Source organism: Rana temporaria, chromosome 2 (assembly GCF_905171775.1).
Source record: "Rana temporaria chromosome 2, aRanTem1.1, whole genome shotgun sequence".
In the NCBI taxonomy this organism is placed as follows: Eukaryota; Metazoa; Chordata; class Amphibia; order Anura; family Ranidae; genus Rana; species Rana temporaria.
The window spans coordinates 218066688-218138776 of record NC_053490.1 but is presented as its reverse complement, the minus strand read 5'-3'; the positions used below and the strand labels follow the sequence as shown (position 1 = coordinate 218138776).

The 72089-nt window shown below is 43.2% G+C and overlaps 1 protein-coding gene across 1 annotated transcript; it reads right to left on the bottom strand.

The window, feature by feature from the left end:
- Window positions 1-13141: 13141 nt before the first annotated feature.
- CHST10 (carbohydrate sulfotransferase 10) lies at window positions 13142-57091 on the bottom strand. The gene is made up of 6 exons (XM_040336446.1): window positions 56929-57091; window positions 38150-38285; window positions 34331-34422; window positions 24005-24236; window positions 23390-23495; window positions 13142-14228 (listed from the first exon to the last, which is right to left on the bottom strand). The coding sequence occupies exons 2-6, from the start codon at window positions 38247-38249 to the stop codon at window positions 13691-13693; spliced, it is 1068 nt and encodes a 355-aa protein (XP_040192380.1). The 5' UTR covers window positions 38250-38285; window positions 56929-57091; the 3' UTR covers window positions 13142-13690.
- Window positions 57092-72089: the final 14998 nt, after the last annotated feature.

Here is a 72089-nt window from a genome sequence, read left to right as displayed (position 1 = left end):
AAGAAAGTTCCAATTGTGGGGAAAAAAGGACTCAAATTTAGTTTGGGTACAGTGTTGCATGGATAGTAAGGTGCATAAACCAGACAACAGGGAACCTAAATGCACTTCCGGCGCCTAGGATCTAATATCAACTGATCCCAAGTGAAGAAAAAGATGTGTCAACAAGTGAGGTGGATTCTATCAAATAGTGGTAAATTTGATAAAAGGCCAAGAGCAGCTATTTAAAATGGGAAAAAACCCATTGACAGTATAAAAACAAAGTATCAAATAAAAAGAACTATGGTTCAAAAATGATAGAAACAGCGCTGTGTAATAAAGTGATAAATAACCCCAAAATAGAGGTTTCTGTTGAAGATACAGATGTGAAGTGCTGGGTGATCAAAAAATAGGTGGAAGTGCACCCTCAAATCTATTTAAGATTCACCCATATGCTGTGAGAGTGCCCACTTCTGAAAAAAAGGCTTGACGCAGCCTGTAAAGGGGATGTTTAGAACTCACAAGCACTCCTTCAAATGATCCTCAAATTCCTCTGTGACGGTCAAACTTGGTGATGTTACATGCAAACAATAAAAACACTATAATAGTGAAGCATTGCCAACATTAAACAATATACTCTAAGTGGGAATTAGTTCCCTATGTAAAATGCCCGTACAGGAAAATAAATAAGAATGAACAAAAAAAGCAAGCCTGTATTCTCTGCTGATGTCTGCTGTCGTCTCCGTCCTATGGACACCAGGGGCCGCACGAGTGCTTCTAACGCTGGCAAACAAGTGGATGGTTTGTAGACTGCAGGTAGGCTTCCGTGTTGCGCTGTTGTAGCCACGCCCTGACGCGTTTCGTCACTTCCGACTTCAACAGAGGGCGTGGCTACACAGCGCTGTCACTATCCCTTTGTAACCCGTCGGAGACAGCTATTGGATGCGCATGATCCGCCCCCCGGACATGATAGGTGCACGCCAGACCAAGAGGAGGGATAAGCATCAGCTATACCGATTAGGGAAAGAATAGGGGATTGTGGACTAGTAAACGGCTGCACTTTTAATCGAGAACTATGTCTCTCAAAAATATCCGCAAACTGGATGCTTATAACAATTAAAATCACGGGGGAAACTATTTGTAAATAATTTCAGCAATCCAGCATTGGTTATAAAAACGTATGATTCAGAAATGAATACGTATGATTCAGAAATAAATGACAAAACTAGGGAAAGTCCGCTCAGCCAATCATAGAAGGCATGGGCGGAAGTTATGCAAATAGACAAGTAGAGTATGTAACAACTATCTGAAAGCCGTGCCTACCACATCCAATCATCAAAGGATGGAAAAGGTTGTTTCCACAGACTTGGTTTAGCAACATGTATAGTAAAGATTCGGTCATTCCAGATACTACACCAAAGGTGTAGGAAAGTGTTATTAGTGTCTATATAAATATTTGGGGGACAGAGCAAAATAAATAAAAGGTCATTCAAGAGCAGTAGCTTTGTGACAAAGATTGTTGAAAACAAAAAGACCATTTACAGATTACAGATTAAAAGTGTCATCTGTGGAATTTGTCACATGTTTAAATCCTACTGACTTTTAATATGGTAATTGTATAATATATAGCGTTACTCCTGGTTATAGCATATTGAGTTGTGGTGATCGTAGAAATACATGAGCTAAAAACATACCCATTAGATATTTCTCATTAGAAGCACCTATAGCGCCAATAAATAAGTGCCGCAGTGGGACCATGTTGCAGCAAATAAATATAATATTATATTATAAAAATAATCCTATATATGATAATAAATATTTTTATAAAAAAGGGGGATGATTAAAAAATGTTAGTATCGAGAAGAAGGAGGACCAATTCGAGGTATACAGGAAAAGGGATTGATAGCAGACAGACACATATATATGTGTGTGTAGACATATATAAATAAATAAAACATAATAAATGTGCCAAAAGATATATATATATATATATAAAAATATATATATAAAAATCTATATAAAAATAGATTTATAAAAATTATAAATATATAAAAATAGGTAGGTATAAAACACAATATAAAAATAGGGAGGTAAAAAAAAGGCGATAAAGCATCAATAAAAAACCATCAATCAGATCAGACCCATAAAAATTTCTAAAACAAGGAGAAATAACACAGATGAATCTGTGTATATATGTGCCCCCCTCGAAAAAATAAGGGTCATTGAGAGATGTATTGTTGTGGACTGCCTAATAGGTAGTTTAAGAGTCACTGATAAAGCAGTTTATATCTAGTTCAACGTTGAGGCCTTTTGGCAATAAAGTATCAACGGCATAGATCCACTCAGTTTCACGTTTTGAGAGTTCTCTTACTATATTAGAACCTCTCCATGATGCTTTAATGTGGTCAATACCCCAAAATTTGAGACCAGCTGGGTCCTGGTTGTGATGCTGTTTAAAGTGGAGAGATACACTGTGGTCCTTATATCCCAACTTAATATTTGCTACGTGTTCAGCAATTCTGACCTTTAGGGCACGTTTAGTTCTTCCTATATATAATAGCCTGCATGGGCACTCCAACATGTAAACCACGTGGGTGGTATTACAGGTAATGAAGTCTTTTACAGTGAATACAATTCCATTAGATGTAGAAGTGAAGGTTTCCACGGGACCTCTAGATCTGTCAGCTTCTCTGCAGGGGAGACATTTTCTACATGGAAAAAATGAATCTTTGTCCCAGAAGGAAGGTGGTTTCTTTGGGACATCCAGCACCTTCTTCACAATCTTATCACCGATGCTCACAGCCTTTCTATATATAAACCCAGGATTGGTCGGTAGAACTGTACTTAAAATTTTGTCTAAAAACAGGATATGCCAATGAGTTTTAAAAATTCTCTCTACTTCCCTGTACTGGCTGTGGTATCCAGAAATAAAACTCCACTCATGTGTGTTTTTGTTTTTCGGTGGCATAGCCAATCTATTCATGGCCAATCTATTCATGGCAGAATGGGAAGATAAGTCCATTTTTAACCAGAGACCCAAGGAGCTATTGTTTTATCGGAGATATATTGATGATCTGTTTTTTATATGGGAAGGACCGCTTTTAACGTTGGAGACCTTTTTAAATTATCTTAATACCAACACCCTGAATATAGTTTTAACTAGTGAATACAATCAGCAGAGCATTCATTTTTTGGACCTGAATATTTATAGGAATGGTGACAGATTAGGTACTAAGGTGTATTTTAAACCTACTGATTCAAACAGTTATCTACCAACACACAGTGGACACCATCCTATGTGGCTTAGAAATATACCTAAGGGCCAATTTATGAGGGTCAAACGCAATTGCACTGAAGATACTGACTTCATCTCACAGGCCCTTGTTCTCAAAGATAAATTCATTGAAAAGGGATACAAGGACTCACACCTGGAAAAAAATCATCAAAGACCTCTCTCTGATACCTAGAGCAAACTGTCTTCTGACAACTAGGTCTATGCCACCGAAAAACAAAAACACACATGAGTGGAGTTTTATTTCTGGATACCACAGCCAGTACAGGGAAGTAGAGAGAATTTTTAAAACTCATTGGCATATCCTGTTTTTAGACAAAATTTTAAGTACAGTTCTACCGACCAATCCTGGGTTTATATATAGAAAGGCTGTGAGCATCGGTGATAAGATTGTGAAGAAGGTGCTGGATGTCCCAAAGAAACCACCTTCCTTCTGGGACAAAGATTCATTTTTTCCATGTAGAAAATGTCTCCCCTGCAGAGAAGCTGACAGATCTAGAGGTCCCGTGGAAACCTTCACTTCTACATCTAATGGAATTGTATTCACTGTAAAAGACTTCATTACCTGTAATACCACCCACGTGGTTTACATGTTGGAGTGCCCATGCAGGCTATTATATATAGGAAGAACTAAACGTGCCCTAAAGGTCAGAATTGCTGAACACGTAGCAAATATTAAGTTGGGATATAAGGACCACAGTGTATCTCTCCACTTTAAACAGCATCACAACCAGGACCCAGCTGGTCTCAAATTTTGGGGTATTGACCACATTAAAGCATCATGGAGAGGTTCTAATATAGTAAGAGAACTCTCAAAACGTGAAACTGAGTGGATCTATGCCGTTGATACTTTATTGCCAAAAGGCCTCAACGTTGAACTAGATATAAACTGCTTTATCAGTGACTCTTAAACTACCTATTAGGCAGTCCACAACAATACATCTCTCAATGACCCTTATTTTTTCGAGGGGGGCACATATATACACAGATTCATCTGTGTTATTTCTCCTTGTTTTAGAAATTTTTATGGGTCTGATCTGATTGATGGTTTTTTATTGATGCTTTATCGCCTTTTTTTACCTCCCTATTTTTATATAGTGTTTTATACCTACCTATTTTTATATATTTATAATTTTTATAAATCTATTTTTATATAGGATTTTTATATATATATTTTTATATATATATATATATATATCTTTTGGCACATTTATTATGTTTTATTTATTTATATATGTCTACACACACATATATATGTGTCTGTCTGCTATCAATCCCTTTTCCTGTATACCTCGAATTGGTCCTCCTTCTTCTCGATACTAACATTTTTTAATCATCCCCCTTTTTTATAAAAATATTTATTATCATATATAGGATTATTTTTATAATATAATATTATATTTATTTGCTGCAACATGGTCCCACTGCGGCACTTATTTATTGGCGCTATAGGTGCTTCTAATGAGAAATATCTAATGGGTATGTTTTTAGCTCATGTATTTCTACGATCACCACAACTCAATATGCTATAACCAGGAGTAACGCTATATATTATACAATTACCATATTAAAAGTCAGTAGGATTTAAACATGTGACAAATTCCACAGATGACACTTTTAATCTGTAATCTGTAAATGGTCTTTTTGTTTTCAACAATCTTTGTCACAAAGCTACTGCTCTTGAATGACCTTTTATTTATTTTGCTCTGTCCCCCAAATATTTATATAGACACTAATAACACTTTCCTACACCTTTGGTGTAGTATCTGGAATGACCGAATCTTTACTATACATGTTGCTAAACCAAGTCTGTGGAAACAACCTTTTCCATCCTTTGATGATTGGATGTGGTAGGCACGGCTTTCAGATAGTTGTTACATACTCTACTTGTCTATTTGCATAACTTCCGCCCATGCCTTCTATGATTGGCTGAGCGGACTTTCCCTAGTTTTGTCATTTATTTCTGAATCATACGTATTCATTTCTGAATCATACGTTTTTATAACCAATGCTGGATTGCTGAAATTATTTACAAATAGTTTCCCCCGTGATTTTAATTGTTATAAGCATCCAGTTTGCGGATATTTTTGAGAGACATAGTTCTCGATTAAAAGTGCAGCCGTTTACTAGTCCACAATCCCCTATTCTTTCCCTAATCGGTATAGCTGATGCTTATCCCTCCTCTTGGTCTGGCGTGCACCTATCATGTCCGGGGGGCGGATCATGCGCATCCAATAGCTGTCTCCGACGGGTTACAAAGGGATAGTGACAGCGCTGTGTAGCCACGCCCTCTGTTGAAGTCGGAAGTGACGAAACGCGTCAGGGCGTGGCTACAACAGCGCAACACGGAAGCCTACCTGCAGTCTACAAACCATCCACTTGTTTGCCAGCGTTAGAAGCACTCGTGCGGCCCCTGGTGTCCATAGGACGGAGACGACAGCAGACATCAGCAGAGAATACAGGCTTGCTTTTTTTGTTCATTCTTATTTATTTTCCTGTACGGGCATTTTACATAGGGAACTAATTCCCACTTAGAGTATATTGTTTAATGTTGGCAATGCTTCACTATTATAGTGTTTTTATTGTTTGCATGTAACATCACCAAGTTTGACCGTCACAGAGGAATTTGAGGATCATTTGAAGGAGTGCTTGTGAGTTCTAAACATCCCCTTTACAGGCTGCGTCAAGCCTTTTTTTCAGAAGTGGGCACTCTCACAGCATATGGGTGAATCTTAAATAGATTTGAGGGTGCACTTCCACCTATTTTTTGATCACCCAGCACTTCACATCTGTATCTTCAACAGAAACCTCTATTTTGGGGTTATTTATCACTTTATTACACAGCGCTGTTTCTATCATTTTTGAACCATAGTTCTTTTTATTTGATACTTTGTTTTTATACAGTGTTGCATGACCACAATTTTCAGTTAAAGCGACGCAGAGCCAAATTGCAAAAAGTGCTCCGGTCAAAAAGGGGGTAAAATCTTCTGGGGCTGAAGTGATTTAGTGGTTAAAAGGCATCAGTCAGGAGAAGGATACAAAATAATTTAAGGCATTACCATGGAACACCATGAAGACAGTTATCATCAAGTGTAGAAAACATGGCACAACAGTGACGTTACCAAGAACTGGACATCCGTCCAAAATTGATAGATAGATGAGAAGGAAACTGGTCAGGAAGGCTGCCAAGAGGTCTACAGAAACATTAAAGGGGCTGCAGGAATATCTGGCAAGTACTGGCTGTGTGGGTACATGTGACAATCTCCCATATTCTGCATATGTCTGGGCTATGGGGTAGAGTGGTAAGACGGAAACCTTTTCTTACAAATAAAGAACCAAACAAGCCCGGCAAAATTTTGCAAAAACACATCTGAAGTCTCCCAAAAGCATGTGGGAAAATGGGTTATGGTCTGATAAAAAAAAAAAAAAAAAAAAAAAAAAAGTTGAACTTTTTGGCCATAATTCTCAAAAAGAAACACTGCACATCACCAAAAGAACACCATACCCACAGTGAAGCATGGTGGGGCTCTTTTTCTTCATCTGGAACAGGGGACTTAGTCAAGGTAGAGTGAATCATGAACAGCTCCAAATACCAGTCAATATTGGCACAAAACCTTCAGGCTTCTGCTAGAAAGCTGGACATGAAGAGGAACTTCACCAGAAGTAGATTAACCACCATGTCTCTTTCTAAATACCTTGGAATGTCTACTTCCCAAAAAGGGGTCATTTGGGGGGTATTTGTACTTTTCTGGCATGTTAGGGTCTCAAGAAATTAGGTAAACCGTCAGTACTTCAGGTGTGATACATTTTTAGATATTGGCACCATAGCTTATGAACTTTCACAAAGACCAAATAACATACACCAATTTGGATTTTTACCAAGGTTATGTAGCAGTATAAATTTTGGCCAAAATGTATGAAGAAAAATTACTAATTTGCTAAATTTTATAACAGAAATAAAGAGAATGCATTTTTTTTTTGTTTAGAGAATTTTCTGTCTTTTTTATTTTATAGAGCAAAAAATAAAAAACCCAACGGTGATTAAATACCACCAAAAGAAAGCTCCAGAGGCGATTCAGTTCGCATGTGCCGCGCTATATAAGTTTTTCATTCATTCATTCATTCTATTTGTGCGAAAAAAACAAACATTTCATATGGGTACAGTTTTGCATGACGGAGTAATGGGTCATTCAAAATGTGAGAGCACCGAAAGCTGAAAATTGGTCTGGTTAGGAAGGGGGTTTAAGTACCCAGTGGTCAAGTGGTTAAAGTTTTGGAATGACCCAGACCTGAATCAGATTGAAAATCTGTGGGGTGATCCGAGGAGGACTGTGCACAGGAGATGCCCTCTCAATCTGACAGATTTGGAGTGTTTTTGCAAAGAAGAACGGGAAAATATTGCCAGGTCAAGATGTGCCATACTGATAGACTCATACCAATAAAATCAAAAGTTCCTTCAACAAAGTATTAGTTTAAGGGTGTGCACACTTATGCAACTATATTATTTTCCTTTTTATTTTTACCTCCCTTCACCTAAAAGATTCAACTGAGTTGTACAGTTTATAGGTCACATTAAAAGGTGGAAAAAGTTCTGAAATGATTTATCTTGGTCTCATTTTTTTTTTTACATCACAGAAACCTGACATTTAACAGGGGTGTGTAGACTTTTTATATCCACTGTATCTATGTGGTCCTCACTTTTTCCTCCCTCTGACCTCCATATTCACTAGTTTCTTATAATGGATAGAGGTCCGCAAGAGAAACAAGCGAGAGTGGTGGTGGACTACTTATGGAGGCGTCTTTTCTCCTGCGGACTTTGGCAAATAATCTCTAAGGCCTTGTACACACGATCAGTCCAAACTGATGAAAACGGACTGAAGGCTGAAGTCTGATGGATTGATGGTCTGATGTGCCTACACACCATCAGTTCAAAATCCGATCGAGTCCAACACAGTGACGTAAAACACAACGCTGTGCTAAAAAAAAAACGAAGTTCATCAATGCTTCCAAGCATGTGTCGACTTGATTCTGAGCATGCGCGGGTTTTGAACCAATGCTTTTGCGTACTAACCATTGGTTTTGACCGATCGGTCATCAGTCCGATTTTAAAGCAAGTTTTAAAACTTTGGTCTGAAGGACAAAAGTCTGATGGGCCATACACATGGTAGGTTTCGACTGATAAAACTGAACTTCAGGCCGTTTTCACCAGTTTGGACTGATCGTGTGTACAGGGCCTAAGGAGTGGAGTTTGGTGGTGTGGTAGAATTAATACTTCCATCACATCATAGGGCAGGGGTAGGCAACCTTAAAGTGATACTAAAGTCTTTTTTTTCACTTTAAAAATAATGAACAGGTTATACTTGCCTGCTCTATGAAATGGTTTTGCACAGAGCAGCCTGGATCCTCCTCTACTCGGGTGCCTCTTCGGCGCTTCTGGCCCCTCCCTCCTGTCGGGTGCCCCCAGAGCAAGCAGCTTGCTCTGGCGGCGTCCCAGTTGAGCCACAGCTACCTGTGTTCATTCAGACACAGTCATGGTTCACCCTCTCTCCCGATTGGTCAACTGACTTTTATTAACAGCAGCGGGAGCCAATGGCGCCGCTGCGGTGTCACAGCCAATCAGGAGGGAGTAACCCAGATGGCTAAGGCACTCCTGCACATCGCTGGACAGAGATGGGGCTCAGGTAAGTATTGGGGGCTGCTACACACAGGTGTTTTTTTTATTTTCATGCGTATAATGCATTAAGATAAAAAAAAACTTCTGTCTTTATAATCGCTTTAAAGAGGTGGAGATCTACCTGAACATGGAAGAAATCAAAGATCACCGAGCACAGTGTCGCCTCCTCACACCTGATATACACCTCTAAATTGCTGTACCACCGTGTCGCAATCACAAGCGGCAATCATGAGTTTAAATCAGGTGGTGAGGAGGCAGCATATCGCCTCCTCACCATCTGTCGGATCGCTTTTCAGAGGAACAGCAGTACTTGTCAATGTGCACTTAGTTGCATCCCTTAGTGGAAAAACCCTGTGGTTGAGTCACTGTGGTACTGCCCCCCAATCCCTACCCTCTTTAGATGCTTAGGCAGCAGTCAAAAAGGTGTACACATGCCGCAGTAAGAATTAAACCCCCTGTTGCTTTTGGTGGGTGCTACCGCCTGCCAATCGCGACCCATTTAAGTAAATGGGGCCTTGGACCCCCACAGCATGCTGCTGTGGGGTCCAAGGGGTTAAAGCAGGTGGTGCGAAAGCAACATAATGCTGCATGCTTTAACCCCTTGCAGGGCACTTGCGGAGTGGCCCCATTTACTTGAATGGGTCATGCTTGGCAGGGGCTACACCCTTCCATGAGAGGGCGTTTAACTCCTGCCGCGGCATGTGTACACACCTGGCCACTGCTGTTAAAGGGGGTACGGGGTTGGGGTGGTAAAAATAATATATGTCCTAAATATATGGGTTTTACCACCTTCCAAACTGCAAATGTAAATGACCCCTTACTGTTCTGAGCGCCCTATAAGGCTGCCTTCACACTGATGTGCTGCGGTTTACCTGCACTGTGGGTGCAGCACAGTGCATCTGCGACTTTCCTGGGTTAGCTGCGATTTGCCTAAGACTTCTATTATATCCTGCAGGTGTGGTACACTTTCTGAAAGCGCATCAAAACTCCTGCATTCGGTAAGTGTACCAAACCCGCAGGAAATAATAGAAGTCTATGGCTAAGCACAGCAAACCCGCAGGAAATCTGCAGGTACACTGCACTGCGCTCACGGTGTGGGTAAACCGCAGCACATTGGTGTGAAAGCAGCCCTATACCAATATGCCCACTGACCCGAAGATCTCCTCTTTCCTGCTGCTGGCACCACTCTGGAGACTGCTAGCCATGATAAGAGGTGCAGTGCAGTTGGTATCACTTTGCATGGGACAGGAGCCAGCACTACAGAGGAAACATCGGATTATGCGGCTCTTGTTCAGCTTCAACTTCACGAGTAGTCCCTCTGCATTGCACGCTTTTTTTGATGCTCTGGAATGGTGGTCAGCAAGCCATAGATTTATGAAATAATACCGTTTTTTTTTTTTTAAGCTTACTAGCACCTCAGTGTTATATAAACCTACAACACACGTTTCCACAAATCAACTCTGAAGTACGTTACACTTTAAAAATACATTTTTAAAAGAATACCTGGTGATCCTGTCAGTCTCTCTTCTGCCCTGTTTCCTGCGAGTTCCTGCCAATGCTAACCTCAGGTTCACAGTCGAAGTAGCATTGACAGACATATTCCAGCATGACACCATGCAAAAACACAACATGCCTGCATTCCTGTATTCAGTCTGTGATATTACAGGCTAATACAGTATGTCCACTGCGAAGCCCTGCTGAGCGTGAATGAGACTTCTGAAGTTGGCCATACACTGAGCAAATTTCGTCCAATTCCTGATGAACTGGCCAAACGTTGTTTTTTGGGCACTGTCCCATCTGACATCCTTCTATTGAAAAATCAAAGGAGCTGGGTGGAAAATTGTTGGCAGAATACTGGTTGCAGGCAATGAGATACAACCACTCAGGGTATTTATCAATCTGCACTTTATAGCGTGGATGGAGAAATCTGTTACATTATTCTTGTTCAGCATGCAGGCTGTTTTATTCTTCTATAAAAATAACAAAACATGTTATACTTTCCTGTCCTGTGCAGTGGTTTTGCAGAGAGCAGCCCAGATCCTCCTCTTCTTGGGTCCCTGGCAGGAGCTCCTGGCCCCTCCCTCCTGTTGAGTGCCCCACAGAAAGCAGCTTGCTATAGGGGCACCCGGGCAGCGGATCTGTGAATCCAATCAGACATGGAGCCGTGGTTTGTCCTCGCTCCCTCTCTCTCCTTGTTGGCTGAGTTTGATTGACAATTTTGATCCAATCAGGAGAGAGAGTCCCGGACGGCCGAAGCACTCGTGGACATTGCGGGATAGAAATGGGCTCAGGTAAGTATTAGGGGGGCTACTACACACATAACCTTCTGCCTTTACAACCACTTTAAGTGCTAGATGTCAGCAATTCGGAAGCACCCTATACAGGGTAGAACCACTGCCCCTGCCTATTTTAGCAATCATGCTGCAAAGCTGCTGCGGTCATGTGTTGGCTCCAGAAAATACTTTATTAAAAGGAATATGTACACTTCAAAACTTAAAAAAAGAAGGCTTATTTTAAGGACAGTAAAAGGATTTGCTTGGTGAATGTGAAGTAATTCACAACCACCTAAGCAACAGCAGGATCTTCTTCCTACCGTTTCCATGTGGCTGCTAGTATAACATACCTACGCAGCACACAATTAGATGCAAATACCGTAAGCTGAATTATCGGGTATCCCTTGTATAGCAGAACAGCACATAAAGTTGGTAATTGTTGTCTCTAGTTCTATAATAACCGAGAAAAAACAAGAACGGTGTTGCACAATGACTTGGTCTTCAGCAGAGGTGAAGGTTCTATTTAAATAGCAGCAAAACAAATACTCTTGCGCACAAATGTGTATACCAGGCAATCCAAAGTTCAGAGTGGATATCTCAGGCCTTGCTGCCCTCCAGAATAGGGGTATCCTAGCAGTGGGAAAAGAAAGTAGAAAAAAGGGCACACCAGCCTTGTGCATTATCCTTTAACCACTTAAGGACCGCCTCCTGCACATATATGTCAGCAGAATGGCACGGCTGGGCACAAGCACGTACAGGTACGTCCTCTTTAAGTGCCCAGCCGTGGGTCCCGGGCGCGCGCCTGCGACCGGTGCGAAGCTGCGGGACCCGATCGCCGCTGGAGTCCCGCGATCGGTCCCGTGAGCTGAAGAACGGGGAGAGCTGTGTGTAAACACAGCTTCCCCGTTCTTCACTGTGGCGCCGTCATTGATCGTGTCATCCCCTTTTATAGGGAAACACAATCAATGACGTCACACCTACAGCCACACCCCCCTACAGTTGGAAACACAAATGAGGTCACACTTAACCACAAGGGGGCGCTGAAGGGGTTAACTCCCAAACTGCAATTGTCATTTTCACAGTAAACAATGCATTTTTAATGCATTTTTTGCTGTGAAAATGACAATGGTCCCAAAAATGTGTCAAAATTGTCCGAAGTGTCCACCATAATGTCGCAGTCACGAAAAAAAAAAAAAAAATAAAATAAAATAAATAAATAAATCGCTGATCACCACTATTAGTAGTAAAAAAAAATAAAAAGAAGAATAAAAATGCAATAAAACTATCCCCTATTTTGTAAACGCTATAAATTTTGCGCAAACCAATCGATAAACGCTTATTGCGATTTTTTTTTAGCAAAAATAGGTAGAAGAATACGTATCGGCCTAAACTAAAGGAAAAACATTTTTTTTATATATATATATATATTTTTGGGGGATATTTATTATAGCAAAAAGTAAAAAATATTGAATTTTTTTCAAAATTGTCGCTCTATTTTTGTTTATAGCGCAAAAAATAAAAACTGCAGGAGGTGATCAAATACCACCACAAGAAATCTCTATTTGTGGGGGAAAAAGGACGCCAATTTTGTTTGGGAGCCACGTCGCACGACCACGCAATTGTCAGTTAAAGCGACGCAGTGCGGAATCGCAAAAACTAGCCAGGTCCTTTAGTTGCCTAAAGGTCCGGGTCTTAAGTGGTTAATGTATTTATTAAAGAAAAGCTTTTAATCATTTTTCTTTTAATAAATACATCAAAGGATAATGCACAAGGCTGGTGCGCCCTCTCACTTTTTTCTACTTTCTTTTCCGAAGGTTCCATTTAGCCTGGGAAAGTAGTTTGAAGATTTATGTAGGATTTTGTTTTTTACCCAAAGACAGGACGTTTTAGCTCATGAATACGATTACAAAATTTCACACATTTTAGTCACTGTAAACCTTGTAACGCCATATACATTTTTTACATTCCTATATTTCTTTTAATGAGAGGCGACATTATTCAGCTTAGTGACTCTTCAAATGGCACATTACAAACACAAAAATTACCAGTAAAAACAAAAAGTTGACTGCTGTAACAATGCAAAGGATTGTCACAGCTTTAAAATGTTCAACAGTGTATATTGCTAATACTTTTAGGCTGTAAACAGTAAGCTTTGTTCACATTTGATTTGTGAATCAAGAAAATCCTAGGTCGTTTCTCAAAAAAACTCCCAACCCATAAAACTTAGTACGAGAGCAGTACACCAGTGTAAGTGGGCCAAGTGCAAATGGTCATCACAGGGAACCCATCAAGTCAAGTGACCCAGTTGTCTCAGACAAAAAGGTTAAAAAACAAAAACAAAAAAAACAATAAATAAAAAAGGGGCAGACTAGATTGACCATTTGGTCTTTTTCTGCCTTTACTCTAGGTTTCTATGTCCTCTTGTTGGCATGACAAGCAGCAGAACGCCAACTCACAATAGTCCATACCACATAGTTAAAATAAGAAAGTTGGCTCTTTATATCCAAAAAGTCTGAAGTCGCCTTCAAATCTCTCATAAAGGCGTCGAATGTCTCTCTTTGATACTTTAGAGAAATATTGTTCCACCTTTGTCTTATTGTAACGGGTGATTCCTGGAGGTATATGGGGATAGGATACCAGTCTGTCTATACCTGCTTCTTTCAGGATGTATGGAGCATCTTCCTCAAGAGTCTCATGATGTCCAATCACATTGTAATTAATTTCACAAGGTGCACAAAGTTCTACATATGTTACCCAGTGTATTATATGATCCCCAAACTGGAGATCTAGAAACTTGTGGTTTGGGTCCCCCAAGTATCGTACAAAGTCTTGAAACTGTAGACCTCCTTTGGTCTCGGAGCGATCTTTCCTGTATTTGCGGATGATGACAGGAGCTATGTTGTGCTTGTACCATGGTTCAAAACGAGGGTTATGTACAAACTTATCCTTGTAGGCAGAAATAAGTCGTTCAAATGGATCACGCACAATAAAAAACTTGAAATAGGAGTTCAGTCTGAAATAAGCAGGAAAAAAAAAAATAAAAAAAAAAAAAATATATATATATATATATATATATATATATATATATATATATATATATATATATATATATATATTATATATTATATTAGGCATTATATAGTAACACATCAGCTATCCCACTACATTGCCAGAGCATTCTTCACACATTTCCAAATGATACCCCAGTTTAACATTTTGGCAGCCCAAAAAAAGAATAATAAAAGAAAGTCGTACAACAAAACAAAAATTCAGAAGTGATGTAATGTATTGTATTTTCGGACTAAAACTGTACTGCTTAACCCCTTCCATACAGGGCATCCCCCCCCCTTCCTGCCCAGACCAATTTTTAGTTTTCAGCGCTGTTGCAGTTTGAATGACAATTGTGTGGTCATGCAACACTGTACCCAAATGAAATCTTAATGTTTTTCCCCCCCCACAAATAGAGCTTTCGTTTGGTGGTATTTGATCATCTCTGCGTTTTTTTTTTTTTTTTGGGCTATAAACAAAAGAAGAGCGACAATAAAAAAAAAACACAATATTTTTTACTTTTTGATTTAATAAATGTCAAAATAAAAAACCAAAAAAAACATTTTTTTCCCTCAGGTTTAGACCAGTGGTCTCCAAACTGCGGCCCGAGGGCTGCATGTGGCCCATTGCTTGCTTTTATCCGGTGTTCTGTTCCCACATGAAGGCGAATGAAGGTATAACTGATAGTAGCTGTGTGACTTCTTACCTTCGTATCCAAGCAGTGGGGCAGACAGGACCGGCAGATGTTCAGGTTAGATGGATCCAGACTCAGACATGAAGATGAAATCAGCGTGGGTTTATTCAATGCAGATAAGACAACAAACGGTGATACAATACTGTTCTGTAGTAGTGGTATCAATGCTGACTTGTTAGAATATGTCCTGAGGCTAGCTGCTGTGGCTGCAGAGCTGCTGCTGAGCTGCTGCTAACTACTGCTGACTTCTGCGTGACTTCTGCGTGGTCAAAAACTGATGCCTTCTCAAGCCCAAAAATGTGGAGTGTCTAGTCACACAGCCATGAGGAGAAACTGAAAATGGCTGCTCCCAGTGAAGAGACCTGCCCAGCAAGAGTCCACGCCTCCGAATAGAAAAAACTTTACTAACAAGAACAGGGACGTGTGGCATGCAAATTCTGGCCAGCAGATGGCAGCAGTGAAAGAAATGCATGAAAACAAACATGTAGAAATAAAGATTAATAATGTAATGTACAAATAACTATAAGGAGAACAGCACACTCCCCGTCTGAAATTTACGTAAGGATTTTCACTATGACGAATGTCCATAAAAATATAATACAACCTGTAACAAAGAACATGTGAAATGCAATAAACATGACATAGTGGGTTGGCTGACCCATAGCGGGTAAAACTGTGAAGTTCGAGTTCAGTCCTTTTTCATCCTTCGGGAACGTTCTCGATGGGTAATATTAGAATGAGTTTGTTAATCGGCCTTGCAAAAGTTTTAAGCTCACCCTTCCTGAAGATCTTCAGCTCCACCTTTCGGACCTTGCCATCCTTGCTAGGAAGAACCTTTGTAATTAGTCCCATAGGCCAGGTGATCCTTTCGGTTTGTTGCTCCTTCATTAATACGAGGTCTCCTTCTTTCAAGTTTGGTTTTTGATGTTGCCATTTCCTCCTTCCTTGAAGAATATTGAGATACTCTTTACGCCATCTGTTCCAGAAGTAATCTGCCAGGTGTTGTACACGTTTCCAGTGTTTTTGGTAGATATTCCCATGGGTAAATTCTCCACTAGGCGTGAGCATGTTGTCCGTTTTTTGGGTAAGTAGAATAGCCGGAGACAGTATGGCTGGTGTTTCAGGATCCATAGATACTGGCACAAGGGGTCTTGAATTGATGATAGCTGAAACTTCAGCGAGAAGAGTGACGAGAGTCTCGTGCGTAAGTTTTGAAGAGTTTACATCCATCAACATAGAATTTAAGATGTTGCGTGAGATCCCGATCATTCTCTCCCAGGAACCCCCCCATGTGGGAACTATGAGGAGGATTAAAAATCCAGGTGCAACCTTTCTCCGCCAACTGATCTTGGATAGGCTTAGTGTCGATGTTCAGTTCTCTACAGGCGCCGATGAAGTTACTTCCCTGGTCTGACCTCAACTGTTTCACTGGTCCTCTGATGGCGAAGAACCGTCTTAAGGCATTAATGAGGCTGGATGTGTCCATAGATTCTATCACCTCTATATGAACGGCTCGCACACTCATGCAAGTAAATAGCACGGCCCAACGTTTACTGTTTGCGTGACCACCACGGGTTCTACGTGCGGACACCATCCATGGTCCAAAGACGTCTAGGCCAGTGTAGGTGAAGGGCGGCTCTGTGCATAGTCTATCCGCGGGCAAGTCGGCCATTTGTTGGTGTAGCTGTTTTCCTCTGGCTTTACGACAGTGCACACAGTCATGCAGTAGTTGGGCTACACGTTTCTTCATACCTATAATCCAAAGACCCGCAGACCTTAACTTGCCCTCAGTGATTTGTCTGCCCTGGTGTTCAGTCTTTTTGTGGTAATGTCGGATCAGCAACGTGGTGATATGATGGTTGCTGGGAATAATGAGAGGATTTTGCTCCGCAACTCCTAGGTGGGCTTGATTCAAACGACCACCAACTCTGAGCAGGCCAAAAGTGTCCATAATTGGATTTAAGTTAGCAAGAGGTCTTTTTATAGGAATCTGCTGTCTGTTGTTCAAGCACTTCCATTCTACGTTAAATTCCTGCTGCTGGACATGACGTATTATGAGAGACTCGCTATGAGAAATGTCCTCAGCAGAGAATGGTTTATGACAGATGTGCCAACCGTGACAATCTTTATCTTCCTGAGTATTGTGATAACATCTGGCGATGTGCACTAACCTTGCAATGGTTCTGACAAGTCTCATCCAACTGGAGAAATGTTCAAAACGATGACAGTCAAGCCTGGAGGTCTGCTTTGTTTCAGTGACTAATGCGCTAACTTCGGCGCGGATTTCTGGATCATTATCCGGATCCTGGATGCTGTAAACTTCCTGTTCACATTTGTCTGCCCGTCCTAGCAGAAACTCTGGGCCTGTAAGCCAAGTAGATTTAGCAAAGGAACCCACAGACATAGGCCTGGTGGCGTGATCTGCTGGATTAAGTTCGGATGGTACGACAATGTGTTCTCTCGTCTCAGGCTTGCTGTTCATGGTACGCTGAAGAGAGTTAAATCTGGATTGCGCTTGCTCCCGATTGTCCGGGAGCCTTACCCTGGTGGTTCGGAAGGGTAATGGAGAAACCCAGTGATTGGTTTCATCTTTAAAGAACTCGCTGTCCATTATCTTAATGAACTCTCTGTCTTCTATTGATAAGGCTACCTTATCATCATCCTTGGTTGTGCGAAAGACTGATCTCCCCAAGTCGTCAGCAAAGAGGGGAGAAATGATGTCAGGTGGTTGTACGAGGTCTGGAGACTTCTCTTTCACTTCATAGTGATGAGGACACGGCTTAATGCAAGTTGTGCGTCCGTCTCCACGCACGTACGTTTTGAAGGAGTCGATTTCTGGTTGATCCAGGCATACGTTTCCTATGACTACCCATCCCAGGTCCAGCCTCTGGGCATATGGTGCGTAGTCGGGACCATTACACTGTTGGCGCACCTTGTGCACCCTTAGATTGTCTCTGCCAAGCAGGAGTAGAATCTCAGCATTGTTGTCCATAGGTGGGATAACGTTGGCTAGGTGCCTTAGGTGCGGTTGGTGAAACGCAGCTTCTGGGGTAGGAATCTCATCCCTATGGTTGGGTATTTGATCGCATTCAATCAGTGTTGGTAGGGGTATTTCGGTATTCCCACTGATGGGGGAAGCAATGTATCCTTGCGCCCTCCTGCCGCTAGTCTCTATGCGGCCTGAGCAGGTGTTTAAGATGTAGGGTTCTGATGGTCCCTTTATCCCGAAGGCTTCAAAGAATTTAGGTCCTGCTAGGGACCGGTTGCTTTGGTCATCGATGATGGCATACATTTTTACTGCCTTTTCTGGGAGTCCCTCTGGATAGACCTTGATTAGGCATATTCTGGCACAACATTTCTCACCCTGGCCCTCGCCACATACTTCCAAACATGAGCAGGAAACAGCGGCGGCTGTGTTAGCGTGGTTCTGGGGCTCCCCGCCATGACTTGGAGCGGGACTGGTGGTGACGGCAGCTGGTGAGTCTCTGGGAAGTGGAACTGGGTGCATAGCTGAGGCATGTCTTTCACTATGACACTCCTCACACTTGACGATGGATTTACAGTCCTTAGCCATGTGCTCCAATGAAGCGCAGCATCTGAAACATACCCCGAGCTCGCTGAGGACTTTCTTGCGCTCCTGTATAGGTTTGGATCTAAACCCTCTGCATTTGTTCAGTGAGTGTGGTTTTTTATGAATGGGACATTCACGATTGAAGGACTTGTCTCCTGATGAGGTATTGTACTGTTTACCCATGGGTGCTGCAGAAGATGGTAGGTTAGTCTTTCTAACACTCACGCTGCTCTTAAAGTCTCTGTGTTTATGCATGACACTTTCATACCTTGGTGATGGTGTCGCTGGAGCTGTAGTGTTGAACTCCAGGAAATCGAGGCTGGGGTCATTCCTCATCTGGGACTGTTCTTCAATGAATCTGCAGAAATGAATAAATGGGGGAAAGGTGATGTCATGCACCCTTTTGTACCTTGAGACTGATGCCGCCCACTTTTCTTGCAGACTGTATGGTAGTTTCACGACAATTGGGTTCACTCCATGGGCTGTATCCAGGTAGCATAGCCCGATCAGACGAGGGTCTCTTTTGGCAAGCTCTAGTTCCATGAGCAGGTCACTCAAATCCTGAAGCTTATGGACGTCCTTAAGATTGATCTTTGGAATGTTCTGCAATCTCTTAAATAGGGCCTTCTCTATAGCTTCTGCACTGCCAAAGGTACGTTCGAGTCTCTGCCAGGCAGCAGCGAGACCTGCTTCTGCTTGTCCCACATAGACAGTTCTGAGGCTCTTGATGCGATTTGTGGAGCTTGGGCCCAGCCATGTGATCAGGAGGTTGAGCTCCTTCTCTGCGTCTAGTTTGAGGTTGGCAATGGTGGCCTTGAAAGTTGCCTTCCAAGCTCTGTAGCTCTCTGCACGGTCATCAAATTTTGAGAGACTTGTGTTAATTAGCTCTCTGATCGCCATAATCCTGGCCAACTCAGACATATCTGATTTCTCACTGCTTGTTGCCACGACAACCTGTGGTGCCGCCGGGGCGTGTAGGCTTTGCGGCGTGAAAGGGTGAGATGCATCCAGGTAGAATGATGCTGCTGCAGGGTTGAGCTGTGATCTAGTCTCTGTAGATCGTGAGGACTGCTGCTTGAGCTGTGGAGGTAGGCCAGGAAACGCCTGATGGCCCTTTTTGTAGTTTCGTAATAACTGTCCTTGAGAAGGCACATCTGGGTGAACACCATCAGGTTGCTCGGGTGCTGTAAGTGACACTGGCACTGTAGGTGGAGATGACTTGGAGGTTTTTGTGTTGTCGGCTTGGACGGTACTGCATACTGGGGGTGATGCAGATAATTGTTCCAGTACATAGTCGCTGGTGCGGTCAGCTGGATCTTCTACCTCCTGTGGTAGCGAGCAGACTGGATCAAGACCTTGGCTTAATGCTTGCACAAGTAGTCTTACTTTAGCTAATGCAACTTCCTCTTCCATCTCTGATTCAAGAATCTTTATTCGAGCCTCTGCCCTCTTGGCCTCTGCTTCTGCCCTCTTGGCCTCTGCTTCCACTCTTGCCAGAGCTTCTTTTTCAGTGAAGGAACGCCTGACTTTGGATTGCTGTGCATTTATGCGGGCCTCTAGTAGTCTGTCGCTTAGGGTTGAGCTTCTTGAGCACGATGATCTGTATGACCGAGAGAAATGTTTGGATGAATTTGATCTGTGTGATCTAGTTTCTTGCAAATGGGAGATGCGGAGTTCCGCTTTATCTTTAGCAAGCAGCACCATGGTGTCTCTTTGAATGTCTATAGATTCTGCCTTGCTCAGTTCTGAAAGGGCTTCATCATTATTAACGTTTTTTAGAAAGGTTATATACCTTGTGAACAGTCTCTTGTATCCTTCATGAGCTGTGTTCAGCCGCCTGATGCCAACTTGTAAGCTTGAGGTATCACCAGAGGATTTAAGTCCTGACATGAGGGAGGAAACTCGCTCCCATAGCTCTTCCAGGTTATCGCATAGCTCATCTTTTGTGGTTTGATAGTTTTCCCTGACCTTTATTGTCGGTTTGAGGGAGCGTCTTGGTCGCACGACTTGGTCTGCTGGAAGTGTGGGTTCTGCTTCCTGTACTTCTTGGTGATCAGTATCAGGCTGCATTAGCTCTGTTTCATCACTGGGGAACTGTGCAAGGTCCTTTTTGTCCATTTTGATTCAAGGTGCGCTGTCTCTTTAAGAAAATAAAATTTTGAATTGGGGGCTGAAAATTGCAGTGTGGCTGCGCTGGGGCACTCTGGCAAGGTTCCTCAGGTGTTTTAAGTGATTTGCGGGGGTTTAGGTTAGAGAGGGACCCCGTGTGCGTTAACAGTTCTGCTATGCGAGCAAAGATTGATATGGGATATAGGAAACGGCTTGATGAGTTGTGGAGGGCTTTCAGGCAACAGTAAAGATACTGTGGACATGCGGTGCTTGCCCTCAGACTTGTGGAACATGCACTGTAGCCGGGCAGATTCGCTGCAGATAGGCCTGTTGCAGGGCGATTCCTTAGTGTGGTAACTCTGAGGGAATCTGTGACTGGGGTGTGGACATTAAGGCAGTTTTTGACTGTTCTGTTCCCACATGAAGGCGAATGAAGGTATAACTGATAGTAGCTGTGTGACTTCTTACCTTCGTATCCAAGCAGTGGGGCAGACAGGACCGGCAGATGTTCAGGTTAGATGGATCCAGACTCAGACATGAAGATGAAATCAGCGTGGGTTTATTCAATGCAGATAAGACAACAAACGGTGATACAATACTGTTCTGTAGTAGTGGTATCAATGCTGACTTGTTAGAATATGTCCTGAGGCTAGCTGCTGTGGCTGCAGAGCAGCTGCTGTGGCTGCAGAGCTGCTGCTGAGCTGCTGCTAACTACTGCTGACTTCTGCGTGACTTCTGCGTGGTCAAAAACTGATGCCTTCTCGAGCCCAAAAATGTGGAGTGTCTAGTCACACAGCCATGAGGAGAAACTGAAAATGGCTGCTCCCAGTGAAGAGACCTGCCCAGCAAGAGTCCACGCCTCCGAATAGAAAAAACTTTACTAACAAGAACAGGGACGTGTGGCATGCAAATTCTGGCCAGCAGATGGCAGCAGTGAAAGAAATGCATGAAAACAAACATGTAGAAATAAAGATTAATAATGTAATGTACAAATAACTATAAGGAGTACAGCACATCCGGCACTTGGAGCACTATCCCTCTCAATGATACGAGGCACTATTCTGCCATCTGACACGGACAATGGAACACCATTTTTCCCACGGACACCACTAATGGGGCACTATTCCACCCTATGATACCAGCAATGGGGCAATATTCCTCCCCCTAATACCAGATGTTTACTCCCACTGATGCCAGGAAAATTTTCACTCCCGCTGGCCAAAGTCCGGCCCTCCAAGAGTCTGAAGGACAATAAACCAGCCCTTTGTTGAGAATGTTTGGAGACCCCTGGTTTAGACCGATACGTATTCTTCTACATATTTTAGTAAAAAAAAAAAATAATAATATCGCAATAGGCGTATATTGATTGGTTTGCGCAAAAGTTATAGCGTCTACAAAATAGGGGATAGATTTACGGTATTTTTTTTTTTTTTTTTTACTAGTAACGGCGGCGATCTGAGATTTTTATTGTGACCGTGACATTGCGGCGGACACCTTTGACACATTTTTGGGACCATTCACATATATACAGCGATTAGTGCTCTAAAACTGCACTGATTACTGTGTAAATGTGACTGGCAGGGAAGCGAGCGCTGAAGGGGTTAATATGTTCCCTAAAGTGTGTTCTAACAGTAGGGGGGAGGGGACCGATCTGTGTTCCTCTGTTCTGGGAACACACATTGGTCTCCTCACCTCTGACAGAGGTGGATCTGTGTGTTTACACACACAGATCGACACTCCTGCCGTGATCACCGGCAATTGCGGGTCACGAGCGTTGCCGCCGGCGGCGCGCGCACTCTAGATTGCCGGGAAGAAAGCACGTCATATGACGTCCACCCGGGTTGAGGTAGGGTTCCTGCCGGCGTCATTTGATAATGGCCCGGTAAGGAAGGGGGTTAAACAAAAATCATATAATCTGGCATTGTAAGAAAAGTTTTCATGCTTGTCCCATCCGATAATAATGGATGAACTGTCGTAATCGGATCTTGAAAGCTGTGTACCAACGATCAGATTATCATACAATCGTTTTGAAAGCGGTATTTTTCATATGATTTTTTGATCATGTGTACAGACCATAAGTAATCCTGAGATTGAGAGCTCTGGCTCTGACTGAGCAGGGGGCATGTCAACAGATTACCGCCATGTTATATATACCCTGATATTGTTTGAGTGACAATAATGCTAGGTTCTCTCTCAAATGGCCATACACATATAGTGGTACTTTATGTATGCTACTGATCATATTTTCCTAAGACTAACTGATATGACCATTCATGTTCCATGTGTGGTCTGTTTGTCTTGTGCTGGCTATAGAAAAATCATCCCCCGTAGTTTGGAAAAACTTTTTTTTATCAAATATATATATATATATATATATATATATAATCACATCCCCCCCCCCCCCCCCCCCCCCATCGAGTTTGCTTTCACATTTTTTTTCCCCACACTACTCTATCATACCTCCAGGATATAAAACCACCTTCTCAATATTTTTTAAAATTGCCCTATACAGCCTCTATGTAAATTCTAGCAAATATTTTGATCATTGTCTAGGCAAAAATGTCTGAACAGGACAAGTATCTCTAATGGACATGGGATATTCAATTGTGAAACTACACCCAAACATGAACAAAAAAAGAAGAGATTATGGGATGATCACAGCCAACCACTGTGATGATTTATACTAGTCAGATAAATATGGTGTATTCTAAAACTATACAAAATATTTCGTACAATACTTAAAGGCTCATACCGCTCATGCACATCTGATATACTGTATGAAGATAGCCTAGGCAGACCATTCTTGTCATGGTCATGAACAATACTTTCTGGAATATCCTCGATTGAAGGAAATGCCCCTGAAAAGATGTAACATCAAAGAAGTATTATTTGAAACAGCATTATACTGTCTACCTGTAACAAGAAACCATTAACTCACCTCAACGTTATTATAAAGATACAACAGGACGCTCACATTACTCAGAAAGAGACTCATCCCTACTGATGCAATCATATTTTGTCAAAGAATGATAACCAAAATGACAGCAAATAATTGATGCAGTTTTAACAGTAAACATGTTCTGTGGTGAGATTAGCAAGAAACAATAGTGGAATAGTGGCATTTAAAAATACCACTGAGGGAAAAATGTATAAAAGATTTGGCAAATTATCATGAATTGGAAGGCGTTTTAGAAAGACTCAGTTCTCTACACAACATCTGGGATAACCTTTTTTTTTTATAAATTAATAATAATTATATATATTTTTTATAAATGTAGCAAATACTTTCAAAATGAGGGCATTTAATCATTTACAAATTCACAACAAAAAATAATTCTGTTAGTCTAATAAGAAACACAAATATTACCATTTAAAACAATGAGAACTTTCTTCCACTGTGTATTTCCTACTTTGGGGGTTTGACAAAACAAGATTTTGTGCTTTTCAGAGACAAAGATTCGGTCCAGTACAAACTTGGAGATGATGGCGCGAGACTGGTTACCCAGTGATCCATTTCTGCACACAGTCTGCAACAGCTCCAAGCGCTCTTTGTGGAGGAGATCAAGGTGCAACGCATTTTTTAGAGGCTCTGCAGATGGCTGCAAGATAAAAATCACAAGGTCTGTTCATTTTTAAGCCAGATCACATAACAAAACTTCAAGAATTTACATCAAAACTAGAAGCCTTTTTCGGTGCCACAAAACATAAGATTACTTGATTATGTTTAATAAGAAAATAGTTAGCATACTACAAAATAAACAAAGTTCAAGGTCTGGAGCCCATGTATACGTTAAATTCAACCTTCCTCTCAGGCCTACCACAGTCAGAAGGTGGAGGAAATGGGCGTTTGGCTGGGACGACCGATTTTCTATTTTCCTTCTTTAAACCACCTTTATCTTTTGTTCTCTTTGTATTACAGAATAGGTAATCCTTAAATTGCGCAACCAAACTTGGGCAGGGTTTAGCCGATATGCAATTCCATTAGTGGCAACAAATGGATTTGAACTTTACAACAGGAATTTTTGACACCACTAGTAAGTTATCCATGTATTATTACGTCACAAAATATGTAACTGCACAATCTATATACAGTATTTGTGGACTTTACAATTTGCTGTTTAACTACACCTATAAACTATTGTACTTTAAACCAACTTTTCTCCACTAATAGCAATTGATCTAGACCTCTTTTTCATTACAAACTTTTGGAAATGGAAATTGTTCTGTTTGTATCTTTTCTTTAAAAAAAATCATAGCAAATTATTGAGATAAACTACAAGCCTTTTCTGCTTTACATTAAATATAGTATTCTATTCATTATGAATGCACCAGAAGCCAAAAAAGAGTACATGTCCCTTTTCCAATGCAATCTTTTCTAGGCTTGCTTGATTTATAGGAACGGAGACTACTATAGCTCGCAATATGCCAAGCTGTCAATCAAATTCAATGAAGTGGGTGCCGGGGGCGGGGCCGAGTCTGGCATTTATGTCTGAGGATGCAAATGCTGGACTCAGGAGTGCGCCTGCAAAGGTAACCCCCTCAGGAGAGTGCTTCTCCTAAGGGGTTATTTGATGCGGGGAGGAGCCGAGAAAGCTGCCGGGGGACCGCAGAGGAGGAGGTTCGGGGCCACTCTGTGCAAAACAAGCTGTACAGTGGAAGCAAGTATAGGTTTGTTATTTGAAAAAAATTAAATAAAAAGGATCCTTTACAATGATTTTAAGTCTGGGCTTTGACTAGGCCACTCCAAAACCTAAATTGTGCTTTGTTTGAACCATTTGGAGGTGGACTTGCTGTTTTTAGGATCATTCTCCTGCTGCATAACCCACATTCACTTGAGGTCACGAACTGATGCCCGGACATTTTCCTTTAGGATTTTCTGGTAGAGCTCAGAATTCATGGTTTCGTCACTTATGGCAAGTCGTCCAGGTCCTGAATCTGCAAAGCAGCCCCAAACCATTACGCTACCACCACATCATCTGACTGTTGGTATGATGATCTTGTTATGAAATGCTGTATTAGATTTATGCCAGATGTAATGGGATGCACACCTTCCAAAAAGTCAAATGTTTGTCTCATCAGTCCACAGAATATTTGCCTAAAAGTCCTGGGGATAATCAAGATGTGTTTTGGGCAAGTGTGAGATGAGCCTGTGTGTTCTTTTTGGTCATCAGTGGCTTTGGGCTTGGAACTCTCCCATGGATGCCATTTTTGCCCAGTCTCTTTCATAGGCCTCATGCCCACAAACTTTTTACAGCCACTTTATGAGCTTTTTTTTTCCAGCTTAAAAATGTCTCTCCATGTTAGCCTATGGCCTCATGCCCACCATGACGTTTTTGAGCTGTAAATGGCTGAGCCATTTTTAAGCTGCAAAAAAAAAAAAAAAAAAAGGACCAGTGCGTTCTGAAGCACCAGTGTTAGAGCTGTAAAGGCGCCAGACGCCGGCAAAGGGTGTTAAACGCAATTTAACAAGGCTTAACGCTGTGTTAAGCCTCGTCCGGCGTTTCTTTCTCTATTCAAAATCAATGGTTCCCCATGGGAGCCCATTGATTTGAATAGAGGTCGCACCAGAAGTCGGATCAAGATGATCCGACTTGCAGGGCGACTCGTGTGCAGAGAATATTGAAGGGGAACCCCGTGAAAATAAAAATAAAATAATTTGCGTGAGGTTCTCCCCCAGCATGATACCAGACCCTTCGGTCTGGTAGGGATCTTGGAAACCCCACACCAAAAAAAAAACAAAAAAACGGCGTAGGGGTTCCCCCAGGATCCATACCAGACCCTTATTCCAGCATGTAGTCCGGCAGGTCAGGAAAGGGGGCAAGCGAGCGCCCCCCCTCCTAGACCATACCCAGGCCACATGCCCTCAACATGGTTGGTGCCCCCCACCCCAAAGCATCTTGTCTCCATGTTGACAACCAATGGCCAGGGTTGTCGGGAAGAGGCCCTTGTCCTCATCAAGATGGGGACAAGGTGCTTTGGGATGGGGGGTGCAGTGCCCCCCTGCCCCAAAGCACCAACTCCCCCATGTTGAGGGCATGTGGCCTGGTATGGTCTAGGGGGGGGGGCGCTCGCCCCCTTTCCTGACCTGCCGTGCTACGTGCTCGGATAAGGGTCTGGAATGGATCCTGGGGGAGCCCCCACACCGTTTTTTTTTTGGTGTGGGGCTTCCCCTTAAAATCCATACCAGACCGAAGGGTCTGGTATCATCCTGGGGGGAACCTCACACTATTTTTATTTTTGCGGGGTTCCCCTTCAAGATTCTCTGCACACGAGTCGCCCCGCAAGTCGGATCATCTTGATCAGACTTCTGGTGCGACCTCTATTCAAATCAATGGGCTCCCATAGGGAACCATTGATTTTGAATAGAGAAAGAAAAACGCGGATCAAAGCTAGCGTGGCGAAAGATGCATTGAATTCAATGCAAAACGCGGAAAAAATTGCGTTTAAAACGCAGCTTTACAGCCAGTTTTTTAAAACGTCCGTGGGCATGAGGCCTTATTGTTGAATCATGAACACTGATGAGAAAGGCCTGCAGTTTTTTATATGTTGTTCTGGGTTCTTTTATGACCTCCTACATGAGTCATCGTCAAGCTCTTGGAGTAATTTTTGTAGGCCGGCCACTCCTGGGAAGGTTCAACACTGTTCCAAGTTATCTCCATTTGAATAATGGCTCTCCCTGTGGTTCACTGGAATTCCAAAGCTGTAGAAATGGCTTTGAAACCTTTCCTAGACCGATACCCCCCCCGGTACATGCGGAGGTCGGGTCCGCTCGGGGAGCGATCCGGGACGACGGCGCGGCTATTTGTTTATAGCCGCTCCGTCGCGATCGCTCCCCGGAGCTGAAGAACGGGGAGAGCCGTGTTTCACTGTGGCGGCGCATCGATCGAGTGATCCCTTTTATAGGGAAGACTCGATCGATGGTGTCAGTCCTAAAGCCACACCCCCCTACACTAGTAAATAGGGTTGTCCCGATACCGATACTAGTATCGGTATCGGGACCGATTCCGAGTATTTGCGGGAGTACTCGTACTCGCGCAAATACCCCCGATACCCAAATAGAATACTTCCGACCCCACCCCCCCGCGGCCGCCGACGCCGCATCCCGCCGCCATTCGCCGCATCCCCGCTGCCGCCGACTGTGTAATACGCGGCGGGAACATTACAGCTTTGAATAGCTGTAATGATTCGCATCGCGCATAGACACTCCCCCTTGCTCGGGTGAACTGTCCAATCCCGAGCCAGGGGGAGTGTCTATACGCAGCGCGAATCATTACAGCTTTAGCTGTTATGTTCCCGCGCGTATTACCGGTCGGCGCTCGGCGGCAGCGGGATACAGGTAAGGGGGACATCGCTGGATATGGGGGGGACAATGTCTGCATATGGGGGAGACGATAGCTGCATGGGGGGACAATGTCTGCATATGGGGGAGACGATAGCTGCATGGGGGGACAATGTCTGCATATGGGGGAGACGATAGCTGCATGGGGGAGACGATAGCTGCATGGGGGGACAATGGCTGGATATGGGGGGAGACGATAGCTGCATGGGGGGACAATGTCTGCATATGGGGGAGACGATGGCTGCATATGGGGAACAATGGCTGGATATGGGGGGAGACGATAGCTGCATGGGGGGACAATGTCTGCATATGGGGGAGACCATGGCTGCATATGGGGGACAATGGCTGTATATGGGGGGAGACGATAGCTGCATGGGGGGACAATGTCTGCATATGGGGGAGACAATGGCTGTATATGGGGGAGACAATGGCTGTATATGGGGGGGGGGGACAATGGCTGTATATGGGGGGGGACAATGGCTGCATATGGGGGGGGACAATGGCTGCATATGGGGGGGGACAATGGCTGCATATGGGGGGGGACAATGGCTGCATATGGGGGGGACAATGGCTGCATATGGGGGGGACAATGGCTGCATATGGGGGGGGACAATGGCTGCATATGGGGGGGGACAATGGCTGTATATGGGGGGGGGGGACAATGGCTGTATATGGGGGGGGGACAATGGCTGTATATGGGGGGGGGACAATGGCTGTATATGGGGGGGGGACAATGGCTGTATATGGGGGGGGGACAATGGCTGTATATGGGGGGGGGACAATGGCTGTATATGGGGGGGGACAATGGCTGTATATGGGGGGGGACAATGGCTGTATATGGGGGGGGACAATGGCTGTATATGGGGGGGGGACAATGGCTGTATATGGGGGGGGACAATGGCTGTATATGGGGGGGGACAATGGCTGTATATGGGGGGGACACTGGCTGTATATGGGGGGGACACTGGCTGTATATGGGGGGGGACACTGGCTGTATATGGGGGGGGACACTGGCTGTATATGGGGGGGGACACTGGCTGTATATGGGGGGGGACACTGGCTGTATATGGGGGGGGACACTGGCTGTATATGGGGGACACTGGCTGTATATGGGGGACACTGGCTGTATATGGGGGACACTGGCTGTATATGGGGGACAATGGCTGTATATGGGGGACACTGGCTGTATATGGGGGACACTGGCTGTATATGGGGGACACTGGCTGTATATGGGGGACACTGGCTGTATATGGGGGACACTGGCTGTATATGGGGGACACTGGCTGTATATGGGGGACAATGGCTGCATATGGGGGACAATGGCTGTATATGGGGGACAATGGCTGTATATGGGGGGAGACGATAGCTGCATGGGGGGACAATGTCTGCATATAAGGGAGACAATGGCTGTATATGGGGGGGGGGGACAATGGCTGTATATGGGGGGGGGGACAATGGCTGGATATGGGAGACAATGGCTGGATATGGGGGAGACAATGGCTGCATATGGGGGACATGGCTGTATATGGGGGGGGACAATGGCTGTATATGGGGGACAATGGCTGTATATGGGGGGGGGGACAATGGCTGTATATGGGGGGGACAATGGCTGTATATGGGGGGGGGGGACAATGGCTGGATATGGGAGACAATGGCTGGATATGGGGGAGACAATGGCTGGATATGGGGGAGACAATGGCTGTATATGGGGGGGGACAATGGCTGTATATGGGAGACAATGGCTGAATATGGGGGACATGGCTGCATATGGGGGAGACAATGGCTGCATATGGGGGAGACAATGGCTGCATATGGGGGAGACAATGGCTGCATATGGGGGAGACAATGGCTGCATATGGGGGGACATGGCTGCATATATGTGGGGGGACAATGGCTGTATATGGGGGGGGACAATGGCTGTATATGGGGGGGACAATGGCTGGATATGGGGGAGACAATGGCTGCATTTGGGGACACATTTAAAAAAAAGTATCGGTATTCGGTATCGGCGACTACTTAAAAAACAGTATCGGTACTCGTACTCAGTCCTAAAAAAGTGGTATCGGGACAACCCTACTAGTAGTAAACACATACACAGTGATCCCAAAATGTTACAGCGCCCCCCGTGTTTAACTCCCAAACTGCAACTGTCATTTTCACAATAAAGAATGCAATTTAAATGCATTTTTTGCTGTGAAAATGACAATGGTCCCAAAAATGTGTCAAAATTGTCCGAAGTGTCCGCCATAATGTCGCAGTCACGAAAAAAAAAATCGCTGATCGCCGCCATTACTAGTAAAAAAAATAAAAAAAATAAAAATGCAAAAAAACTATCCCCTATTTTGTAAACGTTATAAATTTTGCGCAAACCAACCGATAAGCGATTATTGCGATTTATTTTTACCAAAAATAGGTAGAAGAATACGTATCGGCCTAAACTGAGGAAAAAAAAACATTTTATATATGTTTTTGGGGGATATTACAGCAAAAAGTAAAAATTATTGCATTTTTTTTAAAATTGTCGCTCTATTTTTGTTTATAGCGCAAAAAATAAAAAACCGCAGAGGTGATCAAATACCACCAAAAGAAAGCTCTATTTGTGGGGAAAAAAGGACGCCAATTTTGTTTGGGAGCCACGTCACACGACCGCGCAATTGTCTGTTAAAGCGACACAGTCCCGAACTGTAAAAACCCCTTGGGTCTTTAGCCAGCATATTGGTCCGGGGCTTAAGTGGTTAAGATTGTGGCATGATGTGTGGCTTTTTGTGATCTGTTAATTTGCTTCACTGTCAGACAGCTTCTATTTATGCAATTTCTTTATTCGACAGGTCTGGCAGTAATCAGGCCTGGGTGTGGCAAGTGAAATTTAACTCAGCTTTCCAAAAAATGTTGGTTAATCACAGCTCATTCATGATTCAGCATGGGAGGGGGCAATTACTTTTTCACATAGGGCCAGGCAGGTTTGAATAATTTATTAAAGGAAAAAAGTTGAACAATAATTAAAAAAACTGCACCTTGGATTTATTTGGGTTATCTTTGTGTAATATTAAAATGTGTTTGATTATCTGAATCACTTAAGTGAGAAATATGCAAAAAATATAAATAATGTTTGGGGGTTCCAAGTAATTTTCTAGTAAGAAAAACTGGATTTTCACACACACACACACACACACACACACATTTATTGTGAGGATGGGACCCTGTGCTGTGGGAGAAATGGCTGCTTTACGCCAAAATCTGTAGGGAAACACACGTTAATGGGTCAGCTGTGTTTTGGGCTTTTTAAGGCTGACCTGAACAGCATTCAGGGCCCCACCCCACAGACAGGAGGTCTGTGCTAAGGAGTCAGGTGACTCCCAAAAGCTCTGTGCGAGAAGACAGAGTGGATGCATCTCTGCAGGAGGCAGAGGTGATTACTGTTGGATATATATATGAAGTATCAGAATTGGCCCGGTATTGAGGTAGTTAAATATCAAATGAAAGTGCAGCACTCAAGTGTAACCCCCTACATCTTATATACATACACCGATAATGCAAGTACATATTGTATTTCCTTAATTTTATGAGTGAAAAAGAGAGATTGCTCTATTCTGGATTATCTGTGTGTTTCTATGTGTGTTGCTACAGATTTGACTTTGATAATATAGGATTGGGATAGTCACAGATTACCCAGTGCCCAATTTCTTTACTTAGGGATCAGTGAATTCAGAACTTAAAAAAAAAATGTGAGTACAAGGAATAAAATAGAATAAAAAAAAAAAAATGTGTAGTCTATTTTTATTATAAACAGGTGCCTAGGCATTTTGGGGATCATAAAAAAAAAGCATTTCCTACATCAGGGCATTTTTTCTTATGTCTTTTTATTGTCATGCACATTATTATTAAAATGTATACACGACTCAAGTCGTTTTTCTGCTCATTCACCATTATCATTGATCAATACAACAGATCCTCATAACTCTTCTAGCAATGATATCAGCACATGAGCTCAGGTCGATTGCACCCAATGCTTAGTTATACTCCTTGTCAAACATAAAACATTAAGTAAAAACATAAAATATAGTTAAGGAAATACAGCACAGATATTTCCCTTCTTACTGTGTGTAAATGTTTACCATCCGGTTGTGTCATCTGCAAAGGCAAAACATCTGGCAGAAGATATGATCAGATTATGTCTGATCTTGTTTCATGAATAAAAGCTAAAGTCATGTCTCAGACCTGAACATATTGGCAAGTAACTAAAGATCTGCTGCAGTTGGTGACCTAATGAATCCACATGTTCTCTTAAACCTCTTCACCGTCTGTGCAATAAAAAAAAAAAAGTTTGTTGTCTTTGTGCAATATCCGAGTACATATGAATTCAGATATTAAACCCTGAGCACAGGGAAGCCCACCATTTCCTTGCAGAAGTCTGCAATGCAACAAAAATCTGTGAATTATATCCCAGCCCACCTAAAACACAAGAACTAAGTTTTTTTGGAATGTTTGGTCCAAAGTCTCATTGTATGTTATATTCTGCATGTTGAATTATGCTCAGATCACCCATCACGAGTATGCCGTGCATTTGTATTCAGCCCCCTGAGTCAATACTTTGTAGAACCACCCTGTAAGTCTTTTTGGGGATGTCTCTATCAGCTTTGCAGATCTAGGGAGTGACATTTTTGCCCATTCTTCTTTGCAAAATAGCTCAAGTTCTGTCAGATTGGATGGAGAGTGTCTGTGAACAGCAATTTTCAAGTCTTGCCACAAATTCTCAAATCGGATTTAGGTCTGGAATTTGACTGGGCCATTCTAACACATGAATATGCTTTGATCTATACCATTCCCATGTAGCTCTGGCTGTATGTTTAGGGTCGTTGTCCTGCTGGAAGGTGAACCTCCACCCCAGTCTCAAGTCTTTTGCAGACTCCAACAGGTTTTCTTCGAAGATTGTCCTGTATTTGTCTCCATCCATCTTCCCATCAACTCTGACCAGCTTCCCTGTCACTGCTTCTCGCAAACTGCAAACGAGAATTCTTATGGCTTTCTTTCAACAATGGCTTTCTTCTTGCCATTCATCCCTAAAGGCCAGATTTGTGGAGTGCACGACTAATAGTTGCCCTGTGGACAGATTGTCCCACTTGAGCTGTGGATCTCTGCAGCTCCTCCAGAGTTACCATGGGCCAATTTGGTGCTTCTCTGATTAATGCTCTCCTTGCCCGACCTGTCAGTTTAGGTGGACGGCCATGTCTTGGTAGGTTTGGAGTTGTGCCATAACCCTTACATTTCTGGATGATGGATTAATGAGATGTTCAAAGCTTGGAATATTTTTTTTATAACCCAACCCTGCTTTAAACTTCTCCACAACTTTATCTCTGACCTGTCTGGTGTGTTACTTGGCTTTCATGATGCGGTTTGTTCACTAAGGTTCTCTAACAAACCTTTGAGGGCTTCATAAAACTGTATTTATACTGAGATTAAATTACACACAGGTAGACTCTATTTAATAATTGGGTGAGTTCTGAAGGCAATTGGTTTCTCTAGATTGCAGGTGTCAAACACAAGGCCTACGGGCCAAATCCGGCCCTCCAGGCCATTCCATGTGGCCCTCTCACCTCTCCTGCAGCTGCAGGAGAGCTCCAGCCCGCCTCTGGTCATTCTCCAGACCCTGTACTTTCTGCTTTCAAGCAAGGCATCCAGTTTGTTCCCAAGCAGCAACATAAGGTAAGGGAGGGTGGGGGACTCAACATCTGATGGTGGGGTAGCTCTTCACATCTAACATATTGGGAGGGGATGCGCTGGACATCTAATCTTGCAGATACAACTGGCCCTTTTGAGGGCAATCATAATGCTGATGAGGCCCACAATTAAACAGATTTTGACACCCCTGCTCTAGATTTTAGTTAGGGGTATCAGAGTAAAAGAGAGCCAAATAAAAATGCACACCACACTTTTCAGATATTTGTAAAAAAAAAAGTTTGAAAACCATTAATCATTTTCCTTCCACTTCACAATTATATGCCACTTTGTGTTGGTCTATCACATAAGATTCCAATAAAATAAATTTACCTTTCAAGGAGTATGAATACTTGTTCAAGGCACTATAAATCCAACATTTGCTGAGCATTAGAAAAACAAACCTAGCCTTTTTTTTTTTTTTTTAAACAGGAGAAAAAAAAACACCCACCCATTTTCAAGCTGGTTTACAATAACAGTTTTATAGTTACTTCAGACATAAAATGCTCACATAACATGCATTTGTTGAAATGGGAAATAAGTTGTGTCTTTGAAGTCCAACACAAACTTTCAGATTCTAATTTTTGTATTTGCTTTATTTATTTTTTTACTTCTGGAACTCATCTTATGCATACATACCTGACTCTCAATCTGTAATTTCTTTGCCTCAGTAACAGTTATTTTTTCAACTTCTGGTAAAATAGTTTGGGACCCTTGTCTGGCTCCATAACCTTGGCATCACATGTGAAAAAAAAAGAAGAAGAAAAAGATTAATGAAATGCAAAATGTTAGACATGCAAGCAAAAGTAAATGCACACCGTGACAGGTTAAAAAATAACTCTACAGTTTTAAGTGACACTTATGGTACCTTTGCATGGGTGTTTTTTCACGCTATCAAATTCCTGCTGTGGAGTTTGACAGCTGTGCCCATACACTGTAAATGACAGGCTGTTGGTGGCTGCAATTATTTGTGGTTGTTCGCACAGCCAGCGATTATCTGTGGTGATCGAGTTGGATGCACTTTTTTGTGGGTCCAGCAGGTGATTGCTGTAGTGTGATCAAGCATGAATACAGTGCCATTACAGTGTACACAAGCTTTGTGGCTGCAGCTATGCGCTCAGAGCCTTCAAATTCCACTGCCGAAATTAGATTACGGCTGCTGGAATTCGCACCAGGGCAAAAAAAAAAAAAAGGTAGAATCTCTTTTATTGAAAAAACCCTACCCGTCAGCATTTTTACATTTTTTGCTTAATTTCACTTTAAAAAAACTATTTTTTTTAAACCAGAGTCTAAAGTCCTTTTAAGTATGTAGGGTTGTCCCGATACCACTTTTTTAGGACTGAGTACAAGTACCGATACTTTTTTTCAAGTAGTCACCGATACCGAATACCGATACTTTTTTTAAATGTGTCCCCAAATGCAGCCATGTCCCCCCACAGAATCATAGATGCAGCCATGTCCCTCTAGCCATGTCCCCCCACAGATGCAGCCATGTCCCCCCACAGATGCAGCCATGTCCCCCCACAGATGCAGCCATGTCCCCCCCCCATTATCCAGCCATGTTTCCCCCCCATTATCCAGCCATGTCTCCCCCCCCCCCATTATCCAGCCATGTCTCCCCCCCCCATTATCCAGCCATGTCTCCCCCCCCCCCATTATGCAGCCATGTCTCCCCCCATTATGCAGCCATGTCTCCCCCCATTATCCAGCCATGTCTCCCCCCCATTATCCAGCCATGTCTCCCCCCCATTATCCAGCCATGTCTCCCCCCCATTATCCAGCCATGTCTCCCCCCCATTATCCAGCCATGTCTCCCCCCCATTATCCAGCCATGTCTCCCCCCCATTATCCAGCCATGTCTCCCCCCCATTATCCAGCCATGTCTCCCCCCCATTATCCAGCCATGTCTCCCCCCCATTATCCAGCCATGTCTCCCCCCCATTATCCAGCCATGTCTCCCCCCCATTATCCAGCCATGTCTCCCCCCCATTATCCAGCCATGTCTCCCCCCCATTATCCAGCCATGTCTCCCCCCCATTATCCAGCCATGTCTCCCCCCATTATCCAGCCATGTCTCCCCCCATTATCCAGCCATGTCTCCCCCCCATAGCCCGCCATGTCTCCCCCCATTATGCAGCCATGTCTCCCCCCCATATCCCGCTTACCTGCATCCCCGCTACCGCCGACTGTGCAGTGCGGGCCCAAGACATTGTGCTGCCTGGGACCAAGAATGAAATGCTGCCCCCCCCCCCCAAATAAATCACGCCCACCAAAAGGCCCCCACATTCATGATTTTATATCATGATAACTAAAGGGGACACGTCATGGCTCTATACATGTATAAAAGGAGGGGGCCGACGGGGGTTGCTGACACAGAGGGGGCCGACGGGGGTTGCTGACACAGAGGGGGCCGACGGGGGTTGCTGACACAGAGGGGGCCGACGGGGGTTGCTGACACAGAGGGGGCCGACGGGGGTTGCTGACACAGAGGGGGCCGACGGGGGTTGCTGACACAGAGGGGGCTGACATAATAAAAAAAAAAGTATATATATCATATCATAAAACAGCTATAATTTGCTTGCAATAACATTTTTAAATTGATATATCTGAAATAGCTGGTGGTGCCGCACAACAGTTCAAAGATAAGAGCTCTCATGGATGGAGGTAACAGAAATACTTTTATGCTGGTTATTACCTTCCTTAAACAAAGTGCCCTACCTTTCCTGTGGCAGAGGCACTGGCGGGCAAAATATGGTATCCGATGATGGTAGTTGTAGCACGCAGTAGGCTGGCTCTGAGCTGTTCTTCCGAGAGTCACTGACTCCACCCCCCGGGAGCAGGGAGTTGAGCATGTAGCCGGCGGCGCCGCGAACTACAACTCCCATAACCCCTAGCGGCGACCATCTCACGCGACGTCACCTGACAGACTGACGTGAGTCAGGATTTCAGCGCTGCTTCGGCGGCGGACAGAAACTCCAGTACAGACACATGCAACAGGCAGCGGAACGGGCTGGCAGGGGTGTCAGAATGCCGCTCCCCTAAATGTGTAATACGCGCCGGGAACATTACAGCTTAGAATAGCTGTAATGATTGGCGCCGCGCATAGTCACTCCCCCTCGCTCGGGATTGGACAGTTCACCCGAGCAAGGGGGAGCGTCTATGCGCGGCGCCAATCATTACAGCTATTCAAAGCTGTAATGTTCCCGGCGCGTATTACACAGTCGGCGGTAGCGGGGATGCGGCGAACGGCGGCGGGAATGAAGCGTGACGGCGGCGGCAGCGCGGGGGGGGGGGGGGGTAAGTATTCTATTTGGGTATCGGGGGTATTTGCGGGAGTACGAGTACTCCCGCAAATACTCGGAATCGGTCCCGATACCGATACTAGTATCGGTATCGGGACAACCCTACCGGGATATATAAATAACATCTCAATTACATGCACACATTTATTACTAACCAAGGCTATAAAAAGAGCAAAAATATGCCCAAAAAAAAAAACAAGTTATAACATCAGACCAGATTTCAGCTTGCATAGGTTTAGCATAGTCCATAATGGGAGTACAGAAAAGGACGACGTGGACCTTTTGTCATGTAACTGAATACATCAGGAAAAATGTATGTTTAAAAAAATAAATACAAATTAAATGTGGTGATGTAGACTGCAAGAGTTATATTAGTATTTAACCTGTCTACATTACAGTCAAGCTGTGCAACATTTCTCATATTTTCCTTTTATGTGTGCACAAACACTTATTTTCTTTGCCTGTTCAGCGCCGCCAGCTCCAGCACTGCCTCTTCCCTGAACTTCTGGGGAGGGTGTGCCCTTTGCCCTTCATATGCACTGTGAACTAGGGACAGCACAGGCTCCCTCTCTAAATAATCACTTGCGGCAAAAGGGAGTGGGGGTGGTGTGTGTGTGTGGATTGCTGCTGTTGCTCTATGCTTCTATGTATGTTAGAGGACTCATCCACTGTGCCAGCCAAGCAGGCAAAAGTGGCTGCACAGGAACTTGAAAGGGGCAGGGCCACCCAGAGAACTACAACTGGGAATTTTTAGTTGAGGAACTGAAAGCAGCCACAAGTCTAAAAAAAAAAATGATATTTAAACAAGTGTTGGCGTCTGCAGCAGTTTGTTTTAGGGTTTCCATAACACTTTAAGAGCGTTTAAATTTGGCTTTAATGAGCAAATGTGGTTGTCTTCAAAATGCATATATATTTATACACTATATATGAATACAAGTTTTAAGTGTTAGTTAACCTACCCTCCCCACCCCCTTGGTCCCTGCCGTGCTTGCCTCCAGGGATGCTGAGCTGTCAGTGCCCACACAGCCAGTCCGGCGGTCCAGTTTGAAATCCTTGCACATCGCCCTTTTCAGGGCAGATGATTTGTAAGGAGCACTTCTCATTGGATTTTAAGCAAACAAAAGTAATGTGATCATAGCATGCACATATTTCCTACCCTCTGGGCTTTTTAAAGTCAGGGTGATAAACTTGCTGGCAACCATCAACATGAACAGGACCCAGAAGCATGCGAGGGGTAATAGCCAACGATGGTGCATGATGTCAAACACCAGTCACAAATCCTCTACAACGTCCTGCAAAACAAAAGCATAAAACATATTAAAGTAAATATACAATGAAAAAATCAAACATATATGTTGCTGTAATAGTAAGAATCCATGGATAGGCGTTTGTTTGGACAATGGTGTCAGAAAACTAATAGATATTATAAAGCCACGATTATTGCACGTATGGTAGAATGGGGGAACAAAGACAAAGAGAAAGAAAAAAAATGGATCCGAATGGAAAATAGTATAAGTAAAACGACACTGCACAAAAATGTATGGGTACCACGAAAATATAGAGTGTTGGATGAAGACACACATGGAATAACAAAAAATGTGTTCAAAGTTTGGGATTTAATTTATAGACAGAATAAATGGACTTATAATTCACCTTTAATTTCACTCACGGAAACTAATTTTTTTATCCCTGGGAAAGGGACTCGGCTGGGAACTAAAATGGGAGCAGCACAAATAAAGGACATCATGGAGCAAGGAAAAATAAAAACATTCAGAGAGATAAAGGAAAAGAATATATGGGATATTAGCGAATGGGAATATATACAACTAAAACATCTGGTAAAGTCAATACCCTCGCCTATAAGAGAGGAAAAAAAGTTAACAGCCTTGGAAAAACTATGCTGCATAAAAACCCCAATACGGCATGTGATATCAAAAGTATACCAAATCTTGACAGAACTAGATTCACAAGGAAATCCATATTTCATAGGAAAATGGGAAAAAGAAATAAACAGGAAGTTTGAAGACAAACAAGTAGAAAGAATAATAGCATCCGTACATAACACCGCAACTGATATAACCACAATCGAAATGAACTATAAATGTATCGCGAGATGGCATAGGACTCCTGAAATTATGTATAAATTCAGTAAAGATAAAACGCCAATGTGTTGGAGAGAATGTGGACAGATAGGAACAACTACACACATATGGTGGGACTGTCCAAGGATAAAGGAATATTGGCAGGAAATATTGGAGTATATTGAAGTGATAACTGGAAAAAAGATACCCAATACCATACAAGCTTGCTTGTTCCATGAATCAAAAGAGTCAAACAGTAGCTATAAGAAAACATTAATCCCACCATTGATAAATGCCGCAAAGGGACTGATAACAAAAAAACTGGTTAAGTATTAGAAAACCAGATTTAAAAGAATGGTTTGAAAGGGTGGAAAATTATAATAATCTGGAATATCTATGTAGTTGTGATGAGGGCCAACTTAAAGCAGAGGTTCACCGGTAAAATCCTGTTTTTACCCTTAGTCTGATGCTCATTTAGTCTAGGGGAATCGGCTAGTTGTTTTAAAATCCGAGCAGTACTTACCGTTGTAGAGAGCGATCTTCTCCGCCACTTCCGGGTATGGGTGTTCGGGACTGGGCGTTCCTTCTTGATTGACAGGCTTCCGACGGTCGCATCCATCGCGTCACGGTTTTCCGAAAGTAGCCGAACGTCGGTGCGCAGGCGCAGTATAGAGCCGCACCGACGTTTGGCTTCTTTCGGCTACTCGTGACGCGATGGATGGGACCGTCGGAAGCCTTTCGGAAGACTGTCAATCAAGAAGGAACGCCCACTCCCGAAGACCCATACCCGGAAGTGGCGGAGAAGATCGCCCTCTACAACGGTAAGTAATGCTCGGATTTTAAAACAACTAGCCGATTCCCTAGACTAAATGAGCATCAGACTAAGAGTAAAAAACAGCATTTATCGGTGAACTCCCGCTTTAATATATATATATAAATATATAAAAAGAGATGGAAGCCATGGAAAGAGTTTAAATTAACGGAGCAATATCTGGAGAAAATCACTGCAGACAGCGGCTGAGGAAGAAGATTAAGGAGGGAAAAGGGAGGAAAGGAAGAAAAAATAAGGGAAAAGAAAAGGAAGAGAAAAGGAAAGGGACAAACCATCAGGGGAGGGGGGGGGGGGAGGAAGAGGGTGGGTAAGGTTTATATTAATTAAATCAAAAGAGACTATATAAAATAACTAATAATAATGAAAAAAAAAAAAGGTAAAAATATATAAAATAAAATAACATTTTAACCACTTCGTTACTGAGCCTGTTTTTCAGATTCAGTGTTTACGAGACTAAATCAGTTTTTTTTGCTAGAATATTACTTAAAACCCCCAAACATTATATATATATTTTTTTCTAACACCCTAGAGAATAAAATGGCAGTCATTGCAATACTTTTTGTCACACCGTATTTGCGCAGCGGTCTTACAAGCGCACTTTTTTTGGAAAAAATTCACTTTTTTAAATTAAAAAATAACACAACAATAAATTTGGCCCAATTTTTTTTATATATTGTGAAAGATAATGTTACGCCGAGTAAAATGATACCCAACATGTCACGCTTAAAAATTGCGCCCGCTCGTGGCATGGCGTCAAACTTTTACCCTTAAAAATCTTGATAGGCGACGTTTAAAAAATTCTACAGGTTGCATTTTTTGAGTTACAGAGTAGGCCCAAGGCTAAAATGATTGCTCTCACTCTAACGATCACGGCGATACCTCACTTGTGTGGTTTGAATACCGTTTTCATATGTCGGCGCTACTCGCATATACGTTCGCTTCTACGCGCGAGCTCGACGGGGCGCTTTAAAAAAAATTTTTTTTGCTTTTCGCATTTATTTTTAGTTTACAATTTTTAACACTGAAATAAAAAAAAATAAAAAAATGATCACTTTTATTCCTATTACAAGGAATGTAAACATCCCTTGTAATAGAAAAAAGCATGACTGGTCCTCTTAAATATGAGATCTGGGGTCAAAAAGACCTCAGATCTCATATTTGGGCTTAAATGCAAAAAAAAAAAAAATTTTTGGAAATGTCATTTTTTCAAATGACAAAAAAAAAAATGTCTCTTTAAGAGGCTGGGCGGGACTGACGTTTTGACGTCACTTCCGCCCAGCAGAGCTATGGGGACGGGCGAAGGAGATTTTTCCTTCAGTCTCGTCCCCGCTCAGCTGCCGGATGATCGCGATCCCCTCCGCCGCTACCGACGGCTCCGGTAAGCGGCGGAGGGCGCGGGACAGCGGCCGGAGGGCCCTCTCCCGCCACCGATAATGGCGATCTCGCGGCGAATCCGCCGCGGAGACCGCCGTTATCGTGTACAGGACCGTCGGCACTAAAGATGGATACCTCAGTTGTGGCAGCAGCTGCTGCCGTTACTGAGATATCCATCTTTAAAAACAGGACGTATTTTGACTATGGGCTGGAAACCAAGTGGTTAAACACCACAAATGATGCAAAACCAAAAGTGGAGACAGAATTATGAATAAAATCATGAGCAATTGTCTTGCTGTGGTTGAGTCTGAGGTGGAAAAAAAAAAAAAAAAAAAAAAAAAAAAAAAAAACACTAATAGCGGTTGATTTCATAATGCTTCTTAACATCTCTTCCTTGAGATTCTCCAGAAGTCTGTCATTGCAGTAAAAGATCAGCTTTTCCACCGGCTTCAGAGACACAATGTAATAACAATGCTTACCAAATGTTAATATAACATTTCTTTTAATTTCCATAAACTATCATCTTTGCAGGAGCGATCCGTGCTGAGGGGGAGGCCATTGATTCATGGTCACCCCCTTACGATTGCTCCTGACGAATGAGAACCTTCCTCTGCTTCTGCAACTGTAAAATAGAAGCAGAGGAAGTGATGTCACTCTCCTCGTGAGTTGCACCAACAGACCACCGACACCAGTACACATAGGCACACTTTTCACCCCCCAGTCACCCTCCGATCACCCCCTGCACCCCCAGTCACAGTGTCACCGATTGCAGTGTTCATTTTTTTATTGATCGCTGCATTTGGTGTCATTTGTGACTGTAAAAAGTGTTAGGGCAGTTAGTGGTAGGCCCCTTTAGGTCTAGGGTACCCCCTAACAAAGGTTTAACCCCTTTGATCGCCCCCTGTTAACCCTTTCATCCCTTGTCACCAGTGTAACTAAGCTATCTTTTTTCTGATTGCCATATTAGTGTTGCGGGTGAGGCTAGTTAGCCTGTTAGTTATTTAAGTTCAACGTCAGGTTTTTATAGCGTCAGGTACTCCCATATACTACCTAATTAAGGTTTTAACCACCTGATTGCCCCTAGTTAACCCTTTCACCAGTGATCACCATATAAGTGTTACGGGTGGTGCGGTTGTTTTTTTATAGCGTCAGGGCACCCGCTGTTTATTACTCAATAAAGGTTTAACCCCCTGATCGCCCGGCGGGTGATATCAGTTAGGTTTTAGGGTCAGTTAAAGTCTGCGTTGGCCGAGGCAGCGTCAGATTAGTCCCAGTAGCGTCAACACCCACGCATGCAGCGTACGCCTCCCTTAGTGGTATAGTGTCTGAACGGATCAATATCAGATCAGATCTATACTAGCCTTCCCAGCAGTTTAGGGTTCCCAAAAACGCAGTTAGCGGGATCAGCCCAGATACCTGCTAGCACCTGTGTTTTGCCCCTCTGCCCAGCCCACCCAAGTGCAGTATTCATCGATCACTGTCACTTACAAAACACTAAACACATAACTGCAGCGTTCACAGAGTCAGGCCTGATCCCTGCGATCGTTAAAAGTTTTTTTGGTAGCGTTTGATACAGTTGCTGACAGTCAGGAGCTTTTTTTCCCTGTGAATCTTACTACTGTACCAGTAAATTTAGAGCCCAAAATGGCAAATCGAAGGTACAGTAGTGAAGAGTCCTACATGTTTCTGAGCATGACAGATGGTGAGGAGGAAGTCCCACTCTCTCAGATTCAGGCTGAGAATACGATCCTGTAGACAGCTGCTCCATGACAGAGTTGTGGTCCCTGCCAAGGTCAGGCGTACCCGACCCCATCCTCCTTCTGCTGTTGTTGTTGAGGTGCAAGAACCGCAGGGCTCTTGTATGGAGCAGAGACGTAATAGTGCCGCTCAGCCTTCTGGTGAACTGGCAAGCACCAGCGGCCTAGTAAACCCTGGTCATACATCCAACACTGCAGTATCACATGGTGACGTAGCGAGTCCCATAAGTGCAGTTCAAGCTGGCAAGGTGGCAAGCACAAGTAGTGTCCCGCTGCCACCAAGAAGACAAAAACAGGCCCATCGTGCCCATAGTGTCCTTCCTGCAGAATTTGCTAATCCCAATTGGGAGCCCACCACTTCTGCAGCACCCGTACTTCCCCCATTCACTGGCCAACCCGGAAATCAAACAGTTGATTTTACGGCACTTGATTTTCATTCCCCGTTTTTCACTAGATCTCTATAGATCTATTGTGGACCAAAGTAATTTGTATACTGTTCAATTCATCGCCGCTAGTCCCCAGTTCTCCCTTGCCAGAGAATGGAAACCAATTACGGTTTCCGAATTTAAGACCTTTCTGGGTCTATGCTTCGACATGGGCATAGTTAAAATGAGTATGTTGCGGTCATATTGGTCCATTGACCCAATTTATCATATCCCCCTGTTCTCTGCCTCCATGGTCACGGGCACAATACGAGCAGATCTTGCGGTTCATGCACTTCAACGACAATGAACTCGGTCATTCTCTTGGAGACCCTGGATACGATCGAATCTACAAAATTCAGCCCCTCGTAAACCACTTCAATGAACGTTTTGCAGCCTTGTTTACTCCCAATCAAGTTGTCTGCGTCAAAGAGTCCCTGATTAAATTTTCTGGATGCATGTCTTTCAAACAGTATCTTCCCAGCAAGCATGCCAGATATGGGGTCAAGATGTATAAGCTCTGTGACAGGGCAATAGGCTATACATATAGTTTTATGGTTTATGAGGGAAGAGATAATCACGTAGAGCCGGAGAACTGCCCAGATTACATAGGGAGTGCTGGCAAGATTGTGTGGGACTTGGCGTAACCCTTATTCAGAAAGGGGTACCACTTGTATGTGGACAATTACGGAAGCGTGCCACTTTTTAGTCACTTGTTTGATCATCAGATTGGCGCCTGTATCACTGTGTGACCTAATTGCCGGGGGGCTTACCCCAGAGGCTTGTAGATTCCCGTCTTAGGCTGGGGGAGAGAGCCTGCTTTGAGTGTAATAATTTGTGAAGTGGAGGGATAAGAATGTTTTCGTTCTGTCCTCCCTTCACGCAGACACGACGGTCCAAATTCCTATGGTGACTGGTGTTGTGGAGAAACCCCTCTGTGTCCACGAATATAACTAAAATATGGGAGGGGTGAACCTCAACGACCAGTTGTTGGCTCCGTACCTAGTTGCCCGTACGGCCAGACGCTGGTACAAAAAAGTGTCTGTATACTTATTTCAATTGGCTTTGCTGAACGCTCATGTGCTATACAGAGCTTCAGAACGGACTGGATTCTTCCTTAAATTCCAGAAAGAGATCGTCAGAGTCCTCCTGTATCCAGGTGGTGCTTCACCCCACCTTCCCAACGCAAATGCAGTAAGCCGGCTGCATGAGAGGCATTTTCCGTATGTCCTCCCTGGTACCCCTACCCAACGAGCCCCCCAAAGATGATGTGTCTGTAGCAAGCGCGGATAAAGGCGCGACTCCCGCTATTATTGTCCCTCCTATTCTGACAATCCTGGTCTTTGCATAGGTGTTTTGAACGCTACCATACACTAGTAGAGTATTGGCGTAGGGTACAGCATTTCACAGAATAGGACACACTTTCACAGGGTCTTCCAAGATGCCATCACATTTTGAGAGACACAAACCTGGAACCGAACCGTTAGTTACAAAGGAAAAAAAATATATACATATTATTTGTCGTTTTATTGTTCTCCCTCTACGGTTTTGCTCTTTTACTGTATTCTATTCTGCAATGTTTTATTGTTAATATCTTAAAACCCAATAAACAGATTAAAAAAAAAAAAAATACAGTACAAGTAGCCTTTAACTGGCTCAGGCCACCAGACTTTACTTCTAATCCAAACATCACTTCTGGGTGAACAATCCTTCATGATTAAAGACAAGAACACCAAACCTAGCCTCTTTTATACTAATGCATTTTGTTGACTTTTATGAACAGATTTTATAGACTTTATCAAAGCAAACATAGGTCTTAAAGTTTTACGAATCACTCGGTTATGCAGACTATTAATAAAGTACCCATCCCTCAGGCATAACTCTTTACAAAGAATTAAAAAGAGAGAATTCAAGTGGTTTTAAAGGATGACGTTTTTTACCTTCATGCATGAAGATAAAAACCCTTCTGTTCGGGCCTCACGTAATGCGGAGGACGTGACGTGAGTGAGGTGGGAGGTGCCGGACGGCTCCATGGCGGCAGGAGATACACGCCGCTCCAAGTCTCCGTCAGCACCGCTCGTGGCCCCGCAGTCTACGGCGTGAGAGGCCGGGACCTGCGAGGAGTGAGCGGGTGCCCCATCCCTGCCCGAGCGCAGACATACTCAGGGGATCTTCACCTGAGAGGCGCCGGTGAACGGGCTCCAGCTGGACACGCTGCGCCGGAGGACTGAAGCCACCGTATGCTTAGCACTGGGGGTCAGCAGCCTGAGAGGAAATATGCAGTGCTGGGTCTGCAGAAGCTCATCAGAGAGACGCCACCGGGCAGCGTCCCAGGAGGAAAATCAAAGGGACTGGTGAGGCGCTCTGTAGAGCCGAGTCTGAGCGGGTCCCCCCCCCCGTGATCCCCCCCCTCCTGTTTTGCTATGACACTGCTCTTATGAAGTTCTGATATCTTTGCACAATAGGGCACTCTTCTGTGTAAAGATGGTAAAGAACTATCTTTTTTACTGGCTATGAAGTCTCTGTTTGCGGCATATGAAGGGAATGTGAATATAAAACGTTATTGAAAACATATCTTAATTCATAATTCGCACCGGGACAAGGTGAAGTTATTGAAGGAAAATTTGAGGGGAATGATAGCCGGTTTATTTGAGCCCCCCACCTGTTGAAATCTCTCTACACTGCTTGATTAGCCTGGGATTTATCTATCCTGTTGTTGCTGCCTTTACTGCCATTATTGCCTCTACTGAACTGCTCTGTCTGGCCCCGGCCGGTTTGTGGTGTTAATGAAGCGGTCAAAAATATATTAATTTCTCAGGACTGTCATCGGTACAAAACGCATATGTGAATGCGAGAAGCCGGTAAAATCCCAGTTTTGATGATTGAGGAATAGGGGAAAGATCACTTAGACCCTTCCTGACATAAAGTGTTTACCTTGTTCGCTGGAACAATTAGGACGTTTTGGGCTGATGAAACACAAGAGACAATTCAGCAAAAATACTGAAAGTTCTCACCTTAAAAGAAGGAAAGCTGGTAGCCCAAGTAACTCTGCTTACAGCAGCAAACGTCTTCCCTTGTGTCGATCAGCCCCTTACCTCTTTTCTTTAGTTCGGGGCTCTCGTCTGCCCGTGGCCCTCTCTTTAATAAAATATTCTTTCAGGGCATAAGAAGTAGTTAAGGGAGGATAGAAGTATCCATCGGTGAAGAAAAATTTGGAACCGATAAGGGCGCTAATTACATAAAAACAAAATAAAAAAAAAAAAAACATTTTCAAACTGGGGAAGAGAATTCGACCCCTCAATAAAATGAATAGATCAACGAGGGGTGGCACTACAAAACCAACCAAGAATAATTCGGGGAACAGCTCCATACAGCAATACATGACGCAGGAAGGGAGCCTTAAAAGCCCAGGACTCGTAAAAAAAACTGACAAGAAGAAAACTGAAAAAAAAAAAGGGGTAGGAACAGGCAGTGAGGAGAGCTCTAGAGGTGAAACGACACTAGAAGGTGAGCAAGAGCAAGAGCAAAATAATGCAGAGGAATTAACCCAAGATACACAGCCCCCCACAAAGGCAGAGATGAACGCAATGCTGTTGAGGATGGAAAATGTCATGGAAAATATCATAAGGACAGAAATTAACAAGGTAAGAATAGACCTTGGAGGGCTTCGTGAAAGAGTGGAAGAGACGGAAAAGAGAATAGAGGAGCAGGATCAGGAAATAAACTCCCTGAAAAAGCAAGTAAAGGCTCTGACTGAAAATCAGAGATTGGCGGCATATAGGATTGAGGACCAGGAGAATCGCAATAGGCGACAGAACCTTAGAATCAGAGGGTTGACAGAACAAAAGGATGAAGACCTTAGAAGCATCATGAACACAATTTTTAACCCTCTGCTAGAGAGATCGGTAGAATCTAAGCCCCTTAAGATTGAGAGAGTGCACCGAGTGGGGAACCCCCAACAGATGGAAAGATACGGCCCAAGGGATGTGGTCGTGAGGTTCAGGAATTACATCGATAAAGCAGAAATATGGAGCAGGCTTAGGGGAAAACCCCCCCTGAGATTTAGAGACACTGACTTACAAATATTTTCCGATCTGGCAAAAGAAACACTGGCAAGGAGGAGATGCTTGAAACCCCTCTTGGAGCTGATGCGGTCACAAAATATTAAGTACCAATGGGGATTCCCGGCGTGCCTCATAGGTATAAAGGGGGGCAAAACAGCACGACTTAGGTACCCGGAGGAACTGAACGTATTCTGCCTTAAAATGAAATTAACAATTCCTGAACTCCCTGATTGGGTGGAATAGATGGGCTCTGCTAGCATGGAACTTTGAGAGGCGGGACGGTGAGGGGGGGGAGGGGGTGGGGAGGGAGTGGGGAGCCAAGGGAGAGCCCCGAACACCACCACGAAAGAGGAGCCAAGGATGAAGGCGAGGAGTCTTCTACCAGCGGCTCCCAGGCCAAGAGTGGGCCAGGGAGGGGGAGGGAGGGAGGGGGGGTTGGGGAGGGGGGGAAGGAAATGGGAGGTGGGGGAAGGGGGGGTAACGGGAGGGGGACCATCTGCACGACTCCACAGGAATTCTTCCCAAACGCAAAAAAAAAAAAAAAAAAAGAGAGATAAATGGCAGATATTAAGTTCTTATCATATAATGTAAAAGGATTAAACTCCCATATTAAGAGATATAAAATTCTTGCCGAACTTACGCAATATAAAGTAGACATTGTCTACCTACAAGAGACCCATATTACCTTAGAGTCTAATATCAAGCTATATTCATCTGATTATCCCGTCTGGTATTATGGAGACACAGTCTCATCGAGATCTCGGGGGGTCGCCATAGGATTTGCAAGAGGAGTTAGATACACAGTGGTGGACAGATTGAACGACCCGGAAGGGAGGTTCTTGTTCTTGAAAATAAAACTAGGAGAGGAGGACTACACTCTGGCAAATGTATATGCACCCAATGTGAACTCGGCTAAATATATTAGTAAAATACTCAGAAAATTAAAAGATTTTGAAAAGGGACATGTGGTGTTAATGGGGGACTTTAACCTTTGCATGTGCCCGAGCCTCGACAGTACGTCCCATGCTCAGGGGAATAACGGTGAGCACCTTAAGCTACTGAAAAAACAAATGATACAAAACCAAATGGTGGATGTCTGGCGAATCCTCAACCCCAAGACAAGAGACTATACGTTTTTTTCCCCTGTGCATGGGACGTACTCGAGGATCGACTACATCCTCGTAGATCATAGACTTTTGGAGAGGGTGGTCGAAGCAAGTTGTGAGATCATAACGCTATCAGACCACGCCCCTATAACCATGAAAATAAGTACATCCATACAAAAATGCATACCTCCTGAATGGAGATTGGATGAAGGTCTGTTGAGGGACGAGGATGTGGTCGAGAGAGTACAGAAAGAACTGGAATGGTATTTCCAGGAGAATGACAAGGAGGGAATCACAGGAGCAACCCTGTGGGACGCCCACAAAGCGTATATAAGAGGGATTTTTATTGCTGAGGGGGCAAAGAAAAATAAAACAAGAATGAGTAAACTAAAAACATTAAAAGAGGAGATATATAGGCTGGAACAGGAACATAAATTACAGGGCCATAAGAGGGAAACACTCCGTAAGTTAACTATAACAAGGGATGAATACAAAGCCCTTGCCGGGCAAGAAACCAAGAATTTCATAGACAGGGTAGAGAGAGAAAGATACGTCTGGGGAAATAAACCTAGTAAAAATTTGGCCAGAATGGTAAGAAAAAAGAAAACCAGGAATTTTATCGAAAAAATTAGGAATGGGAATGGGGACTTAGTGTATGCGACAAACAAAATAGCAGAATCCTTTAGAAGCTATTATGAAAAATTATACGACGTCCAACAGAAGATCAGGGACCCAGCCGAAAAAAAGGATAAGATCAGGGAAGTATTACAGCAAACCAATCTACCGAAGATAGAAGAGCATGAGATAGAAAGAATGGAGGAAAGTATAACCGAGCAGGAAATAAGGGAGGTCTTAAGGAATGCTCCCAATGGGAAAAGTCCTGGACCAGACGGCTTCACGTCTGCCTACATACAAAGGTTTAGTACCATCTTAGTCCCTAGACTATGTCAATATTTCAATGGGTTGGGGCTAGACTATGAGATGAGTAGAGAGGCATTAACAGCTACGATCACTGTCATTAAAAAAGAGGGAAAGGACAATACGAATTGTTCAGGGTTCCGACCTATCTCACTCCTGAATGCAGATACCAAACTGTATGCAAAAATTCTGGCCGAACGAATGAAGGGGGTAATGACAGCCATTGTCCACCCGGACCAGGTTGGTTTCATACCTGGTAGGGAGGGAAAAGACAATGGAGTTAGGGCACTTCTTCTCATGGAGCAGATCAAAGAAAGAGGGACCCCCGGTCTACTCCTGTCAGTAGACGCTGAGAAAGCGTTTGACAGGGTAGACTGGGGGTTCATGATACAAACACTAGAATTTATAGGAATAGGCCCAAGGATGATCAAATGGATCAAAACGCTCTATTTCCACCCATGTGCTAGGATCAAGATCAACGGATCTTTATCCGCACCCTTTGAGATGCGAAATGGAACCAGACAGGGCTGTCCCCTGTCCCCCCTTCTTTTTGTCTTATCATTGGAACCTCTGCTTGCAATGGTTCGACAAAATCCAGAAATATATGGAATAGAAGTTGGAGAAGATGAGCACAAATTATCCGCCTTCGCAGACGATATTCTATTCTATATAAGTAGCCCAAGAGTCACCCTCCCGAAGTTAATAGCTACCTTAAAACAATATGGTGAGGTATCAAACTTCAAAATGAATTCAGAAAAGACGGAGATCCTGAATATTAACATTCTTAAAGAAGAAGAACAATATCTGCGGAAGAAATATAATTTCAAATGGCAAAAAGAAATAAAATACCTGGGAATAAAACTGGCAAATACCATCAAGAAAATATATAGAATAAATTTTATCCCCCTACTCAACGAAATAAAAAGTGAAATTAAAAACATATATAATAGACCAATCTCGTGGTTCGGGAGGATAAATGTGGTAAAAATGGTTCTCATCCCAAAAATTCTATACAAGTTTCAAATGGTCCCAATTTACCTACCACCGTCATTCATCAAAATAATTAACTCCCTCATAATGAACTATATTTGGAAGAATAAAAAACACAGGGTGTCTGCTCAAACCCTAAAACGGACCAAGAAAAAGGGAGGATTAGCTGTACCCGACATCAGATTGTATTATAACGCTTCGGTTCTCTCACGGGTTATAGAATGGGCTAAAGAGTCCCAGGACAAAAGATGGATAAACATTGAATGCACATTAGCGAGGGCACAGTTAGGGAGATTAATTTGGAATCCACCACAATATAGATCTTTACACACTTCAACACACACAATTACACATAATGCATGGAGGATCTGGGATAGACTTCACAAACAATTAAAAACAGAATTCAATTCACCCTTTATAGATTTAAAAGAAAACGAATATTTCACCCCAGGGACAAAAGAAGTAGGGGGAAATTGGATCACAAATAGAACACAGCTAAAAGATATAACACTAGATGGTAAAATTAGGACACTTCACGATATTAAATATAGGATTGGAATTAGGGCGCTCGACGAGTGGAGATATTTGCAGTTAGTGTCATTCGTCAAACGCCTACCACACCCTTTGAGGTCACAAGAGGAGTACACTATATTGGAACAATTGTGTAGCATCGAAAGCTCAAAAGGAAATATATCTAAAATCTATAATTACTTGCAGATAACGGAAGAGTTGGACACGCTAAAATACATCCAAAATTGGGAAACAGACTTAGGGGTCCCAAGGGGGAAAACGACCATAGGAAGAATCTTGAATATGACTCACACCTCGGCAGTAGATGTAAGAACTGCCGAGATGAACTTCAAATGTTTGACGAGGTGGTACGCTACCCCAGATAAAATGGCCAAATTCAGAGGGGGTGAGTCAGAGAAATGCTGGAGAGGCTGTGAGTTAAGAGGAACGATGGCACACCTTTGGTGGGACTGCCTGAAAATTAAAGCCTATTGGAAAAAAATCTTGGCCCTGATAAAGGTAATAACAAAAAAAGAAGTGGAAGATAACCCATGGGTAGTTCTTTTTCATGGAGGGGAGGTTCCAGAGAAGGAGTATAAGGGTTCCCTGACCCCTCATTTGTTGAACGCAGCGAAAAGATTGATCCCCCTTAAATGGAGAGACGCGAAAAGCCCGCAAATGTGGGAGTGGATCGACTCCGTAGAGGACACCTATAGGAGAGAGAAATTAAAATACGGAAGTTTTAAACACGAGGTAGAGGAAAAGGACATATGGGTTCCCTGGTTGGAATTTAAAAAGACCTGGAGGTTCGCAGAAAACCTGAGAGAGGAATAGGAACACATTGTCAATTAAAGGGAATGAATTCTTATAGTGGAGTCGTGGGATGGTCAAGGGTGGGGTGTGGGAAGGGGGGGAGGGTAGGAGGGGGGAATTAATCGGGGAGGGGGGAGAAGGGGTGCTGGGTATCTCTTTGTCACGCGGATAAAACCTGTTAAAATTCCGTACTTAATACAAAAGAGAGTCTCCCAAACGGAGAAAAATAAATAAATAAATAAATATAAATAAATAAATAAATATATAATAAAAATAATAACAAGTATAAAAATTGTATAAGAAATATACCACAAATGATGCTAAACCAGATGTAGAGACGGAATTATGAATAAAATCATGAGCAAGTCTCTCGCTGCGGTGAAGTCTGAAGTGGCAAAAGAAAAAAAAAAAAAAAGAAAAAGAAAAAAAAACCCTTCTGTTCTGTGTGGGAGCAATGGACGGGAAGGCCTGTGCACAGTCTCCACTCTATTTCATCCCAAAGGTGCTCTACCGGGTTGAGGTCAGGACTCTGTGCCGGCCAGTCAAGTTCCTCCACCCCAAACTCACTCATCCATGTCTTTATGAACCTTGCTTTGTGCACTGGTCCAAATCATTTGGTGGAGGGGGGATTATGGTGTGGGGTTGTTTTTCAGGGGATGGGCTTGGCCTCTCAGTTCCAGCAAAGGGAACTTTTATGGCATCAGCATACCAAGACATTTTGGACAATTTAATTCTCCCAACTTTGTGGGAAGTTTGGGGATGGCCCTTTCCTGGTCCAACGTGATTGCACACCAGTGCACAAGCAAGGTCCATAAATACACGGGCGAGTGAGTTTGAGGTGGAGGAACTTGATTGGCCTGTACAGAGTCCTGACCTCAATCTGATAGAACAACTTTGGGATGAATTAGAGCGGAGACAGACCTGCATCTTTCTTCTTCTTGTCTGAATTTCTTTACTACAACCACGTAATGCTACCATATTGTTCTTTACATGCTTTGAATCTTTGTTCTGGACCACTGTATTTTTGTACCATTTATACTCATTAATAAAATCCTTGAACCAGAATTAGGGTGGCGACCGCGAGCCAGGCCTTCTTGTGCACATCAGTCCCTGACCTCACAAATGCGCTTCTGGAAGAATGGTCAAACATTCCCATAGACACACTCCTAAACCTCGTGGACAGCCTTCCCAGAAGAGTTGAAGCTGTTATAGCTGCAAAGGGTGAGTCTAACTCAATATTGAGCAATACAGACTAAAGCAGGGATCCTCAAACTACAGCCCTCCAGCTGTTGCAGAACTACACATCCCATGATGCATTGTAAAACTCTGACATTCACAGACATGATGAGAATTGCAGTTCCTGAACAACTGGAGGGCCATAGTTTGAAGACCCCTGGACTAAAGCCTCGTACACACGATCGGACTTCCATCTGACTTTTCTGTGGATTTTAGTTCGAAGGGCGTTGTCCGTGAACTTGTTCTGTATGAACACACTGCAGAACATTGTCAGCCAACATTCACCAAACCACGTGGTTTTTCAGCTCTTTATCGCCACCCTTCGGTGCAACATCTGCTATTGTTGGTTCGGAGCATGCGTGTTTGTACTTTGGATTTTAGTTGGACAGATTTGTGTACACACGATCGGATAATCCGACGTGACAGATTTATTGTGAGACAGTTGGTGAGCATAAACAGCCAACATTTGTTGTCGTTAATTCGGCCAACAATTGTCTGATGGAGCATACACACGGTCGGATTATCCGACACAACACGTCCCATCAGACAATTATTGTTGTACAATCCAATCGTTTGTACGGGCCTTAAGACTTAGATGCTGATAAAGTTCCTATGCGTGTAAAGGCAGGCGTCCCAATACTTTTGGTAATATAGTGTATGTCAAACACAAGACCCGCATGCTGAATCCGGCCCACCAGGCCTTGTTACGTGCCCCTCGCACCCAGTTTTGCAGCCGGCTGGAACTCTTCTTCCACTTTGTGTTCCCTGTTGTCACTTGTAAACACAGAAGCCTTCTGCGTTTAAATTGGACACTTTGCTCTCACTGGCTCCAGATCCTTACATGCAGTAACGGCAGGGCATGGCAAGGAAAGGTCCCCAGAATCTGAGACAACGGCCTCCCTACAAGGTGAGGCAGAGACACCTACACAAGGAGGAACTAGAGCTGAATACACACGTAGAAGAGCTGCCTACTCGGGAAGGTACTAGAGCCAGGCCAGGTAAGAGAGAGTGGAGATGCAAGGAAGCCTGAGGGGGAGGGGGGCCCTTGGGTGTTGATGTTGCACACTGTGCATAGCGCAACCCTACACTTTATGCACAGGGCACCCCTCTGATCTCTGCACCTAGTGTAATCCTGATCTCTGCACTCAGTACATACACGCCTGATACAGCCGACCCTTTTAAGGCAACCAATTGAGTTTGACACCACTGTACTAGCAGATTTAAATATACTAACAAATCGAAAGCCAAACTCTAGCCAATACCTTATAACCAGGGCTGTGTCGGAGTCGGGGGAAATTTTGGGTACCTGGAGTCGGAGTCGGCAAACAATGCACCGACTCCGACTCCTACTAAATTTAGATTGGAATAAAAAAAATAAAGCAAGTTTAAATGTCCCAATTCACAAAAAGTTATAATTAATGACTTCTCTACTGTAAGAATAAAGACCAATGCATGCAGTGCCTCACGTAACCGCAAAACGAACACGTTAAGTGACCGTGAAGAAGCATGCTTTTCATGTGCTTCACTATATGGCACGCAACGCACAATTAGGAGCTGCAATACTTATACTTTCCATAGTGTTGTGTTCTGCTTTTACAGGGAACGCAGCGTCCATGTGTAACCTAGCCTCTCACTGATAAGGGATTAAATAAATATGTTTTTTGCAGGACTAGAGAGTGAGACACTTGTATAAGTGAAGGGAATGGAGGGCCAATAGTTCAAGACTGAAGCTGTAAACCATTGGAAAAACTGCTGTCATTTAGCTAAGGCTATAAAAACTTGTAAACTCCGATTGTTAGCTTAAACTTTAAACATGACTATGGGATTCTCCTAGGAAAATCATGTTTTAGAATAAAAAACTTTGTTTTCATTGTGTTTGTCTTTTGCTTAAACTGTGCAATACAGTAGACTGTTGGCTTCCCAGCCAGTAGTCCTGTGGTAGGTTGCGTTTCTTTCCCTCAAGGAATGTATAAAATACATTCACATATTAATACAGAGGAGTCGGAAGTACATAAAACTGAGGAGTCGGAACATTTATCTACCAACTCCACAGCCCTGCTTATAACAGCAGTTTTTTTCCTTTTAGAATAAAGGTTTTATTTGAATAAATAAAAGCTGATTATTGTAACCCCTGTCATTGATAAATGGTTTGTCTCATCCATGTTAGGCCTCATCAACATGATATTCCTGTTTAAGCATCTACTGAAAAAGAAAAAAAAAAAATGTATGCATTTGCACCTATTCAAGCGAATTTTTGCAAATGCGTTAAAAATGTATTCTTGCGTTCTCGTTCTGCACAATATGTAAATAGGCATTTTCGCACATGAGGCGTAAATTACTGACCAAAAAAAAAAAAAAAAAGGACATTTTTCTCTTTTTTTTAACTGAAGAATGCACGGCGCTTGTTTATGCGCCTGTGTGCATAGGCACATTACAATTAAGGATGAGCTCTGGCGTGTTCGCATAGTACACGTGCAGAGCCCGCCAGGAAGTGTGCACGGCGCTGCGCTAATCACAGCCAGGGAGACATTGTCCCGATGCTCGGCTGCAGGGATCGTGAAATGTCTCCCTGGCTGTGATTAGCGCTAGCGCCGTGCACACTTCTTGGCGGGCTCTGCACGTGTACTATGCGAACACGCCAGAGCTCATCCTTAATTACAATTAATGGGCTGTATTTTAGCTCTGAAAAAATAAAAAAAAGTGTGCAAGAGGCCTTACATCTGCGGGAGAGCATTCCTTTGAAAAACAACTGGCCAGATTAGCGGATTTTACTACCCGAAATTTTCATTAAAGGCTATTGCCATTGGCTCCCGCTGCTGTCAATCAAATCCAGTGACACGGGGGCGGGGCCGACTCTGGAACACACCCGCATGGAATGCAGATCTCCGAGGGGCACTCGAGAAGAGGAGGAGTCAGGAGCACCGCTGAGGGACCCCAGAAAAGGAGGATCGGGCTCAGAGAAGGAAAGTATAAAATGTTTATTAAAAAACAAACAAAAAAAAAAACACTTTACAATTACAACTCCCTTAAGGCTGGGTTCACGCTTGTATGATGTTAGACATCGCATGTGATTCGCACCGCTGTGCAGATCAGGTGCAAGGTCTGTGCGATGCAAACTCAGGCTGAATTTGCATTGCATGCCCACCAAAACGATGCAGGACCCTTTTTTTGGTAGGCTGCATTCGGATTGCATGGGTAATCACACTTATGCGATGCGATTCTTGCACCATTTGGTAGTTCACACTGTGATCCGATCTGGGGGGGGTCATTAACTTTGCACTGACACTTGCAGCGGTTCGCACTCAGGTGACACGCGATGCCTGCACAGGAATCGCACTGGTTCCCGCATCACATATATGTGAACCAAGACTAACAGTGGTCCAATCTGTGAGCCTTGCCAAAGTCGACTTGAGTTTTGGGTGGATGGCAGCAAGAGTCTTGTTCCCTCATAATTCCACCAATAATGATGGGAAGGGGCTAGGACAGAGCGCAGAGAGGGGTACTTTCTGCCCAATTTCTGATGCCCGGTCCAAGCACCTCTTACATAGTCTGAGATGGGATTAATAAGAAGGGGGTCTTCCTCCCCCCACTGCATTCTTCATTCATGGAGATTACAGCAACAGGGGTGAGACTCACATGCTGCACAGATCACCAGGCCAATTTCGCCCACCCAGTGCCCCTTTAATTGTATGATCCTCCTGGTGTATGGGAGCTGCAGCCTGGCACAGCATTGTCCATCAGATGAAAGCCTTCAGAAACACACACACACTGTGGATATATTGTCCCCTCCATCACCTAGTAAGGCCAAGGGGCTTCTCCCTGCCTCGCCTACCTTACAGCGGTGCCCAGACCGAACATCATGCTGGGCTGCCCCGGCCAGGCGGCAGATACTCAGCGCTGGAGCATAGGCACACGTACAACTCCCGTGCTGCTACAAGACCCCCGGATGACATCACGGTCATGTGACCGTGCACAGGCCGCGCATCGCTGGGTCATGTGACCGCTCGCTGTAGAAGGGGTGGGATGGTGGGCTGAGTTGATGTGTGAAGGGGTGTGCAGCGGCTGAGTGGTGGCATTCCACCCTGCACCTAGGCAACTGCTAAGTAGCATTGTTTTCACGACCAGCTATACTCATCTGTAAGAAGGAAGACTTGGCTGAGGGGGTGGTGTACCCAGGGGAGGTAATTCAGGGTATTCTATGCCATAGCTCCTAACTGTCCATGATTTTGAGGGACTGTCCCTGATTTGGAGCAATGTCCCTCTGTCCCTCTTTCCCCTGCAAAGTCCCTCATTTTGGTCTGATCCATATAGTTGCATATATAACTACTTATCTATCAAAAAGTTGTTTCTCAGTGCTAAACCTTTCATCCAATTTCTAAATTGCTGCATTTGTAAATGCCAAAAGCCAATATAAAGGAATAGTATTGGTAAAATAAAGCACTTGTGGGTTTAACCAATCATTTTTTTTTTTTTTACAATTCTCCTTTAACCCCTTCCATACAGGGCATTTTCACCCCCTTCCTGCCCAGACCAATTTTTATTTTTCAGCGCTTTAGCACTTTGAATGACAATTGCGTGGTCATGCAACACTGTACCCAAACTAAATCTTTATGTTTTTTTCCCCCCACAAATAGAGCTTTCGTTTGGTGGTATTTGATCATCTCTGCGGTTCTTATTTTTTGCGCTATAAACAAAAGAAGAGCGACAATTTAAAAAAAAACACAATACTTTTTACTTTTTTATTTAATAAATATCACAATTTTTTTTAAAAAAAATTGGTTTTCCTCAGTTTAGGCCGATACGTATTCGTAAAAAATCGCAATAAGCGTATATTGATTGGTTTGCGCAAAAGTTATAGCGTCTACAAAATAGCTGATAGATTTATAGCATTTTTATTTTATTTATTTTTTTACTAGTATTGGCGGCGATTTGCGATTTTTTACTGTGACCGTGACATTGCGGCGAACACATCGGACACTTTTGGCACGTTTTTGAGACCATTCACATTTATACAGCGATTAATACTATAAATATGCATTGATTCCTGTGTAAATGTGACTGGCAGGGAAGGGGTTAACCACTAGGGGGCGTTGAAGGGGTTAATATGTTCCCTAAGGTCTGTTATAACTGTAGGGGGGGGGGGACTCTCAAGGGGAGGAGACCGATGTGTGTTCCTCTGTACTGGGAACACACATTGGTCTCCTCACCGCTGACAGGAGGTGGATCTGTGTGTTTACACACACAGATCCACACTCATGCCGCGATTACCGGCAATCGCGGGCACCCGGCGGCAATCGCGGCCGCTGGGCATGAGCGCTGCCGAGCGCGCCCTAGATCGCCGGGAACACAGGACGTCATATGACGTCCACCCGGATCGGCGAGGGGTTCCTGCCGCCGTCATTTCCCTATGACGCGGTATGGAAGTGGTTAAGGGGGCGTGGCAAGGGGTGTGTCCTATGCCTGCATACATTTATTAGCAGGTGTCCCTCGTTCCTATTTCAGAAAGTTGGGAGGTATGTTATATGCATAGCTTGTGACTGTCTCTGATTTCTAGAGACTGTCCCTGATTTGGAGCAATGTCCCTCTGTCCCTCATTCCTCCTCATTTGTCCCTCATTTTGGTCTGATCTCTATAGATGTATCTAAAATGCATTACTTATCTATCAAAAACCTTTCCTCCAATTTCTAAATTTCTACATTTGTAAATTCCAAAAGCCAATATAAAGGAATAATAGTGGTAAAAAAGCACCTTTTTTGTACAATTCTCCTTTAAAGGGGCGTGGCAGGGGGTGTGTCCCATGCCTGCATACTTTTTCTGATAGGTGTATCACATTCCCATCTCAAAAAGTTGGAAGGTATGTGTTATATGTATATAGCTGAACCTCACTCAAAAAGTCAAGTCGCATTGGTTTTCTTCCTGCTCCCCCCGGGTTGTATCGTGTAATTAGTGGGCCCATCAAAACTCGGCCCTAGGCATTGATAAAATAAAAAATTGGGTGAAAAGTGGGTGTGGTTTAAATTGTGCAAACTTTTGGGTGTGGCTTAAAGGGGATGTGGTTGGATATAGTCTGAGATGACTTACATAGTGCCGAAAGTGGTAACCAGGGAATCGACTGTGCAGAGTGTACAGTGGTGGGTAGTATGTGCAGGAGAGGAGTATGGCAGTGGGTAGTGTATGCAGGAGAGGAGTATGAAGTGTACAGGGGTGAGTACTATCTGCAGGGAGAGGAGTATGAAGGTGAGTAGTGTATGCAGGAGAGAAGTATGGAGTGTACAGGAGTAAGTACTATGTGCAGGGAGAGGAGTATGAAGGTTGGTATTGTATGCGGGAGAGGAGTATGGAGTGTACGGCGGTGGGTAGTTTATGCAGGAAAGGATTATGGAGTGTACAGTAGTGAGTATAATGTGCAGGGAGAGGAGTATGGCGATGGGTAGTATATGCAGGAGAGGAGTATGGTGTGTACAGCAGTGGGTAGTATGTGAGTGAGTAAAAAATGTATATAGCGCAACACATGCGAACTGAATCGCCTCTGGATGCTTAGTAACCATTCTCTGAGTAAAACATTTTCATCTCAGAAGAGATGGGTTTTGATCTTTCTTCTGAAGGCCAAGTGATTCACCTCCAATTGGATGGTGGTTGGTAGAGCGTTCCACAGTCTAGTTCCTTGGACTGCAAATCTTCGTTCTCCTTTGGACTTGTATCTGGTTTTGGGTATTTGGAGTTGATTTTGGTTGGTGGATCGTAGAACGCGATTGGGGTTGTGAGCTTTTAGTTTTTCGCATAGATATTGAGGGGCATTTCCTTGAATACACCTATGCATAACGGCCCTTTCACACGGGGCGGATCAGTAATGATCCGCCTCCGTGTGTCCGTAAACTAAGCGGGGATCGCTCCGTATATCCCCGCTGAGGCGGCGGCTGACAGGGCGGTCCCCGCACACTGTGCAGGGACCGCCTGTCTTTTCTCCGCTCTCCCCTATGAGGGGATCGGATGAACACGGACCGTGTGTCCGTGTTCATCCAATCTGCTCCGCAGACGGAAGAAAAAATAGGGTTTTCTTCCGTCCGCAAAATTGGATCTTTTTCACAATGATCTTGGGGGGGGGGGGGGGGGAGTTTGGTGGATGGTTGGACACTGTCAGTAGTTATTTTTTATTATTTTTTTTACAGCTTAATTTTTTAATAATTATTGCATTTTTTTATCAGCCCTGTTGGGGGGCTTTGGTGAGATATATCAGAGGATCTAAACAGACCCCTGACATCTCCCCTTTGGGACAGGGAAAGGAACTGAGGACAGACCAGTCCCTGAACAGGAGACAGAGGCACCTCCCCATTCATAAACTGAAGCATAGTAAACACAGTTATCAAAGGACACAGGAGCGATCGGTAGCAATCGCTTACTGTGTCTAATTTAGAAAAGGAAAGGGCTGGTAAATGACATATTTACCTGCCCCTTCCTCCACTCACCATCCTGACACTGCATCCAGCAGCCGTTAAGAGAGGAGGGAAGCCAAAAATGCTGCGGGGACAGTGAGGGACGATTGGTATGGCAGTGGGGACAGTTGCAAGTACCGATCTCCCTGAGCAGCTTTCAATGAAGCAGCTGACAGCTGCGGGAGAGAGAGGAGGAGAAGCAGCTTTCAACTGCTACACAGAGAAATATGCTTGTAACTGCCCCCACCGCCGCACCGATCATGCCTGACTGTCAACCAGGGGATCATCCATGGGTGCAATGTGGGTCACAGTCCCCCCCCCCCTCGGGGCCCGTGTTCAGTGAACACCACTGCCCCCTCATAACTGAGTTACAGGCTTTTTTTTCTTCCCCTCCTTCAGCCTCTTGGAACATGTCACATGGCCCAGGAGCCTGCAGGACAAAGTGCTGCACAGTTAAAAGCTGGCTGTTGTTCCTCAGACAGCCACAGCCAGCTCCCATGTTCATGATGGTGATGCCAGGAACCTGCAGCGGTAAGAAAACCAGTTGGTAGACAACACTGGACCCCAGGCACTACTAAGTACCTGTTTTTTTTTTAACTGGTACAGTATTTGTAAAATCAAACTAAAGTTTCTGTTTAAAGTATGACTAAACACAGTTTTGGATAGTGAAGAAAGATTAGAACACCATAGCTCCCAACTTGTCCCTGATTTCGAGGGACTGTCCCTGATTTGGAGCAATGTCCTTCTGTCCCTCTTTCTTCCTCATTTGTCCCTCATTTTTGTCTAATCTATATACGGGTGTATATAAAATTCATTTTTTATCTATCAAAAAGTGTTTCCCAGTGCTAAACCTTTCATCTAATCTCTAATTTGCTGCATTTGTACATTTTAAAAGCCAAAATAAAGGAAAAGTCTTGGTAAAAAACAGCACTTGTGGATTTAAAGCGGGGGTTCACCCAAAAATACATTTTTAACATTACATTCAGCCGAGTTGTCCTAATGACAATCGGCTGTTTTTTTTTTTTCCCCGTACATACCTTATTTCACCGCCGCTTCCGGGTATGTCTTCTCCGGGACTGGGCATTCCTATCTGATTGACAGGCTTCCGACCGTCGCATACTACGCGTTTTGGGTGAACCTCCACTTTAAATAACCCTTTTTGGGGTTAATTCTCTATTAAGGGGGTGTGGCAGGGGGCATGTCCTAAGGTATGGAACACATATCAGATTTTGATTGCTGTCTGTGCCCCCATTAGGGGAGATTCACCCTCTCTATTTATCCTGTTTACCAGTAAAAGTGATAATTGGAGCCTCCGGCTCCCAAGAATCAGAGGGAGAAGCTCTGGTAGGGGATTCCAGAAAGCCATCACTGTACAAACTGTCACTGGAAGAGGTGGACAATCTCTTGGGGGCCATTTATACCACACTAGGTATGCAAACCTAATAGCATAATAATACATCATATCTTAAAAATGCTGACTTCTTACTCTGAAGACCTTCATGAACATAATACCAGTTTTCAGGAGCCATCAGTATAATTATGCACAGAATGATCTAAATGAAAAATATTTATCAAAATTGTTCCCAGTATAGCTTAGAAAAAATAGCACTTTTTAGCATGCCAACAACAGAGAAGGGGGCCACAGGCAGGGACCTACTGTATTGGGAGTCCACCAGCACATGGACCATATCCCTCCCACCTCCATGAAGCAGCACCCCCATACCCAGGGCCGATCCTAGGGTCACGGGCGCCTGGGTGCAGAAATATTTCTGGTGCCCCCACATACTAACTCCTCCCCTTTACAAATGTTTCTATGGCAATGACTCAACCACAGAGATGCTCCTCCCACAAAGTCTTCATTAACCTGGGATCCGTACATGATCTCTTAACAATGAACAAAATACAGGCAGAGAAGCAGAGTACTTTATTGGGAGCTGGAGGGGGGCCTCTGTGATGGACACAGAGAGGGCTTCTGTTAGAGAGTCTGTTGGATGTTTGGTGCCCCCACCTCTGCAGGCGCCTGGGTGCAATGCACCCTGTGCACCCTGCCTAGGATCGGCCCTGCCCATACCAAATAAAAAATATGCTGAAATGAGCAAAAAAATACATCAGCTCTACCTGAGTAAGAGCAACAGCTTTACTTCCAACGATCATCAGGACGGGAAGAAAACCTTATTCAAAGCATTCTAAAGTGTCCGCAAGAATGTACTGTATGGGAAATAACGAAGGGAGCACAGTGAAGTCTATATGAAATTAGTTTTAGCTCCTTGAAAACACTCCACATATATATATATATAAGAAAACTAACGGCTACCTGATAATAAGTGGAAAATTCAGTACAGGTGTGCATTTAAAGGGGGAGGAGAGGGGGAAAGAGACCCAGTAGCATCAATTGGTGAAGTTATATATTGGCATCCAATTACACCTATGTCTTCACTGTGATGACACATGCATTGCCAAGATGTCAGTATAATCCAGTGGTTCAATGTTCAATAGTTCACATATAAAGTTCCCCAAGACCACCTCCAATATCCTGTAATGGCAAAAACATAAGATCTAAACTATCCACCCAGAGGCTATAAAAGGCCTCAATTTTTAAAACGAAGGGTCCCTATATAGGCCTACTTTTTTTTTTTTTTTTTTTTTTTTATTAAATTTTCAAAATTACAAGCATATATTGTCAATAAACATAGACATTATAAATAGTAGCAGTTAAGGAGAACACAAGTTAGATATTTACATTAAGCTCCAGTGTTTTTTAGAAGGCAACAACAAAAGAAAAAAAACAGTAATTTGAGTTTAACATATGTTGGCCATTATCTGGAGACTTGCTAAAATATATGCTTAGTGTTGAATTTAGTAATTAAAAACCAGATATAGTAATATATTAACAGTGTAAGGTAATATGAGAATACATAAAGAAAAAAATTAAGGGTCATAATTTCTAGACCTTGTATAATGTTGGGGTAATATATAATGAAGATAAACAGGGATTTATTGTATAGACATTAGGTTTGTACTGTTTCAATGGAGCTCTAAAGCTGAAATATACTGATAAATAAAAACATAAAAAAAAAAGTAATGCTGCTACCATTTTTGCATATAATAACAATATATGCTAAGAAAGAAAAAAAAACTAAAGAGGCAAGATAGAATAGAGGGAAGGGGAAGAAGAAGAGAAAAAAAATAAAGATAGTACGTAGATAAGATAGAAAAGGTCAAAAGGGTCCCCGGGTATCTTATTATGTTTGTCTTATGTTATTAGCATATTAAATAGCTATTAGTAGTTATGTTACCAAGGTCTTAATAATGTGATGTCAAAGGTGGGAGGGAAAAAATGAGTCACCCAAGGATTCCAGATTTTTTCAAATTTTGCAATATTATCATTGGTAATGGCTTCCGTTTTTGAGTGGGTCATGGCTTGGTTTATTCTGGTTTTGGTTTCTGAGATCATTAATGTTGGGGTTTTCCACGCTTTGGCGATTGTCTGCTTTGCTGCTGTAGTGATTTGTAGAAGGAGTTTGAATTGAGTGTGGGAAATAGAAGTCGGTTTTAGATTTAGTAGTGCAATTGAAGGGTCAGGTTTTATTGTTTTTTTGAATAAGGTGGAGAGGATTAGAAAAACCTCTTTCCAAAAACATTTTGTAACCGGACATTCCCAAAATATGTGTATATGTGATCCTAGTTCACCACAGCCACGGAAGCAGAGTGGGGAGTATTGCGGAATATATTTCGCAATTCTGACAGGAACCAAGTACCAGCGCAAAAGTACTTTATAATTTGTCTCTAGAGCTATTATATTTTGTGAAGATGATTTTGTAGTGGTCCAAATTTTATCCCAATCAGATGATTCCAACTGAAGTCCAAGGTCTCTCTCCCATTTTTCCACGTATGATGGTGGATCTGCAGTAGGCAAAGTAATAAGGTGTTTATATATTATTGATATGAGACCCTTAGAGTGAGGTTCACGTTTACATATACGTTCAAATTGCGTGAGTTCATCGAGTTTACTCATATTTTGTATATATGGCATGAAAAAGTTTTTGATCTGCAGATATCGAAAAAGTTCTGATTGGGGGAGTTGATGTCTATCACATAGTTCAGGAAATGTTTTAAGTGAGGTAAATGTTGACATATCACAGAGTTGAGTTATGTCAGAGGAAATCCATTTTTTAAATGAATTAGGGAATGTGCAGGCTGGGTAGAATAGTGGGTTTCTAATAAATGATAGAAGGGGAACATGAGGAGATTGCAGTCCTTTGATAAGTTTAAATTTATCCCAGATGGTAATTGTGTGTTTGGTAATCTTATTTTTAATATTTTTACGATCTGAGGGTTTGGACCAAATTAAATTTGTTATAGAAAATGGATCACAGTCAATTGCTTCAATTGCAACCCAGAGTGGGGTTTCGTATTTTGCGTGATATTTGGGGATGCATGCTATTTGAGCTGCATGGTAATAAGAGGCGAAATTGGGGAATCCTAGTCCACCTTTAAGTTTGGAAAGGTAAAGTGTCTGTTTAGATACTCGATGTTTTAAAGAGCCCCAAATGAACGCTAGTGTTTTGCGTTGAAGATTTCTAAGAAAGTATGTTGGAACTGAAATGGGCAAAACCCGAAATAGATATAGTATCTTGGGTAAAATGGTCATCTTTATTATGTTTATTTTACCAATCCATGAGATTGGTAAAGAGGACCATTGTTTAAGGAGATTGGTAATTTGCTTTAGTAATGGCGGAAAGTTAGCCGAGAAGAATTCAGTTAAATTGGGAGTAAGAGTAATTCCTAGGTAGGTCAGGTGCGATGTAGACCAAGAGAATGGGAGGGAAGTTTGTGCTTGTTGTAAAGTATGGGAAGGTAAGGAGATATTTAAGGCGGTAGATTTTTGAGAGTTGATAATAAGTCCAGATAGCTGTGCAAAATGATCAAGCTTACTTATAAGGTTGGGAGCAGAAATATGAGGGGAAGACATAAATATTAGTATATCGTCAGCAAACAAACATAATTTGTGCTGATGACCTGCTAAGTCTATCCCTTTGATTGAAGGGTCAGATCGTATAGCCTGAGCTAGGGGTTCAATAAGTAGGGCAAATAAAAGTGGGGAGAGTGGACAACCCTGACGTGTTCCTCTATTTATGTTAAAGCAACCAGATTTATATCCAGCATATTTAATATAGGCTTTGGGATTATTATATAGTGATGAAACCCAGTTAAGAAAGTGAGGACCGAACCCCCATTTTTGTAAGGCAAAATGTAGATAGGGCCATGATACTGTGTCAAATGCTTTTTTAATATCTAACGACAGAAGACACATAGGTATTTGTCGTGTTTTAGCTGTTTGGATTAATAACGTTGCCCTACGTACGTTATCAGCTGCTTGGCGAAAAGGAATAAAACCAACTTGGTCTTTATTTATTAATGAACCAATAATATTGTTCAAACGAGTTGCTAGAATTTTCGCTAGTAGTTTGATATCAAGATTAAGTAGGGATATGGGCCTGTAATTAGCACAAGATGAGTCATCTGAATGAGGTTTGGGGATCATTGTGATTATTGCTGTTAAGGTTTCAGGACGAAAGGATTGGTTGTTCAGAAGTGAATTGAAAGCATCTGTCAGCAATGGCGCAAGAAGAGAAGTAAATTTTTTGTAATATAGGGCAGAGAAGCCATCAGGACCCGGGCGTTTATTTGGTTTAAGTGATTTAATGGCTAATTCAACCTCAGCAGATGTAATGGGACTTTCAAAAGGCCTACTTTTTTAAGTACACTCTGATTCAACTTGCAACAGCACCACCCCCAGTGTTGCCGAGGGCCAGGAAACTCGAGTGGATCAGTCAGGTCCTGTGCTTATAAAGCCCCATGATGGGACACAGGTGGCGAATCTCCTCTCGGGAACGCCCATTGGTATCTGGGCATTTCTAAGATGGCAACAGCAGTTCCAAAAGGCAACCGCTCATACACTCATGCATGTGCTGTGGGTACCCGTCAGGACCCAAGGAAGGGCAAAGGCTGATCCATCACCAGCGACCTGCTAAGGGGTTTTTAAGTTTAACATTTCTGATATTTTTTTGTTTAGATCATTCTGTGCATAATAATACTGATGGCTCCTGAAGTGGATCTGTATTTTTAAGATATGATGTATTTTTATGCTATAAATCAATTACAATTGTACTGTTGACTCATTTTTATGATATTTTGTACAACCAAAAAATATATATTTTTATATGTTAAAGCGTTCATTAACCCCCCCAAGAAAAAAAAAAGGATCCTGCTACTTTAAAGCTCCTCTGTGTATGATTTATAAAAATAAATGCTGCAAATACCTCATTGAGTTGAGATTGCGATCACATGACCGTTAGGATCTCTCCTCCTCCCTTCCCGAATGACGTCAGCAAGGGAATCTCAGCCCGACCGGTCATGTGATCGCGATCTTGGCTCTGAAATGGGATATTTGCAGCATTTATTTTTATAAATCACACACAGAGGGGGACACTAAAATTGGAGGCAGTGCTGATGGTGCAAACAGGTTAGAGTGGGTTAACAACCATATTAATCTTAAATAAAAAACTGTTTTATGTAAAATTCTGTGCCTTAAAAATCCCATTTAATTTCCCTCGTTCTTAGGTTTGTTAGCTTTGTTGGAGATTTGGCACCATATTTTTTAACTTTGTTGGATCCTGTTTTTTAACAATGTATTGGTGGACCATTATTTGCCCCCCAGAGCTGTTTAGAAATGCATATGGATAAAACAGTTTAGGTGACCACCATTAGACAGACACTGGGGGAATTTATCAAAAATGCAGCAGACAGAATCTGGAGCAGCTGTGCATGGCAGCCAATCAGTGTCATGGATATGCATTAAAGTCTGGCAGCTTACTGTTCATTAGAGGCCTGACTCTGTTCTGGTTGCCTTTTTATCACCTCTCCTTCCTGTATGGCCCCACCCAGGCCATCCCAGGAAGTCTATATTAACTGTTTCACTACAGGTCTGCAGAGCTGTTCAACCGTGTTGTTAGCTTAAATTCCTCTCTGCAGTGTGCTATGATTACCTTCCTGTGTACCGTTTTTGGCTCGTCCCTGACTTCTCCTGTTTGCCTATGACCCTGACCTTTTAAAGCCTGTCCCTCGGTTACCCTTGTCTGCCTGTTGCCCTGACCTCGGCTTACCCATCACTATCGCTTGTCCTGCTTGCTGCTTCCCCTCTCTCCCTGCGGAGCGTGACCTAAGGGATCCCAGGGGTCGCGACCTGGATCCAGTGGCGGCAAAGGCCATCCTCACCACTAGAGGCTCTGGTGAACACAAAGCTGGGTCTTAGACTCCGCGCCCTGGGGAATCTTGGGTTCACGCTTCCTATCTGATAGCAGCAGTCAGCTATAAGGTTCACTACCCTGTGGTGCATCCCTGACCCCAACGGGGTGCACTTGTCACCTGGCCACAGGTGACCTGACAATCAGCTTATCTTTTTAACTCGTTGAGTTTTGCCGGCCATACATGTTTCGAATTCCGAACAAATTTTCTTTTGCATTTTGTGACCTGATGGTGCCACCATTAATTTTGACAATCGACCAGCCAAGTCTTGAATTTTAATTCATGTTGCTACAGCAAATAATTTTCGTGGTCGAGAATCTTCTTTTTTTTTTTTTCAGGTCACAGTTCATGCATGCGCATTTCTTTTTTTATTATGTTTCTCGCACGATTCTCCCATCATTGATTAGAAATTCACTTGAAATTAATTTAAAAAAATTCCAACATGCCCGATCATTTAAATTCGATGGCTGCACGAAAATCAAAATACCAATATATTAGCAGGCCTATACTGTGAGCTAAGCCTGTTTGTTTTTGATCTGGGGCAGGGGAATGGTTTAGTGTAGCAGCAGGTGACTGACATGTGCTTCAACTCTTGGGTGCCTCTGCTGGTTTTCAGAAGGTTCTGGAACATAGGCAGGGCAGAGAGCTGGATTGACATGGGGTGTATGTGGGAACCCTGACCAATCCCCAACTGGGATTGACAGGTGACATGCCTCCTATAATTACCCATGGTCAACCTGTTGTGGGTGGAGTTGTTAGACTGTCGTGGTCTGAGGGAACCCCCTTTCTGGAGGGGTGAACTCAGGCATGGAGCTCGGGAGTTGGGAGGGAGCCTCTGTCTACACGGTCATTGAGAGGTGTCCTGGAACAGGACCAGGAAAAGGACAGTTGGGAGCACTGTCAGGAAAGTCATTCAGGAGGGTTCCATGTCAGGGTCGGTGAGTGACAGTAAAGTGAAGCAAGTGATCTCGAATAGTGTGCTGGAGGAGATGTACAGAGGAAGAGACTGTCAAATTTAGACTCAACCAACATTGATTTAATTGAGAGGTATTAATTATCTGGGCATCCCATGTCCCTATCCCCATCCAAGTTTAATCCCCTAATAAAAACAACAAAAACAAACAAGAGACTGTTCATTGTCTGGGAAAGTGTGCCAAAATGGATGCCTGACCAGCAGGGTGAAATGTGTGGATGCTAGATTATGTAGTGACCCCACGGGGGCACTGCTACACCAGGCAAATATGCTCAACCCTGGTCATCAGTTCCCTGTTTAGCACCCATTCAGAACTGCATCCTTTTTTATTAGTAGGCGTTGTGCTGCTTCAGCTCTGTGAACTGGTTGACATACTGCTGTTAACCATTTTTTTCTGATGCCTCTGCGATTATTTTGCTCACTTCCATCTATTGGATTATTTTCTTCCTATAATATCCGCCTTACCATGATCATTTACCTTCATCCCTACTCATATCCAACCTCCTGTATAGTCATTCTGTTCCTTTGCAGTCCATGCATTACTCCCCTCAGTTATTCAAAGTTTAAGGACAGGTCTGATACCAGTTTGGCTGAAGAGAAGAAACTCCTGGTCTGACCAAGACAGTTTAATACAAATTAAAGTTAAAGCCCAAAAAAGTTTATTTTTTACATTGTTGGATGCATTTTCCTTCATTTCAAATCTGCGCCGGCGTATCGTTACGCCGATTCTCAAAGGCAGATATGCTAAAAAAATAGGCTTCCTCCGCCGACGTAACTTGAATGCGGCGGCGTAGAATTGTGTGCAATATTGCGTTGGCCGCTAGGGGCGCTTCCGTTGTTTTCGGCGTAGAATATGCAAATTAACTAGATACGCCGATTCACAAACATACGTACGGCCGGCGCAATTTTTTTACGTTGTTTACGTTAGGCTTTTTATGTGTAAGGTTGCTCCTGCTATAAGGTGGCGCAGCCAATGTTAAGTATGGACGTCGTTCCCGCTTCGAAATTTGAATTTATTATGTCGTTTGCGTAAGTCGTTCGCGAATAGGGCTGGACGTAACTTACATTCACGTCGAAAGCAATGACGATTTGCGTCGGAATTTCGAGCATGCGCACTGGGATTTTTTCACGAACGCCGCATGCGCCGTTCGTAAAAAACGTAAAATACGCAGGGTCAACCTAATTTAAATAAAACACGCCCCCCTCAACATCATTTGAATTAGGAGGCAAGTGCTTTGTGAATACAGCACTTGCCTCTCAAACTTACGGTGGCGCAGCGTAAATACGATACGCTGCGCCGCCGTAAGAAGGGGCTCAGCTACCTGAATCCAGCCCTGTATGTTTGGCTCTGTAGCTTAAAAATAGGAAACACATGCTCTGCATTCTCTGCAACTCCTGGTAATATAAGGGTGAATATATTAATTTTTTTCCCTTTCTATCTAGGAGCTGCATCCTTTTACTATATTATCCCTTAACAGAAATGTGTGTAGTCCACACCTAGTAGATTGATTTTTCCATAGCTCTTCCATCTTCCCCACTGATGTGTCATCTCCCATTTACACCCTGTTCCAAGCCTTCACCTTGCCACTGACGTGTGTCGTTTACATGAAACATAATGTCATCAACATCCCTGGTGAGAGAAACAAGGTTTGAAAAGAAATTGCACGTATTTGTACATACTGTACAGATCAGATGTCAATACTTTGACAAAACTCATTGATTAGTATGTGCCTATTGCTTATCTCAGGTTGTGTGAACAAGATAATGATTAACCCTATTAGGTTTTCCATAACTGACCCTTAGGCAAACTCAAAAGTTTGCTATTTAACCACTTCAACTTTTGGTAGATCATAAGCTCAATAATGGCATGCAATGCCAAGCTGCGGTTTCCAAAGCGAGCAAAGTCCTTTCTTGTATTAAGAGAGGTATGGACTCCAGAGACAGAGATATAATGTTGCCCCTGTACAAATCATTAGTAAGCTCATCTGGAATATGCAGTTCAGTTTTGGGCACCAGTTCACAAAAAGGATATCGGAGAACTGGAGAAAGTGCAGAGAAGGGCAACCAAACTGATAAGAGGCATGGAGGAGCTCAGCTATGAGGAAAGATTAGAAGAACTAAATGTATTCACTCTTGAGAAGAGGAGAATAAGGGGGGATATGATCAACATGTACAAATATATAAGGGGTCCATATAGTGAACTTGGTGTTGAGTTATTCACTTTACGGTCAAAACTGAGGACAAGGGGGCACTCTTTACGTCTAGAGGAAAAGAGATTTCATCTTCAAATACGGAAAGGTTTCTTCACAGTAAGAGCTGTGAAAATGTGGAACAGACTCCCTCCAGAGGTGGTTCTGGCCAGCCCAGTAGATTTCTTTAAGAAAGGCCTGGATACTTTTCTAAATGTACAGAATATAACTGAGTACTAAGATTTGTAGGTAAAGTTGATCCAGGGTAAATCCGATTGCCTCTCGGGGGATCAGGAAGGAATTTTTTCCCCTGCTGTAGCAAATTGGATCATGCTCTGCTGGGTTTTTTTTGCCTTCCTCTGGATCAACTGTGGGTATGGAGTTGGGTGTATGGGATTGTACTATGTTTGTTTATTTTTTTGTGGTTGAACTGGATGGTGTCTTTTTTCAACCTGACTAACTATGTAACTATGAACCTATATAGCCCTTATGGATAAGGGCAATCTTTATATTTGTGCTATAGGCCTGTTTATTTATTGATAATTTTGTCTTTACCTATGATGACAAAGAAATACCTATATTGCTTTTTTCGATACAAACAATCCTTTTTTTTTTGATAATATTATCAAAAATTATTTTATTTTCTCTGCCATCTATATAAACTAAAAATAATCAGCACAAACAATCCTGAGTAAATACTAATATTTGCAACTGAACACTCAAGGCCACACCTTGAACACCTCCAAATAAGCTAATACATTAAAATAGTGCAGGGCAAGAAGTATTCATATATTAAAAAAACATATACATTTCATGAAATATATAAGAGAATGTCCAAATAAATTTCCATAGAAAGTTCATAAAAAAAGATCCCAGATGGTGCAAAGGAGTGTCTCTAGATTGAACATGTCATATAATGTGCAGCCTCTCCACCATATACACAGATGGCCACTGACCTTAGGATCATGACCCCCTGAACTAACAGGATGGTCAAACAAGCATTCCCATGAAGGGATCTAATAGTCTCCCAATGGTCTGAGTGGATCCAAGACAGCCAATTCCTCTGTAGGAACAGAGTTAGTGAGAAAAA

Excerpts from the sequence above, each read along its gene's own strand:
- CHST10 (XM_040336446.1), bottom strand. The coding sequence starts at position 38,249 with ATGCACCATCGTTGGCTATTACCCCTCGCATGCTTCTGGGTCCTGTTC. Across the intron at positions 34,423-38,149 it reads GACTTTAAAAAGCCCAGAGG|GTTATGGAGCCAGACAAGGG; the intron begins GTAGGAAATATG and ends TGTGATGCCAAG. Across the intron at positions 14,229-23,389 it reads ATATCAGATGTGCATGAGCG|ACTGAACTCCTATTTCAAGT; the intron begins GTATGAGCCTTT and ends TGCTTATTTCAG.